General features: G+C 33.0%; 4 protein-coding genes and 1 long non-coding RNA gene across 6 annotated transcripts; 3 read left to right on the top strand and 2 right to left on the bottom strand.

Annotated features, from left to right (window-relative positions):
* Positions 1-17099: 17099 nt before the first annotated feature.
* Positions 17100-33291, top strand: LOC115717936 (uncharacterized). The gene is made up of 4 exons (XM_061116471.1): positions 17100-17223; positions 29642-29977; positions 30101-31657; positions 31790-33291. Exons 1-4 carry the CDS (start codon positions 17100-17102, stop codon positions 33289-33291), a joined length of 3519 nt encoding a protein of 1172 aa, XP_060972454.1.
* A 2045-nt stretch (positions 33292-35336) lies between these two features.
* LOC133037644 (uncharacterized) lies at positions 35337-38406 on the bottom strand. 2 transcript variants are annotated; one of them, XM_061115041.1, is made up of 3 exons: positions 38093-38359; positions 35940-36206; positions 35337-35841 (listed from the first exon to the last, which is right to left on the bottom strand). In XM_061115041.1, exons 1-3 carry the CDS (start codon positions 38114-38116, stop codon positions 35683-35685), a joined length of 450 nt encoding a protein of 149 aa, XP_060971024.1. In that variant the 5' UTR covers positions 38117-38359; the 3' UTR covers positions 35337-35682. The 2 variants fall into 2 exon arrangements, with proteins under 2 accessions (XP_060971024.1, XP_060971023.1); XM_061115040.1 differs by having other exon boundaries at positions 35337-36206; positions 38093-38406.
* A 5451-nt stretch (positions 38407-43857) lies between these two features.
* LOC115717937 (aspartic proteinase CDR1-like) lies at positions 43858-45346 on the top strand. The gene has a single exon (XM_030646906.2). It carries the CDS (start codon positions 43899-43901, stop codon positions 45147-45149), a length of 1251 nt encoding a protein of 416 aa, XP_030502766.2. The 5' UTR covers positions 43858-43898; the 3' UTR covers positions 45150-45346.
* Positions 45347-53026: 7680 nt separating this feature from the next.
* On the top strand, positions 53027-54076 carry LOC133038348 (protein FAR1-RELATED SEQUENCE 1-like). Its single transcript, XM_061116470.1, has one exon. The coding sequence runs from the start codon at positions 53027-53029 to the stop codon at positions 54074-54076; it is 1050 nt and encodes a 349-aa protein (XP_060972453.1).
* Positions 54077-54601: 525 nt separating this feature from the next.
* LOC133037643 (uncharacterized) lies at positions 54602-58085 on the bottom strand. Its single transcript, XR_009687705.1, has 4 exons — positions 57239-58085; positions 55953-57130; positions 55653-55856; positions 54602-55521 (listed from the first exon to the last, which is right to left on the bottom strand). It is a non-coding gene; the product is annotated as an uncharacterized LOC133037643 (long non-coding RNA).
* Between the last annotated feature and the right edge of the window lie 14004 nt (positions 58086-72089).

The following is a 72089-nucleotide window of genomic DNA, read 5'->3' as shown; positions in this document are numbered from 1 at the left end:
AGTTTAAAGAAAATATTGTAGATAGTGATTGCTAGTAATTAATTTATATTTTCTAATATTTAATTAAATAGAAAAATGTATTTGAGTTGAAAATTAATTTATTTAATTAATTTTAGACCAACTAAAATTAGAATATTTTTTTTTTCTTAGAACTTAAAATTAGAATTAATAATTAAGTTGATTTTTTTCAAGATACTTAATTATTCGTCTCTATTTCATGTAATTTAATTAAATAAGCAAAATATATTTAAGTTGAAAATTAATTTGTTAATTAATTTTGGACCAACTTAAATTAGAATATTTTCTTAAATATTAAATTAGAATTAATAATTAATTTGATTTTATTCTAGATACTTAATTGTTTCTTTTTTAATGAATTTAGTTAAGTGGAAAATTATATTTAAGATGATAAATTTTTAATTTCAGACCAACTTAAATTAGAATAATTTTGAGAGTATATTTTATTTTAATAATCATTTTCCATTTAAATTTTGAATTCCATTATTGTTAATGTAGATATTTGAAAAATGTTTCATTTTTAAAAATTAGATTAAGTTGAAAACTAATTTATTAATTAATTTTAGATCAACTTAAATCAAGTAATTTTCACTAATGATTAATTAAAATAAATAGATTAAAATATATTTTAATTAGAAAATAATGTAATAACTTTATGAATTATCTAGATTGATATTTTCTAGGTAAACTTTTTGATATTTTTCTAGATATATTTAATTAAATAAGAAAATTGATATTTAAGTTTATTTTATTCTAGACACTTTAATATTTGATATTTTTCTTAAGATATTTAATTAAATAGGAAAATTATATTTATGTTGAAAATTAATTTATTTAATTTTAGATCAACATAAATTGGAATAATTTTTCTAATTTCATTTTGTTTTATTTTAAGTGATTTCGAAAATGTATTTTTATACACTGATTTCGACTTCTGAGATATATATTCGTAGAAAATTAAATTTAAGTTGAAAATTAACTATTTAATTAATTTTGGACCAACTTAAATTAATTAATTTTCAAAATATTTATTGGGAAATTAATACTAAGGATGGAAAATATTTTTTATTTTTCAGATCTTCCTAGGGTATAATTTTATAAATATTAAATTAAAATTTATAGTTAGAGTAATCTAAATTAGTAATTTTAGTAAAATAAATATATATGTTAAAATAAAAAGATTAAAATAAGTAACAAATGAAAATACAACCTTTAAAATAATGAGCTTTAGTTATAAGGATTTTTGATCTCTATTGTTGGTTCTACACAGTTCTTATTTTAGTGAGTAATCAACCCTAATGGATGAACGTTCACGATCAATTTAACACTGTAGAATCTCGAAAGATAAGTATTATTTGCAAGTGTTTTATTCTTAGTAACGTCCACCCCGATAGTGGCTACTAAGAGTAAGACTTACAAGGTATGAAACAATGGTGGAAGCTCATAAGATAGAATGGCCTTGACTATCGCCTAAATGGGACAACACCGTATTCTAGTCTTGATCGAATAAAAGATTGCTAGAATGGTATCCATTTTAGACGAGTTGATTACTCTATTCAATGAATGATATCTTTGACTCTCTCCTAAACGGGACACTGTATCAGTTTGTTGGAAACCTTGGAAATTATTTAAGATGAGTTTGTTTTGTATTTTCACATGTCTTTCTTACTTTCTACTTGTATGATAATTTCTGAATGTGTATGAATTTATCTTGAACCATGTTGTTTTCTGTTATTAATGTTGTAGTATAATTTTAAATCTTCATTGTTGGTCTAATTTAGCTTGTTGTTTATAATGGGACAAATCCCAAAGGATTGTCATCCGTTAGACAAAAATAATAGTGTTAGATCTCGACAGATTAATATTTGTAAATGAAACATCTAGTTGTACATCTAAAGATGACAACTTAGACTAGTGTTTACAATATGAAACAATGAAGAGATTTATAAAATAAAAATAACTTTAACTCTCGCCTAATCCAGACATCATTGGATTCTTATTTTATTTAAAATTACCCTTTATTAGTTTCCTCTTAGCATTTACATTTAGAATTTGGTTAGATAGTATATCATTGGATGAATAGTTTATAAAGCATTTGCTTATGATGTCATTCTATTTTCTTCTATGAAATTAAATGGTGCAGATGACTATACTCCCAACATTCTATCCCAAAATGATATAAATCCTCGATCTTAGAATCTCCTTATTGTATATGCTTACTATAGGGAACTTAGAGTTAGATTAGTAGTGGTGGTCCAAGACAGAATAATCACTTGTTGTATATTTGGTATAAATTTAAGTCTTTGAATTTAAATTTTAGATTCTAAATAGAAATTTTAAATTTCAATTTCCTAGAATACATTGGACATTACAGTAGGTTCAAATTGTATGTTTATGTATGGATTATGAGTTTTGTATTCTGTGACCAGGATCCACTTGGACTATTCTAAGAACTTTTAACTATAACTAGACCTAAGTCATCAAAAGACCACAACCACATTTTATTATCTATGGCATTTGCATCTTGTTCATAGTGGTTTTGACAAGATCATTCTCTGCAAAGAGTAAATATGTCAATATCCACTTGAAAGTAAGATCATCTATATTCGAAAATAATGAGGTACATTCAGGGGTGGATATGAGTTTAAGGTTATATTCTTAAGACAATCACTCTAGATTTTACCTTATGCAAAAAATTTGAAATGTTTAAGAAATTTCATGAATTTCTAGCAATGTTAAAAAACATCAAGGTAAGTGGTTAAAGATCTTGGGAACTGATAGGGGTGGAGAAATATATGGATATGCAGTTCAAAGGTCATTAAGTTGAATTTTGAATTATATTCGAACATACCTCCCCAAAAATTCAATTTGCATATTGATGAAAGTAAAAGGTTATGATTAGTTATTAGTTATTGTCTAAGTCCTTCTAGGGAAATACCCTAGTAATAGGAAAAAATTTGACTGATGAAATGGTTGTGTACTTTGTGTAAGTCATTACTAGATTCATGGATGTCCTGATTGTGATGACACAACCAATGAGGACAATACCATTTGGGTTCTTAGATAGAAAGTCAAGGTACCTTGTCGTAGTGGGAGGGTTTCAAGGAACTCACCCTGTTATGACTTGGAAGACACTTGTGATTAAAATCCATTGTTAGTTTAAACTAGTAATGGATAGTCAGAATAAGGAACTAAAAAGTAAAGCGAAGAGAACTATGGTTAAAACCATTCATATGGAGTAACCAAAAAGTTTTATATTACAAGGACAAGAAATGAAATTTTGAAAATAAGTCTTTTCAATGGACTTAACAAAACTTTCTGTTCCTAGTATTATAGGTTTTAGATTATCTAAACCTATGGCTTATGGTATGCCTCGTAATTTACTTACTCTAGTGTAAGAAACTTACTTAACAAAGATGGTAAAGCATTTTTTTAATGGAAATCTATAGAAGCTTCTCGACTTCTAGATATAGATTTTATGTCTATGGAAAAGTTTCAACTATTCCAAAAAGACAAAGGCCAAAGAAAGAATTTCTTAGGATCAACAGTGAGAGGTCTGATATATGCTTTGTTATGTGTTAGACCAGACACCTGCTGTTGAGTGGGAGTAATGAGTAGGTATCAGATTAATCCAGGAAGAAAACATTGGAAGATAATCAAATAAATCTTAAGATCAAGAAGAGCAACTATATGTTAGTCGATAAGGGTGGTATTATATTACTCTTAGACTACACGAAAACAGGTTTCTAGAATCGCATTAGTGCTAGAAAGTCTACTGATGAGATGGTGATTACTTTGGGGGTGGAACAATGATTTTGGAGAAGTGTAAAAACCTAATGAGTCTCTAACTCTACCAGCGAGACTGGATGTTAAAGTTACAGAAAATATGCTTATTCAGTCTATGGAAAGTTCTATAACGTTTTTGGCATTGTACCAATATACTTACTTCCTGACTAACAAAGAAGTAGTAACTGAAAAGTAAAGAATCCAGTATCCCTAGAGGAGTAGACATATAGAGAGGAATTTCACAATATCAAGGATTTTGTGATTAAAGTTATGTAATAGTGGAGAAAGGTTGTATAGTATACAACTTGTCAGATACTATTACGGAGAGAATACTACATACGATACTTGATCTAGATATCAAGGTGTTGAGATAATTTGAAATGCACTTTTATTTTATATTAGTGCAAGTGGGAGTTTGTTGGGTTTTGTGCCCTAAATAAAACTCATTTCAATATAATTAGATTTACTAATTAATAAAAGATTAAAAATTACTTTTATGTTGCATGGTTCACATGATTTATTTCATGATTATGTTTAATGTATAAATTCTATTAAGTCCAGAATATATGTATATAGATATATTTGTTCATTATTATAGTGTCTTCAGCACAATGGAATATAATGATGATTATATGTTAAAAAGTTTAATTCCCATGATTTGTCAGTTCACTAGATTTAGACTGACATGATAATCGACAATAAGGTATACTTACACCTTGGATAAGTGTTATGTCCTTTCTAGGACATTGGTAAAGTTTACTAGTATCAGATGTATGGAGTATACATTGGAAGGGATCGATCTTGAGCTTAGACAACATATCATAAACTTACCGTTATATCATTTTAAGTCAATATCAATGGGGTATCTTAGGTCTATGAATCTTAATCTTAATATGGTTAGGTTAAGCTTAGTTGTATTATTTATGTTCTTCAAGTTTTTCGTGGAAGCTAACTAATGGTTCTGGCGGATATTTACATCTTGGGAACATGGTAGTTCAATTGAGTTGGAGCGCTAAACATAGATATGGAATCTATAGCTTCTATAAGTATTTAGAAGTGAAACGATAATTTCCTTTGAGCTTGGCTGAATAGAAATAAATGATTGAGATCTCATTTCAATAATTATATTAGTTTACAAAAATATCATTTAAAGGTGGCTAAGTGTTTTAAGGTTATATACATTAAAGGGTAGAACGGTAAATTTATCCCTATTCAATGTAGATCATCCATAGAGGATCTTTGACTATTAGAATTGTAACAATGGATAATCATAACGTATCTATATCGTGGTACATATAGAGCGTTCTACATAATTGAGAGTGTTATTCAATTCCAAATTTATAGTGGCGCAAGGCGGAATTAATAAGTTAGAGAATTTACTTTGTGAATTCTAGATCTACTTATTGAAAGCTCGACTATATAAGCCCATGGTCCTCTCACTAGTTGAGATAATACTGCTTGCAGACTCAGTTAATTGGTTTTAATTAATCATTTATAATTCTAAAATTATACTGTGTCTTATTTATGAATTTTTACTAAGAAGGGGCTTAATTGTGAAGAAAAGAAGTTTTGAGATCAATTTGTTAGTTACGAGACTTTTTATGGTCTAATTGAATAACATAAATGAAAATTTTATTTAGTAATTAATTATAATTATTAAATAAATAGTTTTGGCATTTATAGGATTGAATTGGAAAATATGGTATTATTGAAAGAAGAATAAGTGGTTGAAATAAAGTGGCAAAATTGTAACTAGAGAATGGTCCCTTTATGTGTATGACCTTTAAGTTATTTTTGCCAATTATTTTATTCTTTTTTAATCCATATATTCAACCCTAAGGCCTAGGTGAAACACTATAAAAGGAACATGATGCTCTCTTTCATCCACTTGATGCCTTCAACCAAATTAAACCCTAGTTTTCTCTATCAAACAAATAGTAGATGAGAGACACCTTTTATAGTGATTTCAAACCTCCATTGTTCTTCATCATATTCGAACCCTTAGTGAAAGAGTGCCATGCCCACACATAGCAAGTCAAGTACTCAATCATAGTGAGTAAGACGGTGGTAACCAAACCCGAAGGAGAGAAATAGATCCAGGTTCAGATCTTGATAATGCTCTGCGACATAAAGGAATCAAGGGCTAGAGATCTTAAACGAAATGAGTCATTATATTTCACTGCAATGAATGTAAGATTTTCTTAAACTCTTATGTGTTTATTTCATTATTCTTTAGAATTCCTATTTAGGATGTTAATCAACAAACTTGTTAGTAAATCTAGATTCTGGTAAAATATTTCCAATAGGTTTGCAGTCTAAAAATGTGGGAATTATTTTTTCTACAAGTCCATCATAATATTCTAAAATCATGATAAACTTGGGGGTAAATATTATCCCTAAAAAATGCAAGATAATTGTGCATGGATTTTGTTCTAGGTATGGAAGTCCAACCCAAGGAGCTCATTGCACCTCTTACAAGTGGAGCACATTAGCACATTGCTTCTCCTACTAGTGGAGCACATTGCCACATTGCACCTCCTACTAGTGGAGCACATTGGGCGTACTAAGCTCCCTGATTCGTCAGTTGCTAAGGCACAAAGAGCTCCTCAGCTACCGAATTACCTCAAGGACCTGATTGGCACGAATTATTAAGGGACCCAATTGGCTCCCCTTGTGTGCCCATGAGGATCCGCTAAATGCAAAAGACACACGCTCTTAAAGCTATTCCGAGAATATAGTCAAAAATGATAAGTAAAGAGATATTTATTTTTTGAATGATTATTTTATTATTATTTTGTATTTTAAACCTAACCTGACTATAGTCATGCGAAGGGGCCAGTTGTTGGAAATTATTTTACCAGGATCTTAGATCTACTCACAAGTATGTTGATTAACACCCTAAATATGAACTTCTAAAACGATTATGAAATAAACACATATAAAGTATTAGAAACCTTACATTGGGTGCAGCGGAATAATAATGACTCCTTCCGTTCAGATATCTAGCCCTTGATTCCTTTCTGTAGCAGAGCATTATCAATATCTGAACCTGGATCTCTTTCTCTCCTTCTTTAGTGCTGAAACTCCTTCTTGTTGAATGTCTTTCTTAAACGATCTTCCTCACTATGATTGAGGTATCACTTGCAGTGTGTGGGCACTACTCTAATCACTAAGTATTTCGAAATCTCAAGGAAGAAGAGAGAGAGAGAGAAGTGGCGGCCAGGTATAGAGAGAGAAGGCTCAGGTTTTTCTGAATGAAAAGTGTGAAAGTTAAGTATATTTTTCCTGAAGCCTTCACTATCTATTTATAGCATTCCACTAGGGTTAGGTTTGAATTATTTGGCATTAAAATAATGAAAATATCAGTTTGAAAAACCATCCCAAGTGGCCGGCCATGTTGTGTAATGGGCCTTACTTGGATTTTGCAGTTTTCACAAATTTTATTTCTATTTTCTCAAAAACGCCAATTTTCAAATTCAATCATTTAAATGCCAGTTCTAACTATTTAATAACTATAAATAATTATTAAATAATATTGTCATTTATCATATTTATTAATTGAACCATACAAAGTATCATAATTAACAAATCTGCCCCTAAAACTCTTTCTTTACAATTTCGCCCTTACTTAGTGAAAAATTCACAAATAGACATAGTCTAATTTGAGAATTATAATTGATTAATCAAAACCAATTATATGAGTCTTACAAGCAATATTATCTCAACTAGTGGGGGGACCATGGGTCTATATAACCGAGCTTCCAATAAGCAGATCAAGAATTTATAACCTAAATTCACTGACTTATTAATTCTTCGTTGAATCCACGCATAGAACTTAGAATAGCACTCTCAGTATATAAAATGCTCTATATGTTCCACCATATAGACACATCATTAGTTATCCATTATAATAATCCTAATTTGATCAATGATCCTCTATATGAATAATCTACACTGTAAAGGGATTAGATTACCGTTACACCCTACAATGTATTTTATCCTTAAAACACTTAACCCCGTATAAATGATATTTCAGCTTATGTGAAATGAGTACTCCACCATTTATTTTCGTTTGGTCAAGCTCGAAGGAGATCATCCTTTACTTACTATTCGCCAGATAGAAGCTATAGATTCCATGTTTATGTTAGCGCTCCCACTCAATTGCACTACTGTGTGCCCAAAATGTACGTATCACCCTAACCCAAAAGTAGGCTTACCTAACAAATCCAAGAACACGAATAGCCTCTTGAGATTGAGCCTAATCATAACAGGATTAAGATCATTTGATCTAGGATCAACTAGGTGATATTGACTTGAATAGATATTACGGTAAGTTTAATAAATCTAAGTCAAAGTTCAATATCGGTCCCTTCTGATGCATACTCCATGCATCCAACCTTAGCTTTACTTTAACCAATGTTCTGGAAAGAACATAGCATTTCTCCAAATGCAAGTAAACTCTGTTGTAGATTATCATATCAGTAAAACCCTGTGTCTGATAAATCTAGGAAACTTTATTCACATAGTCATGTTTACTTTCCAAAGTGTTGACAACACAATAAACAGGATCAGGTATGTGAAAAGGGTTTCAGATGAATTCATACATTATGTACATATAATCATGAAATAAATCACGTGAACCATGCAACATTAAATGTTATTTCTGATCTATATTAATAAGTAAATCTGATTATATTGAAATGAGTTTTATTTAGGGCATAAAACCCAACAAATGGTTAAGGGATTTTAAATTCTAGAAGAAAAATTACATAAGGGGAGTGAAATCACTTGTAAAGGGTCCCTGAGCTTGATACTCACAAAATCCTACTCTTGAGCTCCCACTCTCAAATTCTAAAAACTACTTGAGGAGTGAACTCTTGGAGAACGTAACTCTCGTGAACTCTCCTCAAGCATTGAGAACAATAACACTCCAAGTGGACTAGCCTATTACCGCTGAAAGGGCTGAACCACTATAAAATTTTCGTGTTCGTCTTTGGTGAATTTACTTTTGTAAACCGGTTTACTTTGATTAACTATGGCTTGTGTTCATCTTGCTTATTTAAAATCTTCTTAGAGTCGTTGACAAAAAACCGCGATCAACAAATATTTTGTTGGTTTAATTTTTTAAGCATATTTAGTGACACTATTAAGTAGTGTATGGTTACGTTCATTGACTTCTTTATTAAGTGACACAATATCAGTGAAATTGAGGACTTATAAGGATATTATGTTATTTTTAATTGATCACATATTGAACATAATTTCTTACCATACTACTAGACTTATTGACCATGTCAATTTAATACTTTATTTGTGATTATGAATGTAGCACCCTAACTAGCATAGGCGTGTCAGCGTGATTTTAAACGTACTGTGCAGCTCGTTGCTAATCAATGAGGTTTTTGAAAAACGTGAATATTTAAAATTTCCTTATTTAATTAGAAACTTAAAATATTACATATACAAAAGTTCGGGATCCTGTTTACAAAATACGTTTTAAAAGTTTGCCATACACATAATAAAAGTTTGTTGCCTAGCGACTATACAGCAAAAGCCTCAATGTCCCCAAAGATCGTACGCTCCAGGCCTAACCGCCCCGACATGTACAACCTTCACCTGCTCGTACTTACGGCTCCTCAACTTTAGCCTCGCCCTTACCTACACATAAAGATAGCACTGTGAGTCGACAGACTCAGTAAAAAAAGCATAACATAAACATACAAATAACCTGGGTTATAACCAGGCGCCCATACACCCGATCATAACCCTAATCTCCATGTCCCACACGGTACTGAGTCTAGAATGTTCATAAGACAATACTATCGACCATAATTTCAGCCTATACTCAATATGCTAATCATACCCTAGCCATATTAATGTGACAGCATCGATCAGTATTTTAGCCAACATACATTTATCAGTAATCAGCACAACTCTATGTATACTATTACTGCTGTCAATGTAATCTAACAGGCATAACAACATGTACGCTAAATATGTATTAACATATGCATGATATTATACTAATCTTACTTCAATTCCGAATTCAGGTGTGCCGGTCAACCTGAGTGGAACAACTGCTCGGCGAATTTATAGGCTCCTAAATCACATCGATAACAACACGCATAAGTGACTCGCTAAATCACGACCGGGACTAAGGTTTTAAACTAAAAACCTATCCACTGAAACTTAATATGGCAATATCCTAAACTAGCAGGGAATCAACAAACTAGAAACCTGAAACTGACGCGAAACGATAAGCTGAAAATCGGGTTTCTCCTGCTGCAAAATCTGGGTAACCGGTTTTACAAGCAGTGTAAAACTGGTTAGCCGGTTTTACCCAGAAAACCAAAAAAATTCAAACCCCTAACCAAAACGTTTACAAACCCAACCAAACTTTCCAGACCTACATATTATACCCCAATAAACATATTCCAAGTGACAAAAGAACAATCAAAGCTCAGAATCAATTTTCACAATTAAAGCTTCAAGCTTGAGTTCTAAAACTCAAAGCTTACTAAAACCTTCAAACAACTACTAATTCATGCTTAACTCAACATAATAAAACATATTCTAACTACAGAATCAATAACCAACAGCTATAGCAACCACACCAACAAAATACCAATTCATGCAAAAATTCATTTCTTTAAAACCAAAGAAAGCTGAAGAGAAGGTTACTAAACCTATACCTTCAAAGGATCCTCGAAGAATCAACCTAAACCAGTAAAAACCAGCTACAAACACTCCAAGAAGCTGCCTTCCCCAAGGGTTTCGAAGGAGAGAGAGAGAGAAGAGACCAAAAAGCTTTCTTTTTCAATTTTTTCTTATTTTTAGAAAATGAGTAAATAAATCTTGTTTTATTTAAAAATAACATCAGCTTTATTAACTTAAAAATCTGATTTAATTAACTTAATAACCTCACAAAAGACAAAAGGCTAAATGGGGAAAATGACCATTTTGCCTCTCCCATACTAAAAGTCAAAAGGCCACCTAGGGGTATTTTGGGAAATTCTAAAATCCCGACTATTCTCGACATTCCCAATGTCTAAATTATTGTCCCGCTATACTAAGAATACTTAGATGTGATTCTAATAGCCATACACCGCGTTCCAATGTTACATGGCACAAAAATATGCAAAATTATGAAATTTCTATCTGTGATATAAAAATGCATTCTGAATTCAAATAAATCATCATAAATAATTAATTCAATATTAATAAATAATTTTCATAACAAAGTCCTAATTATCTGCTAATTTCCAGATTAAAGCTAAGCGGTCTTTACAACGAATGTCTTTGAATATTTTTAAAATAATATGATTGTCATAGTTTAATATCAAAGGTTAAATATTGGTCGGTACATTGAGATGCTAACAAAGAACTATCATTTTTAAAATGGTCACAAATATTTTTCTTTTGTTCAATCCATGAGTCGTTTTCAAAAAAAAAATATTTTGATATATAACATAGGAATTTTTACATATCACACCATTTTTTTTTATCTTAATATAAAAAATACCTCCCCTAATCTAATAACCTATTTATTTGTCTCATATATATATATATATATATTTAATAACGTTTGTAGTGAACTTAAATAAAAAAAAAATAACGTTTTTAGTGTTTAAATTATTAATTCTTTATTTTTTTATTGTCTCTCTCTATTTATGTTTTCCTCCTTTTGTTCAGCCTCCATTTCTTTTACCATCTTTTCTTTGTCATTCAACTCTTCTATCTCTATTTTCTCAAACTTTAAAAATTATTTTTAATCACATCTTTATTCGATTAGGCATAAGAAAAATGTCATTATAATCTACTCTTGAATGTGATCATTTCAAGATATAAGAAATATATATTTTTTTGTAATTTCAAAAATAAAGAAACTATATATAGAGTTACTCATAATTCTAATCATATACTAATTAGTTACTACTTTATATTTAAACTAACAATTCACGTTTATTTTTTAAATTTGACTAATTGGACAGCTAATTAATTTCTACAATAAACTTTAATTTATCAAAAATCTCACTTGTAAGTTATTTAAAATATTTTATTTTATTGTAACATATAAGTTTCTTAAATAAATTTGAAGGTAATACAAATGTTACTAAAATTAAAAAGTAATGTGATTTTTTTTTTTTTTTAAATAACACAATAATATAATATAATATAATATCTTAAATATAATATTTATAAAAATGTAGATTATTGGTATCTTATTAATCTCATAAATAACTGAGGGGTTTCCTTTTTACGCACAATAGTAATTTTTTTTTTTTTTATAAAAGATAACTCATTGGTATATTATTGACATTATAAGCAACTAATGTTAAATTAATATGCTTATAAATTTTGCTAATAAATTATGTGGTAAGTTCTTTATAAGTTATATTTTAATAATTTATCTAAAATACTATAAAAATAAACTTATTTAAATATTATATTGTAATTTTTAGATCTGAAAAAAAAACGTTATGAATAATTTTTGGAACTTTTTATTATAATAAATATTGTGTAAGTCAGTCAGTTATAATGATTTTTTTTTTAGTCAAAATAACTATAATTGATTTTTTTTTTGTTTTTAAAAAACTATTAAAAGAGAGAAATGAATATTATTTTTAAAAGAAAAAAATTAATTCGGTTTAAAAAAGAAAAAAAAAGTATAATGAGTTACGATATTTATTACTAACATGAACGTTAATTTTTACTAATTATTTGTATAAAGTCATTTATGTAAATAGATTGTTAATTGTGTATATTATTGAAAAAAAACCCTATAATATATATGTATTAAAATAAATGTAGCAAGCGAGTCAGTGGCGAATTTCGCCAAAAGTCCCATTTTAATAGAACACATTTTTGAAGGCAAATCTACAGGGAAAGATTACTTAATTTATTTTGATAATTGTTTATTAATTTACTATTATTAGTTTAATTCCAATTAATATTTTTATGGGGTCAGAATTATAAGGAGTTCATTCCTTAATTAATTTTAATGCTGTGATCGTGTTTATATGTTAAAACTAATTTAGTATTTTCATTAGTCTTGTCTTTTGACATGGTTCTTTAGTCTTGTCTTTTAACATGGTCTTTTAGTCTTTTCCTTTTAGTTTTTTCTGGTTCGAGTCTTGTCTTTTGGCATGAGTTGTGTAGCTCAGAATCATCATGGTGCTATGGTAGAAGCATTCAAGAAGGGGAAGATTGGATGTGTTCAACCTGAAATTGCTGAGATAATAGGCATTAAAGAAGCATTGAGCTAGATTGAAACTCATTCGTGGGATAGAGTCATGTTGGAAACAGATAGCATGGTGTGTGTCCAAGCGATTTAGAGCGGTATTTTATGGCTTCACAAATCGTGTTTTGTAAAACGATCTGCAAATGAGTTGGCTCATTGCTTAGCAAGAGACTCTTGTTTACCTACATGTCGTGTGATTCAGTTGGAGGACTGTTCCTCTGAAGTGCGTTCTATTGTTTTGAATGAATTTATTAATTAATATATCTTATGATTTTTTATTAAAAAAAATAAATGAATGTAGCACAAGTGGGAGAATGTTAGACTTTTTATTTGGACTTACATTAACTTTTATTAATTTTAGGGTAATTTGCGGCATAACCTCCTTAAGTGGTCAGGTGTTTGCAACTAACCCCCAAATTTAAAATTTTGGTGGTAAAACCTCCTAAATTCAAGTTTTGTTAGCAATTAGCCATTTTCATCCATTTTTGGGTGTTAAGTGCCAGGTTGGAATGTCTACGTGTACACAGTGTACACGTGACACAATTTAATTAGTCCACGTAATAAATATTTAAAATTAAATTAAAATTTAAAATAAAGATAAATAATTTGATTTTTTTTAGCAGAAAAATAATTTAAAAATTAAAAGTAAAATATTTTTTTTTCATTCCAACAAATCCTTTTTTTTTTTCATTATTTTCTATTTTTCTTCTTCTTCATCTTCTTCATACCATCTACATCCACCATCACCAACATCCACCGAAACCACCACTACCTACCATCTATAACCACCACCCACCACCACTGAAACCACCACTGCTCACCAACGCCACTACCGTACCGTATTTTTTATACCTAAATCACACACACAAAAAAAAATCAAACTATATTTGAGAACCCCAGATCTGAAAACACTTCACATATTCATTTAACTACTTCACCGGCAAAGCTCCTTCTTGTGCTGGTGGTAAAAGTGTGGTCTTTGACGGTAGTGTGTATTGCCGGTAAGTCTAATCAACGGTCTGCTAGGCAATGCGCTTCCGATTCTACTCGTCCAGTTCATTGTAGAAAGCTCAGTTGTGATGCCACTGGCGGTGGTTCTCCTAGACCGGTTCCGAAGAAAAAGCCTCAACTAGTTCCTAAACCTCCAGCACCAAAAAGGGCTTCTTCGCCTAGACCATTTGTGGCTACGTCGCCTCCACTGCCTACTTCGGCATCTTCTCCTTCTATTAGATGGAGGTCTCCGCCGCCATCATCTAAATCTTCCCCAGTTAGCAAAACAATTGTAATCTTCCCCAGCACCAAATGCTTAGTGTGGACGCCTTTTAATCGTAGCCGGGTCCCGCGTCCTCCGTCTAGGTCTTCTTCAGCACTGGAGGACGGGACGGAGTCCCACACAGGAGAGTAGGACGAGGTCGTTGACGACCAAGGCCTGAAGCGACTCCAATTTCATGGCGGCGGCGCCGTACTTGACGAAGGGGCGGGACTCGGAAAGAATGTCCACTCAAAGTTGAGCTGGGGTGGCTGAGTTCGCTACGGAGAGAGGAGCAGTTGGGGTTTCGAGGTTGGGGTCCGGTAAGAGAGAGAGAGGGTGAAAGAAATGTGTTGTAGGTTTAGATTAGGGTTTTTTTTTTAGAAAAAGAAGAAGAAGAGAGGAGTTAGGGTTTTGTTTTTTTGTTAATTTTATTTTTTTAAAATTATTTTTTTAATTTTAAATTTTTTAAAATTATTTTTTAATTTTGAAAGATAAATTAATTTTTTTTATCTTTTTATTTTTAAAATAATTAAATGTTATTTTAATTTTAAATATTTATTAGGTGTACTAATTAAATTGTGCCACGTGTACACTGTGTACATGTAGACATTCCAACTTGGTACTTAACACCCAAAATTTGATGGAAAGGGCTAATTGCTAACAGAATATATGTTTAGAAGGTTTTATCACAAAAATTTTAGAATTGGGGGTTAGTTGCAAACACCTGACCACTTAAGAAGGTTATACCGCAAATTACCCTTAATTTTATTAAACTTTAGTTGATTGGATTGTTTTTTGCTGTGTTAGTCCACATTGTTAGTGATCAATAGTTAATGGGCTTAGCATCTGTATGTGTAAAGTATAGGTGAAGTAGAAGTGTGGGTTTTTCTAGTTGTGTGAAGCCTTTGATGAGCAGGCCCAATCGAAGTAGGATTAGGTAGCTAAGTCTTCTTTCTAATTCTATAAATACATATTGTTTTATCACAATTGTATGCTTTTGATAGTGAGATAAATAAACTATTTCTCATTTAGAGATCTAGAAAAAAAGACTTAGTTAATAGTATAAAATTATATCGATTTCTATAAATCAATTAGGTATGAATACCAAATTATTATATATATATATGTTGTAGTGAGCGTTGCGTGCCCTTAAAAAGCTCTGTGGCAGTTGGGTTTATTTTTTCTTTTTAACTGTCTTAACTGTATTTCAAAATTTGCTCTTCTGGGTTCTCCTATCTCCATCATCTATAACCGTTCCCGCCTCTATGTCAATTCAAAATATTTTTTCAAACTCAAACCGATTTCCCTGTCATTGATGCTCTGCTCTTGTGTTTTGTCCATGGAAAACTTACTCTCTGAACTGAACCGTACCATGAAACTCTCTGATCGAGAAAGAGATGTTCAAACTCTGCCTGTGTCACCAACACCTGGGATCGCTGCTGCCCAGAATTTTAGTCTTTATGCTCGAGTAGTTACCTCTCGAGAGTTTAATCGAAAGACATTTAAAATCAAGATGAGTGGACATTGGGAGGGTCAATACCCGGCTACCATCACGAATCACCATTCTGGACTGTTCTTGGTTACTTTTGGATGTTTAGGAGATCTTAGAAAGGTATTATTTATGGAACCTTGGCACTTTCAGAACCACCATATTGTTCTCAGCCCTCCTTCTGCACTTCAAATTGCCTCTGCTGAATCACTGCATTTATCGCCATTCTGGGTTCAATTACATAGGCTTCCATTCTTGAGCAAATCAAGAGTAATGGCTGAATGGGCAGGCAATATCGTAGGTACCTATATTGATGTTCATGAGGACTCTTTAAATGAGGGTTGGGGACCCTTCCTTCGCTTTCGTGCTTCAATCGATATATCTAAACCATTGTTGAGGGGAAAAATGGTTAAATTGAGAGATTCTCGGGATGAATTTTGGGTTGAATTTCGCTATGAAAGACTCCCAGAATTTTGCTTTGAATGCGGAACTATTGGTCATCCTTTTGAGCACTGTCATAGCTTCTTGGAAAAATTATATAATGGCGTCGATCCCTCTCTGTCATATGGACCCGAAATGATAGGCTCACCTCTTCCTCAATCGGGTTATGATAGATATAGGACTGATTTCTTCAAGGGTGAAGTTTGGCCTCTCATGACAAGATTAGCCAAAAAGTCTATTACTGCCGTGTTACCACAAGTGTCATCAAGGCCTCAATCTTTTCCTGCAGTCTTAACTATTGGGGAATCATCACAACAAACAATTCCAAGGCATAGTATCCCTTCAGCATCTGAATCAACTCCTATAGGCCCTAATCTCCACTCAGATATCATAACTACATCAGCAAATAACAATGACACCATAACTCTCCCCATTCCTTCTTACCTTCAATCTTCATTCCCATTTGCCACTTATCCCCCATCTTCATCGACCATTAACATTACTCTTCCTACTGTCCATACGCCAACATCACTAAACTCTACTTTATTCACTACCCCTGCTGCAATTCCCACCTTGCCAACAAACACAGTCAAAAACCATCAGCCTCAACGAGATAATGGTAAAGGTAAAAGCATTGCCATTGCTAATGATGATAAAGAGAATTGCAATCCCAATAAGATGTTCAAACGACAACTAAACGCTGAATCACTTCGATCAGTCCTCAAGCGTTGTCGATCCAATGATCCTACCACTCGTTCGGGTAATTCAGGCCTGAATGATTTTGATGCTCCTCATGTTTCCACTTCCTCGGATTCAGATGAGCTTTTCACTGAAACTTTGGCGGATGTTGCTCAGCAACACCGCCCCCAACCATGAATTGTATAAGTTGGAATGCTCGGGGATTGGGGAACCCCAGTGCATTCAGATATCTTCGCTTGCTTATTGCTGAGCATGCGCCCTGTTTACTGTTTATCATTGAGTCTAAATTAAAAGCTGGTAGTATAGATAAATTTTGACATTCTCTTCGTTTTCCGCATGGTATTGAGGTTCCAAGGCAAGGCCACGGTGGAGGCCTTTTGTTACTTTGGAAATCCTATGTTTCTGTCACCCTTAATAATTTTTCCACCAATCACATTGACTGCTTTGTTGAGAATAATGAGGGACCTTCCTTTCACTTCACTGGTTTCTATGGACATCCATGCACTACTCAAAGACATCATACTTGGACTATCTTGAAGCGTTGTCATGATATTGCACCCTTATATCCTTGGCATGTCCTAGGAGATTTTAATGAGATTCTTTCCAATGAAGATAAAGTGGGAGGTTCAGTTAGGAATACTTCACAGATTGATGCTTTTGTTAGGTTTTATGCCCTAAATAAAACTCCATTTCAATGTAATCTATTTTATTCAACATCAATAAAGAAACAGAAGTATTTTTCATTCATTTGTGTATGTTTTGGTTCACTTTATCAATTGCTTGTCTAATTGATTTATAAATTCATCTGAAACCCTTTTCACATACTTGATCATGTTTATTGCGCTGTCATCACATTGGAAAGTAAACATGACTATGTGAATAAAGTTTCCTAGATTTATCAGACACAGGGTTGGTTTTACTGATATGATAATCTACAACAAGAGTTTACTTGTATTTGGAGAAATACTATGTTCTTTCCAGAACATTGGTTAAAGTAAAGCTCAGGTTGGATGCATGGAGTATGCATCGGAAGGGACCGATATTAAACTTTGATATAGATTTAATTAAACTTACCGTAAAATCTATTCAAGTCAATATCGCCAAGTTGATCCTAGATCAAATGATCTTAATCCTGTTATGATTAGGCTCAATCTTGAAAGGCTATTCGTGTTCTTTGATTTGTTAGTTAAGCCTACTTTTAGGTCAGGGTGATACGTACATTTTGGGAACACGGTAGTGCAATTGAGTGGGAGCGCTAGCATAAACATGGAATCTATAGCTTCTATCTGGCAAATAGTAAGCAAAGGATGATCTCCTTCGAGCTTGACCAAACGAAAATAAATGGTGGAGATCTCATTTCACATAAGCTGAAATATCATTTATACGGGGTCAAGTGTTTTAAGGATAAAATACATAGTAGGGTGTTACGGTAATTTAATCCCTTTACTGTGTAGATCATTCATATAGAGGATCATTGATCACATTAGGATTATAACAATGGATAACTAATGATGTGTCTATATGGTGGAACATATAGAGCACTCTATATACTGAGAGTGCAATTCTAAGTTCTATGCGTGGAGTCAACGAAGAATTAATAAGTTAGTGAATTTTAGTGCTAAATTCTTGATCTTCTTATTGGAAGCTCGGTTATATAGACCCATGGTCCCCCCACTAGTTGAGATAATATTGCTTGTAAGACTCATGTAATTGGTTTTGATTAATCATTTATAATTCACGAATTAGACTATGTCTATTTGTGAAATTTTCACTAAGTAAGGGTGAAATTGTAAAGAAAGAGTTAATAGGGGCATATTTGTTAATTATGATACTTTGTATGGTTCAATTAATAAATATGATAAATGACAATATTATTTAATAATTATTTATAGTTATTAAATAGTTAGAATTGGCATTTAAATGATTGAATTAGGAAATTGGCATTTTTGAGAAAATCAGATACAAAAGGTGTTAAAATTGCAAAATTGCAAAAATCAAGGCCCGGTCCACCTAGCCATGGCCGGCCACCTTTATAGGTATTTTAAGTTTGTTTTTTCATTATTTTAATGCCATATAATTATAATCTAACCCTAGTGGAATGCTATAAATAGATAGTGAAGGCTTCAGGAAAATTACACTTTCTGAATCAAAAAAAAAAAACTGAGCCTCCACTCTCTCTTCTCTAGCCGCCACTCTCTCTCTACCTTCTTCCTTTGAATTTCAAAATTAGCTTAGTGATTAGAGTAGTGCCCACACACATCAAGCAATACCTCAATCATAGTGAGGAAGATCGTGAAGAAAAATCATCAGCAAAGGAGATTCAGCATCAAGGATTCAGAGAAAGAGATCCAGGTTCAGATCTTGATAATACTCTGCTACAGAAAGGAATCAAGGGTTAGAGATCTGAACGAAAGGAGTCATTTAATTCCGCTGCACCCAATGTAAGGTTTCTTGAACTTTATATGTGTTTAATTTATCGTTTTAGAAAGTTCTTATTTAGGATGTTAATAAACATACTTGTGAGTAGATCTAAGATCCTGGTAAAATATTTCCAACAACTGGTCTCAGAGCCATGGTAATTGATTTACTTGCAAGAAATTTGGACTTTAAAACGATTGTTTGTATGTTCTTTGGATGGTATCATGTTGTATTGAGTGTTATTTGATGATTGATTGATGTTTGTGAAATTTTCGTGAAAAATAATTGCGGTTTTATCTCTGGAATTATTTTTATTGGATAGTATGGAAAAAATTAAGCAAGTTAGCCTTTTTCAGAACTTAATTTGGATTTTATTTGAATTAGTTATAATTTTTTGAAGATTTGAAAAAATCGGGGCTGTGTTGATATTTTCCTGCGATCGCAAATCTGTCCGTACAGTTTCGAATTTTTTTGTTTTTCTTTGATTTTTCATGCTTTTTCATGGAATTAACTTCCAATTTTTTGTATAGTTTTGTATTTATACTATTACTATTCCTAATTCAATTCTAATTATCATTTTGAATTAATTTAATATTTTTAAATTTAATTCAAGATATTAGTATCTATCTTCTTGCTTAAAAATCTATCTTATTTTTAAATTTGATTATATCTTATTTTTTTAAATTTAAGGTCAGATTTTATAAGATATTTATAAAATCTTTTAAGATATTTTTAAGATATCTTATCTTTTAAGATATTTTTAATTATATCTTATCTTTTAAGATTTTTTTTAAATTAAATCTTTTTAGATATTTTGACCTTATTTAAATTTAAAATAAGATATTTATAATCATGTAATTTTAAATAGATGTAAGATATTTTGCTAACTTTTAAATTTTGTTATTTTATTTATTTAAATTAAATTTAAAATCTGAAAAGATATTTTATTTATCTTTTCTAATTTTTATTTAATTTTTATTTTTAAAATAACATTTAATTTTTAAAAGTAGTTAGCAAATTTTGAAATGATATTTAGGTTGATTGAAACCTAATTTTTCAAAAAGTAGGTTTAATTTTAAATTTTTTTTAAAATTTCGAAATTTAAATTTTATTTCCGAAATTAAATTTTTTTTTTTATTTTTCGAATATTAAAATATTTTTTAATTATTTATTTTTTCGAAATTATTTATTTAAAATTAAATAAATCCTACTTCCAACTATCCAGCTAACCTTGTTGCAGGAGTATGTGGTTTTAGCTTGTATGTAAGTTTTTAAAAACCTATTATTACTTGATTGCAAATAGCCATGGTTACCTTTTCCAGATCTAATGATCTGATGGCTCCCTTGGTCAAGATAATAATCTGTAACAAGTATATTTACAATCTTCTTTCATCTGTGTATGACCTAGCAACATGATAGGACCCATCCAAAGTGTGCCTGTGTGAGCCTATGTGTTTAATTTTATTATAGATGCATATAGGTTAATGTTGCTAAAATAAATTATCATAGTTCTTGATAGAATTTATTTAGGCCCATTTAGTTTTTTGGCCTATTCAATTAATAACAGTTGTTCTTATTAAGGTTAAATTCCTCTCTTTTGGGCCTTGTGTGAGAGTTGGGAGCCATAGAAGTGGGTACGACATACTGAACCCAGCACCCCCTCACACAAACCACCCCAATTGTGAAGGCCCATTTGCCTGATTTGAATGACTGTACTAGGTTAATTACACTAGTTTAACCTAATTAAAATTGATTAGCAACATAATTAATTTCATTTATTGTGAAATTAATTTAGAAAATTATAGTTTAAAGAATTTTATATTCTAAGCTAAACTATATGTATTTTCTTGTATTTAATTAAATATAGAATTATAACCATCTAGATTCTTTCTGAAGCTTAATTTAAATTTTTCATTAAATATTCCATTTAAGTTGATATTTAGTTATTTATAACTAACCAACTTAAATCTGTATATCTTTTGAATTCAAAATTTCAAAATTAAGTTGAGGAATTTTAGGCATTGGTTATTAAGATTCTTTAAGATATTTTTTAAGTTAATATCTTTTCAAATATTAACTTAAAATGGAATATCTTTAAATTAAGTGGTTACAACTTAATTTTAAATTTAATTAAATATGATTTGAAAGATATTTAAGTTGATTTTTTAGATTCTTCTAAAACAACTTAAGTGAGATATTTTCAAATTTGTTCCATTTAAATATTCGAATTTATTTTTTCGAATTTAAATAATAATTGAAAATTAATTAAAGTTGATTTTTTATTTAAACCAACTTTGATTTGTAATTTTTCATTATTATATTATGGAACTTGTTCGATATTTATTTGAATTTATTTTTCAAATTAAATAATAATTGAAAATTAATTAAAGTTGATTTTTTATTTAAACCAACTTTAATTTGTAATTTTTCATTATTATAATATCGAATGTTATGATTATACAAAATACATATATATATTTTTTAAATAATGAGCTTTTAATCAAAAGATATTCGATCTCCATTATTGGTCTTACAATAGTTAAACTTATTCAATATAACCTCGAGACGCTAGACTTTGTCCCCCTATGGATGGTTATTCGTTGAACACTTTTAACACCGTAAGATTTCATTTGATAAGTGTTTTGTGAGTTTTCGTCTCTATTTAGACTCTCCCCTACGGTGATTACTTAGAGATAAACTCATAGAACATGAAACAATGGTGGAAGCTCATAAAATGAGAATAACCTTGACTCTCGCCTACCGGGACAACGTTGGATTCTCATTTTGATCGAATAAAAGGTTGCTAAAATGTTTAATTTTAGATGAGCTGACAACTCTATTCAACTAATGTTATCTTTGACTCTCGCCTACCGGGACACTGTATTTCATTATGTTGGAAACCTTGGAAAATAAATTATGTTCGATTTAGTATTTCTATAACATATGTCATTACTTGTTATTTTCTGAACTTGTGTATGAATTTTGAACCAAAACCTGTTGGAAATTATTTTACCAGGATCTTAGATCTACTCACAAGTATGTTTATTAACATCCTAAATAAGAACTTTCTAAAACGATAAATAAACACATATAAAGTTAAGGAAACCTTACATTGGGTGCAGCGGAATAATATGACTCCTTCCGTTCAGATATCTAGCCCTTGATTCCTTTCTGTAGCAGAGCATTATCAATATCTGAACCTGGATCTCTTTCTCTGAATCTTTGATGCTGAAACTCCTTCTTGCTGAAAGTCTTTCTTCACGATCTTCCTCACTATGATTGAGGTATCACTTGATGTGTGTGGGCACTACTCATACACTAAGAATTTCGAAATTTAAGGAAGAAGAAAGAAGAAGTGGCAGCTAAAGATAGGGAGAGAGAAAGGCTCAGGTTTTTCTCTGAAGGAAAAATAGAAAATTTAAGTGTAATTTTCCTGAAGCCTTCACTATCTATTTATAGCATTCCACTAGGGTTAGGTTTGAATTATTTGGCATTAAAATAATGAAAATATCAGTTTAAATTTCCTACAAAAGTGGCTGGCCCTATACTAGTGGATTTGGGCCTCACTTTTTGCAATTTTGCAGTTTTACCTTTTCTGCATCTGATTTTCTCAAAAACGTCAATTTTCTAATTCAACCATTTAAATGCCAATTCTAACTATTTAATAACTATAAAAAATTATTAAATAATATTGTCATTTATCATATTTATTAATTGAACCATACAAAGTATCATAATTAACAAATATGCCCCTAAAACTCTTTCTTTACAATTTCGCCCTTACTTAGTGAAAAATTCACAAATAGACATAGTCTAATTTGAGAATTATAATTGATTAATCAAAACCAATTACATGAGTCTTACAAGCAATATTATCTCAACTAGTGGGGGGACCATGGGTCTATATAACTGAGCTTCCAATAAGTAGATCAAGAATTTAGGACTAAAATTCACTGACTTATTAATTCTTCGTTGAATCCACGCATAGAACTTAGAATTGCACTCTCAGTATATAGAATGCTCTATATGTTCCACCATATAGACACATCATTAGTTATCCATTGTTATAATTCTACTGTGATCAATGATCCTCTATATGAATGTTCTACACTGTAAAGGGATTAAATTACCGTTACACCCTACAATGTATTTATTCCTTAAAACACTTGACCCCGTATAAATGATATTTCAGCTTATGTGGAATGAGTACTCCACCATTTATGTTCGTTTGGTCAAGCTCGAAGGAGATCATCCTTTGCTTACTATTCGCCAGATAGAAGCTATAGATTCCATGTTTATGATAGCGCTCCCACTCAATTGCACTACCGTGTTCCCAAAATGTACGTATCACCCTGACCTAAAAGTAGGCTTAACTAACAAATCAAAGAACACGAATAGCCTTTCGAGATTGAGCCTAATCAGAACAGGATTAAGAACATTTGATCTAGGATCAACTTGGCGATATTGACTTGAATAGATATTACGGTAAGTTTAATAAATCTAAGTCAAAGTTCAATATCGGTCCCTTTCGATGCATACTCCATGCATCCAACCTGAGCTTTACTTTAACCAATGCTCTAGAAAGAACATAGCACTTCTCCAAATGCAAGTAAACTCTGTTGTAGATTATCATATCAGTAAAACCCTATGTCTGATAAATCTAGGAAACTTTATTCACATAGTCATGTTTACTTTCCAATGTGTTGACGACACAATAAACAGGATCAAGTATGTGAAAAGGGTTTCAGATGAATTTATACATTATGTACATATAATCATGAAATAAATCATGTGAACCATGCAACATTAAATGTTATTTCTGATCTATATTAATAAGTAAATCTGATTATATTGAAATGAGTTTTATTTAGGGCATAAAACCCAACAAAACCTTACTTCTGTTTTATTGATGTGTTGTAGTGTCTATAATTCCCTTCTCATTCCACTCCTAGTTAATATCTTAGTAATTGAACTTGAAGTTATAAACTCCTTGTCAGAGTAATACTTCACATATGCTCATGATGGACTTTAAATTCCAGAAAGCAGGTAAGCTAGGAATTGTTCACTCTGAAGAGCAAATAGTTCATAACTCCATAAATCCTACTACTTCAAGCTTAGTTGAGAAGATAAGAGAAAGTGATTCCACTTCCTCAAGTTATACTTCACAACAAAATGAACTAGCAAGAACAACAATTAACAAACGAATAAGCAGTAATGCTTTAGTCTTCGAATCATGTGTGTTAGAGAATGATAAATCCATTTGGATTCTTGATTCTGGGTCTACAAACCATGTAAGTTGTTCATTGCAATTGCTTGAGAATTGGAATTATTTGAAATCCGGAGAGTTGAAACTTAAAGTTGGTAATGGCGAAATGGTTTCGGTTAGAGCTAGAGGAAAAGCCAAACTCAAGTTTCAAAACAGAATTTTGGAGTTAGACAATGTCTTATACATTCCAAATTTCAGTAGAAACTTGGTTTCTGTTTCATGCTTACAATTGCAACAATACAAATTAGATTTTTCGGATTCTGGTTCTACCATTTCTCGAAATGACATTCAGATTTGTGTTCCATCCATGGAATAGGGGCTTTATGTTCTTTGACCAGAAACACAATTTTCCTTACATAACGAACTTTTTAAAGTAGCTAAACCTAGAAACCACAAAAAGCAAAAGATCGATGATGATAATGAAACATATCTATGGCATTTACGTTTAGGTCATATAGGCTTTGATAGACTCAATAGGCTAACCAAAGACGGTCCATTGAAAAATATCGTCTTAGGTGAATTGCCAGTTTGCGAGTCCTGCCTGGAAGGAAAAATGACTAAACGTTCTTTCTCTGCAAAGGGAGAGCGTGCCAAAATCCCTCTAGGGTTAGTGCATTCCGATGTCTGCGGACCTTTGAATGTCAAAGCCCGAGGTGGTTATGAGTACTTTGTCACTTTCATTGACGATTACTCTAGATATGGACATATTTACCTTATGCATAAGAAATCTGAAACATTTGCAAAGTTTCAAGAATTTCATGCTTTGGCCCAAAACCATTTAGGTAAATCATTAAAGATCTTGCGAACTGATAGGGGTGGAGAATATATGGATATGCAGTTCAAAGATCATTTAATTGAACTTGGAATTGAATCTCAATTAACCGCCCCTAGCACTCCACAGCAAAATGGAGTTGCAGAAAGACGGAATCACACGCTTTTGGAAATGGTTAGGTCTATTCTTAGTTTTTCAACTCTACCTACGTCCTTCTGGGGATATGCAATTCAGATGGCAACTGACATTTTAAATGTTGTTCCATCTAAATCAATCCCTAAGACACCTTTAGAACTTTGGAATGGTCGTACACCTAGTTTACGCCATTACAGAATCTGGGGGTGCCCTGCTCATGTCTTAAGAAAGAAAGACGGCAAACTTGAGTCACGTACTGAAGTTTTCATGTTTGTCGGTAATTCTAAAGAGACTAGGGGTGGACTATTTTATAGTCGCAAGGATGATAAAGTGTTTGTTTCTACAAATGCCACTTTCCTTGAAGATGACTATATTAAGAATTTCAAATCACAAAGTAAAGTAGTGTTGGAGGAAATGCTTTCAGATATAAGTCCTTCCAATGTTCCGTTCTCTTCCACACGTGAAGAGGACAATCCCACTCCCTCAGTTGAACAAACTGAGCAATCTACTACTAAAGTTTCTGTTCAGAAGACAACCGTACCTCGTCGTAGTGGGAGGGTTTCAACAAAACCTGCTCGTTATGGCTTGGATGGTGAAATCAATATGGTCGTAGGTGACGGTATTGATGACGATCCATTAACCTATAAACAAGCAATGGCTAGTCCGCAACGGAAATGATGGTCAGCCAGCATGGATTCAGAAATGGATTCCATGAAAAAGAACAAAGTCTGGGAATATGTAGACGCACCTGACGACTATCATCCGATAGGATGCAAGTGGGTTTACAAGAAGAAAAGAGGAGCTGGAGGCGAAGTCGAAACTTTTAAAGCTAGACTTGTAGCCAAGGGTTATACCCAAAGAGAAGGCGTGGACTATGAGGAAACTTTTAGTCCTGTTGCCATGCTCAAATCCATCCGAATTCTTCTCTCCATACCGCCGCTTTCGATTATGAAATCTGGCAAATGGATGTCAAGACTGCCTTCCTTAATGGGGTACTTGAAGAAACCATCTATATGGAGCAACCAGAAGGTTATGTTCTTCCTGGGCAGGAAAAGAAAGTTTGCAAGTTAAACAGGTCTATCTATGGACTTAAGCAAGCTTCTCGCTCATGGAACAAAAGGTTTGATGAAATCATCAAGACCTACGGCTTTCTTCAGAATGAAGATGAACCTTGTGTTTACCAACTCAAGGAAGACCAAATAGTAGTATTCATGGTCCTTTATGTTGATGACATTTTGATCATTGGAAACAATGTCAAGAAAATGACTCACATCAAGGAATGGCTCAACACTCAATTCGATATGAAAGATTTGGGTGAAGCAGCCTATGTTCTTGGTATTCAGATTATCAGAAATCGGAAGAACAGATCTCTTGCTCTCTCTCAAACAACCTACATAGACAAAGTCTTAGAGAGATTCTCCATGAACAACACCAATGGGGCAAACATGCCTTCTAGATATGGTATTCGTCTATCTAAGGCACAGTCACTGACTGATCCTCAAGAGATAGAGGACATGGCGAGAATTCCCTATGCCTCTGCAGTTGGAAGTCTAATGTATGCAATGTTATGCACTAGACCTGACATCTGTTATGCTGTTGGAATCGTGAGTAGGTATCAATCTAATCCAGGACAAGAACATTGGAATGCAGTTAAGTATATTCTGAAATACTTAAAGAGTACAAGGAATCTTGTGTTAGTCTACAAGGGTGGTGCTTGAAATCCCATAGGCTACACTAATTCAGATTTCCAGGCAAGTCTTGAAGACAGGAAATCAACATCTGGGATGGTGTTTACTCTTGGGGGTGGAGCAGTGGTTTGGAGAAGTGCTAAACAAACCGCGATATCGGACTCAACTATGGAAGCTGAATACATAGCAGCAGCCGAAGCTGCTAAAGAACTTGTCTGGCTAAGAAAGTTCTTCACCAGCATAGGAGTTGTTCCTGGAATGGAAAAGCCTCTGGTACTACTCTGTGATAACAATGGAGCAATAGCAAACAGTAAAGAACCTCGAAGCCACAAGAGAAGCAAACACATTGAAAGGAAGTATCACATTATCAGAGAATACGTGACAAGAGGGGATGTACTAGTTGAGAAAGTTGACACAGAGGACAACCTAGCTGATCCATTTACCAAAGTCTTGGCCGTGACAGCCTTTGAAAAGCACCGTCAGAATTTAGGATTAATTGATATGTACTAATTAGTTTTATATTAGTGCAAGTGGGAGTTTGTTAGGTTTTATGCCCTAAATAAAACTCCATTTCAATGTAATCTATTTTATTCAACATCAATAAAGAAACAGAAGTATTTTTCATTCATTTGTGTATGTTTTGGTTCACTTTATCAATTGCTTGTCTAATTAATTTATAAATTCATCTCATACCCTTTTAACATACTTGATCATGTTTATTGTGCTGTCATCACATTGGAAAGTAAACATGACTATGTGAATAAAGTTTCCTAGATTTATCAGACACAGGGTTTTACTGATATGATAATCTACAACAAGAGTTTACTTGTATTTGGAGAAATACTATGTTCTTTCCAGAACATTAGTTAAAGTAAAGCTCAGGTTGGATGCATGGAGTATGCATCGGAAGGGACCGATATTGAACTTTGATTTAGATTTAATTAAACTTACCGTAAAATCTATTCAAGTCAATATCGCCAAGTTGATCCTAGATCAAATGATCTTAATCCTGTTATGATTAGGCTCAATCTTGAAAGGCTATTCGTGTTCTTTGATTTGTTAGTTAAGCCTACTTTTAGGTCAGGGTGATACGTACATTTTGGGAACACGGTAGTGCAATTGAGTGGGAGCGCTAGCATAAACATGGAATCTATAGTTTCTATCTGGCAAATAGTAAGCAAAGGATGATCTCCTTCGAGCTTGACCAAACGAAAATAAATGGTGGAGATCTCATTTCACATAAGTTGAAATATAATTTATACGGGGTCAAGTGTTTTAAGGATAAAATACATAGTAGGGTGTTACGGTAATTTAATCCCTTTACTGTGTAGATCATTCATATAGAGGATCATTGATCACATTAGGATTATAACAATGGATAACTAATGATGTGTCTATATGGTGGAACATATAGAGCATTCTATATACTGAGAGTGCAATTCTAAGTTCTATGCTTGGATTCAACGAAGAATTAATAAGTTAGTGAATTTTAGTGCTAAATTCTTGATCTACTTATTGGAAGCTCGGTTATATAGACCCATGGTCCCCCCACTAGTTGAGATAATATTGCTTGTAAGACTCATGTAATTGGTTTTGATTAATTAGTTATAATTCACGAATTAGACTATGTCTATTTGTGAAATTTTCACTAAGTAAGGGCGAAATTGTAAAGAAAGAGTTAATAGGGGCATATTTGTTAATTATGATACTTTGTATGGTTCAATTAATAAATATGATAAATGACAATATTATTTAATAATTATTTATAGTTATTAAATAGTTAGAATTGGCATTTAAATGATTGAATTAGGAAATTGGCATTTTTGAGAAAATCAGATACAAAAGGTGTTAAAATTGCAAAATTGCAAAAATGAAGGCCCAGTCCACCTAGCCATGGCCGGCTACCTTTATAGGTATTTTAAGTTGATTTTTTCATTATTTTAATGCCATATAATTATAATCTAACCCTAGTCGAATGCTATAAATAGATAGTGAAGGCTTCAGGAAAATTACACTTTCTGAATCAAAAAAAAAAAATTGAGCCTCCACTCTCTCTTCTCTAGCCGCCACTCTCTCTCTACCTTCTTCCTTTGAATTTCGAAATTAGCTTAGTGATTAGAGTAGTGCCCACACACATCAAGCAATACCTCAATCTTAGTGAGGAAGATCGTGAAGAAAGATCATCAGCAAAGGAGATTCAGCATCAAGGATTCAGAGAAAGAGATCCAGGTTCAGATCTTGATAATACTCTGCTACAGAAAGGAATCAAGGGTTAGAGATCTGAACGGAAGGAGTCATTTAATTCCGCTGCACCCAATGTAAGGTTTCTTGAACTTTATATGTGCTTAATATATCGTTTTAGAAAGTTCTTATTTAGGATGTTAATAAACATACTTGTGAGTAGATCTAAGATCCTGGTAAAATAATTTCCAACAGCTTTTCGTGGTACTGTTACTGCTTGTAATCTCAACTTGCTGCCTTTTGATGGAGATCGTATAACTTGGACAAGTCAAGGACAAGGCAAAGGTATCATTAAGGAGAGATTGGACTATGGGTTTGTCAATGATCACTGGGACTCTACATTTCAATCCAATACTCTTCAACATCTCGACTATTATAATTCTGACTATCGGGCTTTAAAAGTAGTGGTGTCCGCTTTGAATGAACAACCACCTGAAACACGATTCAAGTCCAGGTTTCGATTTGAAAGAATTTGGCTTCAAGAAGAACAATGTGCTGCATTAATTTCCAATAATTGGGCCAATGATTCCAGTAATAATATTACTCAACTAATGGCCAATATCTCTACTGTAACAAATAAACTACAGCATTGGCATCATGCTACCTTCGGCTAGTTAAAGGAACAAATCAAAGACTCTCACAAACATGTTGCAGCACTTCATAATTCCAGCAGAAGTGATCCTGATCATCTACAAGCAGTACAAAGTTCAGAGCAAATTCTTGATGAGTTGCTAGCTAAAGAGGAGGATTATTGGCATCAACGCTCTCGCATTTCATGGTTGCAATCCGGAGATTCCAACACAAAATTCTTCCACCAACATGCCAGTACCAGGAAGAAAAATAACCAAATCCGCAAGCTCACTGATGCAAATGGTAATGTCCAAACAAGTTCTCAAGCTCTTTTGGCTATTACCTCCGATTATTACCAAGATCTTTTTACAAGCAATGGAGTAGATCAAGAATCATTGGATATTATTCTCGATAAAATTCCATCTGTTATTGATAATGCTTCAAGGATTTCACTATCTAGCCCGTTCACTGCTACAGATGTTCATAGTGCTCTCAAAACTATGAGTGATGACAAGAGTCCTGGTCTTGATGGTTTATCAGTGATGTTCTATACAAATTATTGGCACATCGTTGGTCAACAAGTCACTGCTGCTGTATTAGATGTGCTAAATAATGGTGCTGATCCAAGTACTTTCAATACAACACTAATTACACTTATTCCTAAGGTAAAAAAGCCAACTCACATTACACAATATCGGCCAATCAGTTTATGTAATGTCCTATACAAGCTTGTCTCCAAAGCCATTGTAATGCGGCTCAAGCCTTTCCTTCCACAAGTGATATCTGAATATCAGAGTGCTTTCATTTCACAAAGGCTCATCACAGACAATATACTTGTGGCCTTTGAGTTATTGCACTCTCTTAAGGGAAGAAAACGAGGATCTAAAGGGTTTGCTGCGATCAAACTTGATATGAGTAAGGCATTTGATCGAGTGGAGTGGAATTTTGTTGCTCAAGTCATGCTTAAGATGGGGTTTGGAACAACACTTGTCGATCTCATTCTTCGATGCTTGACTACGGTTTCATATTCTTTTTTGCTGAATGGTTCGATCAAAGGATTAGTTACTCCATCTCGAGGAATCCGACAAGGTGATCCACTATCACCCTATTTGTTCCTCATTTGTGCTGAAGGTCTCTCTCGTCTCCTGCAACATGAAGAATCCACTGGTGCTTTACAAGGTCTAAAGATTTCAAGGAATGCCCCTTCGGTTTCACACTTGTTTTTTGCTGATGACAGTGTTCTCTTCTGTCGTGCCAATCGACAATCAGCTCGATCTATACATAGGTGTCTTCAAACTTACAGTCAGGCTTCGGGACAAGTAATCAACCCTGATAAATGTGTTCTCTCTTTCTCGGATAACACTAGGCAGCATGAACAAGATTTTTTCACAGCTTTGCTTGGTATGCCTATTCAGCCATGTCATGAGCAATACTTGGGATTACCTTCTTTTGCTGGTAGAGATAAAAAGAAACTCTTTGGGGGAATAACAGATAAAATTTGGAAGCTCTTAAGTTCATGGAAAGAGCATTTGTTTTCTGCTGGTGGTAAGGAAATATTGCTTAAAGCAGTGGTACAAGCAATACCCACTTATGCCATGAGTTGCTTTAGATTACCTATCACTTTGTGCCACCAAATTGAAAGTATGATGGCAAATTTCTGGTGGGGGTCCTCTGCTTCTGGAAAGTCAATTCATTGGAAAAATTGGAATTTTCTATGCAAGGCTAAGGTTCAAGGATGATTGGGCTTTCGTAATTTCATTCACTTTAACCAAGCACTCTTGGCAAAGCAAGCATGGCGTATCATTGAGTTTCCTAACTCACTTTTAAGCAAGCTTCTTAGACACAGATACTTCTCCAATGGTAGATTTCTCTCATCTGGTCTAGGATCCAATCCATCTCTAACATGGAGAAGCCTGTTTTGGGGTAAAGAACTGCTTTTGAAGGGTCTTCGATGGAGAGTTGGTTCGGGTCTCTCCATAAATTGTGCAACAGATGCATGGCTGCCTGGTACTACAACCTTTAAACCTTATTTCTTCAAAGGAGCTGACCCAAATTTAATGGTTGCTGATCTAATTTCTGAGCAGAGGCAGTGGGATTTGATATCATTGCAAGCCAATTTTAGCCAACCTGATGTGGATCGTATACTCTCCATCCCTCTCAGCTTATTTCCCCATGATGATGTCTTGATTTGGAGCCACTCTTTCACAGGTATTTACAATGTTAAATCTGGATATCAACTAGCAGTTTCACTTGCTGAACAAGATGATACTGCCAGTAGTCATTCAATGGAACATTGGTGGTCCACTTTTTGGAAAATGAAACTTCCTCCTAAAGTGAGAATCTTTGTGTGGAAAGTTTTTCACTCAACACTTCCTGTAGCTGCTGAACTCTATCGAAGGCATATAGCAACTTCTCCCTACTGCACTATTTGTAATTCTGCTGAAGAATCAATCACTCATGCGTTGTTCTCATGTCCACGGGCCAAAGCAGTATGGGATTTGTCTTCTCTGCATATTGATTTTCACACTTTAAGACAAAGTGCAAGTGCTGATATACTATTGCACCTATCGACAGTTCTAACCACATCTGAATTTGAGTTGTTCTTGGTTCTCTGCTGGTGTAATTGGCATGAAAGAAATGCCATCTATCATGGTAATACTGTTAGATCATCACAGGCAGTTGCATCATATGCCCCCTCCTACTTGGCAGAATTTCAGAGTGCCAGAGCTAAACGTTCACAGCCAACAACATCTTCAGTTGCTGCTACCGATCCTAGGCCTTCATCAGAGTTCACACATGCCCCAAAATGGACAGCACCACCCCGAGGAAGGCTCAAATTAAACACAGATGCCGCTATTGACAAAGCTTGCAACAAAGTTGGTATTGGAGCAACACTAAGAAATTCTGATGGATTTGTTGTAGCTGCAATTTCGAAGCCTCTCTTAGGCAATTACAAAGCAGAAGAGATGGAAGCACTTGGCCTTGCCCTTAGTTTGAATTGGTTGATTGCAAACAATCTCTCAGTCGACTTCATTGAAACTGATTCACTCTTAGTTGTTCAAGGATTATTATCATCTCAGTCTTTTTTATCTGCTTTTCATGCTATTCTAAATAATATTAACTTTCTTGTATCCTTTTTCCCACGAGCACAGATCAATCATGTTTATCGATCTGCTAACACTTATGCCCACACTTTGGCTAAGTATGCTCTTACGGTGGATACTGAATGTATTTGGGTGGAGACTTTTCCTTCTCCACTAATGACTCTTATGTAATTCTCTTGAATTAATATAATAGTCTTTCTCTCAAAAAAAAAATTATTATATATATTATATACAATTTTTTATCTTGCGATTGTTAATTTTTGTATCATTTTTTCTAATAGATAAAATGTTTTTTTTTTTTTTGGAAAAAAAATTAATAATACATTACGGTGAATTTTCTTTTGTATAAATTATATTTATTTTTCATTTTTTTATGCAAGGGTTCGACCTCCACTTCTGATGAAAATGGATAAATTTGAAATTATTTTAAGATATATTTTTTAAGTAAAATTTGTGATTAAAATCAATTTTCTTTCTGAATTGTCAATGTTATTTTTAATGGCATGTTTACTTTGTAGGAAGGGTGCGAGCGGCGGTATCCGTCGTCGCCAATCCAACAATGGAGAGAGATATAACTGAGAGTGAATAGAGATAGAGAGAAAAGATGGATGGCTGAGTGTATTAAGATTTAGTTAATTTGTATATATATGAAGGTTGTTTATATAAATAGGCTTTAATTTAAACTTTTTCAGATTTTTTTTTAACTTCTTTTGCTTTGGTTGCTAACCGACGCAATATAGCTACGGCTACGCTAACCTCTTTTGCTTGATTACTAATGGACGCAAAATACCTATATATTTATAATTTTTTTCTTTTAAGTTTTACTTTTAGCGTTAGTTTTTATTTTAATGTCAGTTGTAATTAATTTACCAAGTAAAAAAAAATGAATGTTGACTTTTAATTTAGTCAACTTAAACTATTTCGAATATCTTTTTTTAAATTATGTAACCAAAATAATAATAATAAAATTCTGCTTTCTTTTCTAATTTAGACATTCCCTTTCATTTCAACCTAAATTAATTCCAACTCCAACTACACTCTAATAAAAGCGCTATAATGTTAATTATAATAATATTACGGGGGCGTTTGGTATGAGGTGTTCAAAATAATTTGATTATAGGGAATATTATGAAGGAGAATATGATTATAGGGAAATGTGTAAACTGTGTTTGACTGTGTAGGGTAATATGTAATCATATTACTGTTAATTAAATTACACTGTTTGGTTGAGTACATGAATCTTATATATATTATTTTAAAAAATTAAAATTAAAATTTTTTTATTATATCTATTTAATGTAAATTACATATAAAAATAAAATATTTATTTATTAAAGAAATATATTTATTAATTAGTAAACATTAGATTTTATTGTATTTTTTATTAATTAAAATGAACATTTCTATATATTTTATCACTATATTATTTATTTTTGTTCGATATGTTATTTATGTACACCATCCACGTAAAATTTTTGTATAATAAATCTATATATGTTATTGCTAATAATATAAAATAACTCAGTTAAAAAAAAAAACTGATCTCACAGACTAAATATATATATATATCGTAATATTTTATTTATAATAAATGATAATATTATTAGTATTTAAATTCATTTATTAATTCAAAAATATTATTCAAATTAATATGATGGAAGGTAATAATTCAATCCTACCCTTTTTTAAGGTATGAACATTACCCTCCTCAAAGGTAGTTATATTACTAGGGGAATAACATTCAAAGGCTAAACCCTCTAAACAAACAAGGTAATGTTTCACATTACCATTCCCTTAATGACATGAGTTTAATGCCTCTTGAAAAGTGATTTATTACAAAGTTTTGAGATTAAAGTTTAATTTTATTTGATACTCTCAACACTCCATAAAAATTTATACTACCTTTCTCTATGTCTCTCATGCCTAGTCTATTTCGTATTTAAGTTACCATTTTATTAAATTCGTCCCTACCTACTACTTAGTAAAATCTTATTAAGACTAATTAAGTTTTTTTTTTTTTTTTAGAAAATTCTGTATCCATTAATAAGAAAAATAAGAAGTTCCAGGATACAAATCACAAAAGAAAGGAAGAGCTCTTCCACAAAGCTTCTTGGTCAAGGCCTAAAGTTTTCTTAGCTAGGGAATGGGCAGCTTCATTTGCCCCTCTTGTGATGTAGCTAAAAAACCTTTAGGGAAATATGACAGTAAGCTGTTAATTGCAGCAATAATTTTGTTGAGATGTAGATTATGAGTATCCTTATTACAAATATAATCAACTAAAACCTTACAATCCAAAACTATGCATCTGGATAAATGAAGTGATTACAACACCAAGAAAGAGCATAGTATAAGGCATGCGCTTCCATTATCAAAGGTTGATGAATTCCGCTCCAAGGTGTTGCCAAAGTTAAGAGTATCTCCCCTTGACATGTCTGAACAACCATACCAAAGCCCATCTTATTTAGTCTTACATCCTGAGCTGCATCTACAGAAATCTGAAGGCTGTAGCTAGGGATGTGTGGTTCATTCTCTGTGGACAGCAAAGAGACACATGGTGTTTGACTAGTATAAAAACAATTGGTATTGCAGCTTTGATACTGATATATGTAGTCTGCTACCCAATCCAGCACTTGGGAAGGAGATGTATGCAGACCAGCATGTAACCAATTGTTCTTGCATTGCCAAAGCTTCCACACCAAACACAGAAAGTAGTGATAGTCTCTAGCAATAAATGTAGTGGTAGCAAGGTAAAGTAAAGCCATACAAGTGAGAAAATCATTTTTATCAATAAAATCATGAAAAATAGTTAAAATCCATACCTCCTGGACAGTTGGGCACCTGAAAAGAGCATGCTCTAGGGTCTCATCATGACACAAACACCGGCAACAACATGGTGAAGGTAAAGCTTTCCGTTTGAAAAGGTTGTGACTGGTGGGTAGAATATCATGGCAAGCACGCCAAAGAAAGTGTTTCAATTTGGGAGCTAAAGGGAAGTGACCACATCTGTTTCCACCAAGTTTGAAAAACAGTATTATCCGAAGGTGTTGGATCATTTTGGTGGAGTTGACTATGGGCTTGATGATAACCTGAATTGTAAAGACCACATATGATTAATGCTTTGAATTATTAAATAATTAAGAATTATGTATGAGATTAATTTATAATTATGAAATGTATATCTTGGAAATATATTTATTATTATATATGTTTTTATGCTATTTTATGTTTAATTACCTAATTTCTGTGTTGTGTTCGGAAGCTGTGGAAAGCGGCGTTGGGGCCTTTAGAGAGTCTTATTTTATATTTTGATGTACGTTATTTGTTCGGGGTATTTCGCTAAGTATGGAATTTTCGGGTTTAGTATTGACCAATTTGCCCTTGGGGGGTTGTTATTCATTTTAATTTGTCTAAGGGGTAAAAAGGTCTTTTCTTTAAGGGTTATTTGTTTTGTAGTGATGAGGGGGCTGATCTTATTTGAGTAGGTTAATATTATTTTAAAAGAAAATTAATTAAGGAAAAGGAAAATAAAAGAGGAAAACCTAGAAATGCTTTTGCTCTTCATCTCTCTCTCTCTCTCTCCTTCGAACCTCACTCATTCTCATCCAAACTTGAATTTTCCTAGCTGAATTCAGGAGCAATCTAAGGAGTTGAAGCTTGTATTTAAGGTATTATATGATCTAGTCTTCTCTTTTTAGTAATTCTTAAGCTTAGATTAGGTTTTGAGGTAGAGTTTATTGAATTTATGGAGCTGTGGATATAGTTGTTGATTTAATCTGAATTCTGGAGATTGCTTGAGGTTATTTAGATGGATTTGAGTTGTTTTTGATTGTGGTTGAAAGGTTGCAGCAAGGTTTGAGTTTATGAACTCAAACCTTGACCTCTAATGGTAATTTGAAATTTTGTGGAGTTCATTGTGTTCTGTTGCTTGGTTATGCTTTATTATAGTGCATACAGGTGTTCTAGAGGTTTTTGCAAAGTTTGGGATTGATTTGAGGAGAGGGGATCAGTTTTGAGGTTCCCAGCTATGAACCGGTCGATCAGTTCTGGGAAGCCTATAGCAACCGGTCGACCGGTTACTACCCAGGAACTGGGGTTCCGGTTGGGAACCGGTCTGCCGGTTGGGGCTTTTTCCCGAGCCCTAGTTTTTCCCATTTTTGCATAATTTAGGGTATTGGCATCCTAATTATCGATAGGGTTAAGCTTAGTTTCTATTCTAAATCCCCGGTAAGTGTTTTAGCGTGTCTCTCATCGAATTTTGAAATTATGGTTTAGGACCCTGTAAAGCGTCGAGCTGCGTTTCCACTGAGGCTGACCGGCACACTTGAGCACGGAACAAGGTAAGATAGCGTAAGAATTTATATATGAATGTATATGCTTGTGTTAATATAATATTGCATATTGATGTGGTTACGGTGTTACCAACACGAGTACCCGGGGTACGTCGTGTTCGTGGTACAACACTTAGTAATTTCCGGGAGTACAGTTAGGGCTCTACCAACACGAGTACAGAATTGGTACTTTAGTGCATTTGGTACAGTAGTTGTACTACCCTTAAGAACGTTCTTAACCATTTGGTGAGCTTGATTATTGAGCTCAGGGCGGCTTAATCATAAAGCCGACATCGTATTACTTTTATATATTTCTTGCATATCTTGCTGAGTCTGTTGACTCATCAGTTTGCTACCTTGTGTAGGTAAAGGAAAAGCAAAGATGGAGGAACGGTGAGACTGAGCTTGGTAGTGATTGTACATATCGCGGCAGTGCAGCCTGGAGGGTTTCGCCTTTCATTATTTTGGAGTCTGTATTTTGAGGTTGCATGCTAGCAAATTTTTTTAAAAAATTATATGTATATATTAGTAAAATACTTTTAAATTGTATTTTGATATTCGGGATCCCGACCCATCTAGTAATAAAGATATAATATATTAAAGTTAATCTTTCGAGTTTGGTAAATTTAAAATACGGGCATTACATGAATTGACTGTGTAGGTGCCATGTGCGGTAAGGGACCAATAATATGTATCAAGTGTGGTGATGTTGATAAGAGGAATGGTTAGGATGGCTTGACAAATATTCGCGGGAAAGGTAGTTTGGAAAAGGGTCTTCCATTCTTTGGTAGATGTTAAAAGGTTTGCCACTGTCATATTAACATCTGATTGGTATCTAAGGTAATGAAGTTTACCATACCCTGGAACCCAAGGCATCATTGAAGATGGAGATTGTGGTACCATCACCAACTGATATGCGAATACCTGACTGGAGAAGTTCTTTGTCCCGAGAGATACTAATTAAGTTAAAATATGTCAAATGTACTCATATGTTTAATATAAATAATAATTAATAATATTTTTTTTAAAAAAAAAATATTTAATAAAAATTATAATCACAAAAACAGTATTTACATTCTCTTCTTCATCTTCTAGAATGTCATTGTCCTTTTCTTAATTTTAGTATTATTTAGCTTTTTCTTAATTTTTTAATTATTTAATGTTCTTATTTAGGTAGTTAAACCGTTAAAGAAAACCAACATATTAGTTATTTATGTCACAAAATTTTAAAGATTTTTTTTTTTTTAACAAGAAAAGGATCCTTATTCAAAACAGCCAAAAAATACAACAATAAGCTGCACAAAAACAACAACCATGACCAAAACATTCAAAATTCTGTCACAAAGGAAGGCTGTGAGAAGGCCTCGAAAGCCAATCTTTGATAATTTAAATATATTTTTTATTTAGTTTATATCACTTTAATTTAGAAATAAACCAAAAACAAGATTTTACCTACATCATTCAACTGGCTTTAGTATCACACTATATATATGTACACTTCAAATGTGTGTAAAACCTAATTACTACTTATAATAACATCCAAACTCCTCCTTTATAAAAGCAAACTAGTAATTACCTATGTTAATTAGTCACGTATAGGTTAGTACTTATTAGTACAGACAGTTAGGTAGTTAGGTGTCTGTTTTTACTGTTCACATTCTGTTATTTGTAACTACCTTTTCCTAACTGAATTCAGTTAGTTGTATACTTGTTCTGTGCATATATATAATACAATAAAGAGACTGTGAACAACACAGCTCATTTTCATCAAATCTCAAGTTGGTATCAGAACCTTGGTTTTTTTTTTTTTCTCCTTTCTTTGTTCTTTGAATTCTCGAAGCTTCTTCCATGGCGTCTTCCTCTGGTCTTAGGCCTGAAGGTTCATCTTCTTCCGCTCCACATCACACGTCACAGAACTCCATAGTGCAGATCATCCCTAATCACATCGTTCCCCTCAATCTTCGACTGGATCGCAACAATTTCTTCTACTGGCGATCTCAGGTGCTGTCCACAGTCCGAGCGCATCAACTCGAAGGATTCATCAATGGCGATCGTCCTCGACCTCCAGCAACTATCACTGATCCTACTGATGCCACCCGATCTTTACCAAATCCTGATCTCGCTGATTGGATGAGACTTGATCAGTTCCTCCTGAGCTGGCTGTTCAATTCGATATCCGAAGGCATGCTTGGACATGTGGCTCGATGTGCATCTGCAGCTGAACTCTGGGAAGTGCTTCGCCAACTTTTCTCAAACACCTCTCGAGCACGAGTACTGCAACTCAGAGGCCTCCTTCAAACAACAAAGAAAGGATCTACACCTATTGATGAATACATCCTCAAGATGAGGTGCTTAGGAGATGCTTTAATGGCAGCTGGCCATTCGATCTCCGATGATGAGTTAATTCTGTACATTCTTGGTGGTTTAGGCAATGAATATGATTCTGCCATTGTCAATCTTACCTCCAAGGAAACTGTTACTTTTCAAGAAGTCCAGTTCTTGTTACAGACACAAGAACTTCGAATCGAACAAATGACTTCGATCGCTGCTTTGGATATGCAAAATCCTACAGCTAACTATGCTGCAGCAAACAAGAAAGGACCTTCAGCACAAGGTTCAACCAATAACAATCGAGGCCGTGGCTCTGTCAGGGGCAGAGGTGGTCGAAATTCCAGCAATCGTGGAGGAAATCGCCCTATTTGTCAAGTATGTGGTCGAATGGGACATACAGCCCTGAAGTGCTATCACAGATTCGACCTGAGCTATCAAGGAGAAGGAAACTCCACTGCTCAAGATTCACCTGAAGAACCACAAGCCATGCTTGCCACTGCTTCCAGTGTCAATGATCCACAATGGTATCTGGACAGTGGGGCCTCTCACCATGTCATTGCAACTGATAATGCTCTGACTGATAAAATCGACTACACAGGGAAAGGTAAACTCACAGTAGGTAATGGTGCTTCTCTCTCTATATCTTCCATTGGCACAACTTTTCTGCCTTCTAAATCTTCTAAAATCTTGATCCTAAAACATGTCTTACATGTTCCCACTATCCACAAAAATCTGATTAGTATCTCTCAACTTTGTGCTGATAACAATGTTATCATTAAATTTGACACTAATCATTGTTTTGTGATTGACAAGATCAAGAAGCAGGTTCTTCTTCAAGGAACTCTTAAACAAGGTCTCTACCAGTTGTCCCTGCCTTCCTCATTCACCACACCAACACATGTTAATCTTTCATTGTATTCTTCTTCTCTATCTTCTAGAAATCCCAATAAAATTGCTTGTACTGCATCTAGTTCATGTAAAACTACTGATTGTATTTCTCAGCTTTGGCACAATAGACTTGGCCATCCTTCCTCTGTTATTCTTTCAAAAGTTCTCCAAGAAATAAACACAAAATTGTCTAAATCTGATTTACAATTCTGTGATGCTTGTCAATTTGGTAAAAATCACTTAATGCATTTTAGTAGCTCCTCTTTAAAAACTACACAACCTTTGCAACTTGTTCACTCTGATGTTTGGGGTCCTTCCCCACATCCCACTGCTGAAGGTTATAGATATTACATCCTCTTTGTTGATGATTTTACCAAATATAGTTGGATCTATCCTATGAAAAATAAAACTGAAGCTTTTCCAATCTTTCTCACATTTAGAACTTTTGTAGAAAAACAACTAGATTGCAGCCTAAAGGGTTTACAAACCGATTGGGGTGGGGAATACAGAAAATTACAACCTCTCTTACAAAAATTAGGCATCTTGTTTAGACATCCTTGCCCTCATACTCACCAACAACAAGGAAGAGTAGAAAGAAAGCATAGGCATGTAACTGAAATGGGATTAACCCTATTAGCTCAAGCTCAAATGCCCTTAAATTTTTGGTGGGATGCATGTGTTTCATCTGTCTATCTTATTAATAGACTCCCTACTGTTGTTAACAAATTTAAATCTCCTTTTGAATGTTTGTTTAACACCAAACCAGATTACTCATTCTTGAAAACATTTGGATGTGCATGCTTTCCTTTTCTTAGACCATACAATCACCACAAATTTCAATTCAAGACATCTAAGTGTGTTTTCCTTGGATATAGTCCCTATCATAAAGGCTATAGATGCCTTCATTCCTCTGGAAGAATTTACATTGCTCGAAGTGTTAACTTCAATGAACTAGAATTTCCTTATTCTGCAATGTTTTCCACACCACACACTGCCACTTATCACAAAAATTTCCTTGCACCAGCTTTTGTCATTCCCACTGTATCACAGTCGGTTCACCATTCCCACATTCAGTTTGGCTCTCTTGATTTAACCTCTGAATCTTCTATGCAGCAGCAACATAACACTTCTTCTCCTCATTTGACAGATTCTGTAACCCCTACAGTAGCCACTTCATTCACCAATGAAGCACAACCTGTCCCTACACCAGAAATTCCCACACCAGATTTGTCCACACCAAATATTCCCTATCCTATCCCACCCTTACCTCAAGGACATCCAATGCAAACCAGATCAAAATCTGGCATATACAAACCTAAAGTTTTTCTGGTAACAGCTTCAAAACAGCAACTTTATGAAGAGCCCAAATCTGTTAAACAAGCTCTTACCATGCCTCATTGGAAGAAAGCAATGGATCGAGAAAATATGGCCTTACTTCGAAAGAAAACCTACATTCTAGTTCCTCGAACTGATGACATGCATGTTTTGTCCAACAAATGGATTTTTCGAGCTAAATATAACAAAGATGGATCTCTTGATAAATTCAAAGCACGGTTGGTTGTGAGGGGTTTTGAGCAAACTCCAGGAGTAGATTACAGCAACACATTCAGTCCCGTGATCAAAGCATCCACTATAAGGATAGTTTTCTCCCTTGCTGTTACCTATGACTGGGACATCCAACAAATAGATGTCAATAATGCCTTTTTAAATGGTGAATTGAAAGAAAAAGTGTACATGAATCAGCCACAAGGGTATGAAGATAGCAACAAACCTGACTTTGTATGTCAACTAACAAAGTCTCTCTATGGTCTCAAACAAGCACCAAGGGCTTGGTTTGACACCCTTAAACATACTTTGATAACTTGGGGATTTAAACCATCTGTATCCGATTCATCTCTGTTTTACAAGAATCAGCAAGGCTCACTGTTACTTGTTCTTGTCTATGTTGATGACCTTCTAATTACAGGTGCTGATGCTCAAAGTATCTCCAAATTGATCACGGATCTGCACCATAAATTTGCCTTAAAATCACTTGGCTCTGTGAGTTACTTCCTCGGTTTTGAAGCATACAGAAATACTTCAGGAATCTACCTCACTCAGTCCAAATATGCTTCAGATTTGCTCAATAGAACAAACTTTGAGGATGCCAAAGATTGCAATACTCCAATGATCTCAGCAAACAAACTCTCACAAGATGACAGTCCTCTTCTAGCCACACCAGAAATCTATCGAAGTACCATAGGAGCCCTACAGTATTTGACACTAACGAGACCCGATATTGCCTTCTCAGTCAACAAATTAAGCCAATATCTCAAGTCTCCTACTGTCAATCAATGGAATGCCTGCAAACGCATACTAAGATACATAAAAGGGACTCCTCATCTTGGGTTACACTTCAGACCATCCACTCTTCTTAACCTCGAAGGGTACTCTGATGCTGATTGGGCATCAAGTCTTGATGACCGAAAATCAACAAGTGGTTTTTGCATATTCCTGGGTGGCAACTTGATCAATTGGAGTTCTCGAAAACAGAAAGCAGTAGCACGATCCTCAACTGAGTCAGAATATCGAGCATTGTCTTCTGCTGCAACAGAATTAATATGGATCACATCTTTACTCAATGAACTTGGTATTTCTCTGCAGAAGACACCCCCAGTTTTATGGTGCGACAATCAAAGTGCTCAATCTCTCGCCTTAAATCCTGTCTTCCACACAAGAACGAAGCACATAGAACTTGATGTTCATTACATCCGGGATCAGATCGCTCAGAACAAGCTCCAAGTGTGCTACATACCCACTCAAGATCAAACTGCAGACTTATTCACTAAGCCTCTGCCTTTTCCTAGATTTCAGTTTTTATGTAACAAGCTTTACTTAGAACATTCTAAGTATAGCTTGAGGGGGGGTATTAGTACAGACAGTTAGGTAGTTAGGTGTCTGTTTTTACTGTTCACATTCTGTTATTTGTAACTACCTTTTCCTAACTGAATTCAGTTAGTTGTATACTTGTTCTGTGCATATATATAATACAATAAAGAGACTGTGAACAACACAGCTCATTTTCATCAAATCTCAAGTGTACTAGAGTTGTTAGGTAACCAAACTATTACAATTTCAAATTAATGAATGTAAAACTTACTCATCAACACCATATATAAATACATGTCATTTTTTTCGGATGAAAATACATTTATTATCATAATTGAATATATATCATATACAATTTTCACAATGGAAGTAACATTTTTCTTAACTTTTTGCTTACTTTTCAATATTTTACATTTCTCTTCACCAGTCATATCCAGAAGATTACAAAAATCTTATACTAGTTTCAACCTAATTCATTCCCATTCAATCGATACCTCTATACAAACTAAAGTTTATCCAGGCGATCGCGATATCCTAACTGACCTTTTCCCGAGTGATGAATACTTAGTTTTCATCAACCTTACTATTGGCATACCACCTGTTCCACAACTAGTAATTTTTGATACTGGAAGTAAATTGATATGGATTTCTTGCGCTCCATGCAATAATTGTCCTACACCGCAGTTATTCGACCAAAATCTTTCAGCCAGTTATAAAAGAGTTTTGTGTGGTGATTATTTGTGCCCTTTTTCTTGTGAAGATCCAGATGACCCATATCCATGTGGTTTTCGCACAAATTATGGAAGTGGACTCAATGCAAGTGGAATATATGGTACGGAGTCTTTCACTTTGCCAACAAGTGATGGTGGAGTGGAGATAGTAACTGAAAAACTATTCGGTTGTGCACATAAAGTAGAATATTTTGGCACTAGTAAATTTAATGGTATGTTTGGTTTTAGATATGAAAGAAATTCTTTCCTATATAACTTAGGATCATCATTTTCTTATTGTATAGGAGACTTGACAAATACACAAAATAGTTTTAGCCAATTACGCATTGGCAATGGTGACCATGGTTATGGTATAGAAATGTTAGGAAAGTGGACACCTCTTAAGATTAATGAAGGTGGTAATTATAGAGTACATGTAGACCATATAGTTTTTGCACACTATATTTTTGTAAATAAAGGTGGTGATACAGGATTTGATGCAATCATTGATACAGCATCATCAACCACTACATTACCTGAGAACTTTGTGATTAGTCTGAAAAGATATGTGAAAGAACAGTTGAATAAATTAGGCGTAAAAGAACATGAAGGTGCTACCGGAAAATTATTATGCTTCAGAGGTGATTTGATGGACCTTAAAGACTTCCCTAAAGTGATGATTCAATGTGAAGGGGAGGCAACTATGGAATTGGATCATCGTATTTTGTTCAAACAACATACAAAGAGAGCATTTTGCTTTGCAATACAGGTTACACAAGTTGATTCAGGAAAGATAATGGTAATTGGAGCGGTGACTCAACAAAATTACCACATGGCTTATGATCTTGACTACAAGAGATTGTATATGGAAAAAGTTGATTGTCAAAAATATAAAGATTATTAGTGCTTTTCATTTAAATTTATAATGTGTCCCCTATCATGACTTCTTATTATTATTAAGTATTTTTAAATTTTTACATTTCTCTTATAATATCTTTATATATTAAAAATATTTGTATAACAAAAATTCTTAGTGTAATGATTTTTTAAAACGGTTTCCCTTTTATGTATAAGAGTAATAAAAGGAAGGTTAACATTAAACGTGAACCATCTAACAATTGAAGAATAGTTTATTGATTGCTTTCTTTTTCTTCTGCAATCTACAAGCCAGGTCTACTCCTCTTTGTTGACTCAAAAATTTGGAGTAGACTTCTAAGCCACACTTGGTCGCTAGATTGGAGAGAGTGAAATAGTTATTAAGTAATTATAATGGAGACACAACAAATTCATAGTATTTCATGCCCTGCATCGCGACAGTAATAAAGCTACGTCTACTTTGAGTTTTTATTTCTCACGAGATGGTATTACAGAAAAAGGTTAAGTATCAAAAGGTCCAATTTCTAGGGAGAGAAACTAGAGAGATAAGCTCTGACCTTGTAAGTAGTTTTTTGAAAGTAAAAAATAAGCTAACAGAGCTCTCCTTTTATATGTGAAAGAGGCCCACAAAAATAGGAAAAAAGTACAAATTAGATTTTTTTGGACCATAGAAGATGATCTAACGATAAAAATTAACTTCTGGTGGTGATGACCATTTTTCGGAGCCCAACGAGATCTGCTGTAGATAACCCGGAGCTTATTTTCATAAATCCCTTGGGGTGAAATATGGCGTCAATATCTTGAGAATAGCGATTGAAATTTACGACATGACTTGATAGAATATTGAATTAGCTTCAAAATGCAAGTTGAGTTGCGTCAATCGGATCAATATTGAGTGAGTTATGGCTGTTTTATTGAGGGAAGTTCATGACCCAAAGCCCAGGTTGACATCCTAGCACCCAGGCTGACATATGACGTCAACCTCAACGCTGGATAAGTGAAAAAACATCCAAGGGATGTACTTTAAGATGCCTAAGTGACATTTTGACATCACTTAGTCTGTTTATGTGTTCAGGCGAAGCTGGTCACAAATTTTCGGAGATATTACTTGTAACACCCTAACTAGCATAGGCGTATTACGTGATTTTTGAACATACTGTGCAGCTCGTTGCTAATCAACGAGGTTTATGGAAATTGTGATTAATTAAAATTTTTGCTTTTTAATTAAACTTATAAAATATTTATACAAAAATACTCGGGATCCCGATTACAAAACATTTTACAAAAGTTCACTGACTATACAAAATACTTGTCGCCTAGCGACTAATTACAAAACAAGCACTGTTTTCCCGAGGATCGTACGCTCCAGGCCTAACCGCCCCGACATGTACAATCTTCACCGGCTCGCTCTCACGGTCCTTCAGCCTTAGCCTTGCCCTTACCTACACATAAACATAGCACTGTGAGTCGACAGACTCAGTAAGAAAAGCATAATCAAATATCATACATAAATCCCAGGTTATGATCAGACGCCCATACCCCTGACCATAACCCTAACTGTCGTGTCCCACACGATACTGAGTCTCGAACGTTCATAAGACGGTACTATTGACAAGTAACAGCCTATACTCGGTACACTGGTCATACTCCAGCTGCTAGTCATACTCTAGCCTGTACCGATGTGTTACAGTATCAGCCTATACTCGGCACACTGGTCATACTCTAGTTGCTAGTCATACTCTAGCCTGTGCCGATGTGATACGTCAAATAGTACAGAACCACCAACCCTAGTATCAGCCTATACTCGGTACACTGGTCATACTCCAGCTACTAGTCCTATTCTAGCCTGTACCGATGTGATACAGTGTCAGCCTATACTCGGTACACTGGTCATACTCCAGCTGCTAGTCATACTCTAACCTATATCGATGTGACACAGTCGAATGGTTCGAAGCCAACATACATATCTAATGTAATCTAACAGGCTTCCTACATGCACGCTAAACATGTAATACATATGCATACTGTTATACTAATATTACCTCAATTCCGAATCCAGGTGTGCCGGTCAACCTGATTGGAACGAACTGCGTGGCGGTTTACAGGCTCCTAAACCATAACAATCACAACACTATAAGTGATACGCTAAATCACTTCCCGCGGACTCAAACTAGAAACTAAAAGTTTCCCTATCGATAAAAGCATGGCAATACCCCAAATAACATAAAAACGAGAAAATCTAGAGTTCCTAAAAATCACCCAACCGGCAGACCGGTTGCCCAACCGGAATTCAGGTTCTGGGAATTTCAGAACCCCATCCGAAATTCCGGATGCACAACCAGAATTCCGGTTCCTCGCAGACTAAATTCAAAAATTCATACTTTGCTCAAATCAAATCCAAACCACACCAAAACTTCCAGACCTGCTATATAGACCCTAAGGAACATTTCTAAAGCATAAAAACCGAGCTTCAAGCAAACAAACCAAAATCACCATTAAAGCATCAAGCTTTGAGTTCCAAACTCAAACTTGATTAAACAACCCTAACATGCACCAAACCTTGATTAAAAACACATATTCATGCATATTAAAACTGCAGAAACTGAACTCAAACACAATCAAACTTTACAGCAGCTATTTTCACCTTTTCACTTAGAAAAACCATAGTTTTGAGCTAAAAACTACCAAGCTTGAATCAAAGCAAAAAACATGCATTTCAACCTATCTAATCCATTCAATTCAAGAATTATAATCCAAGAAACAACAACAACAATTAACAGCAACAACAACATCAAAAACCATACATGCATTACTCATTTTTTCATCATTTTCAACAAACTTAAAGAGGAAATGATTAGAAGCTAACCTAGCTTGATTAGAACACCAAAAAGAGTTGAAATCACAAGGAAAAATCTAAGAACCCTTGCTGCACAATGAGGCCGAAAGAGAGAGAGAGAGGCTAGAGAGAAAATGGTTGATTTTTCTTTTTCTAAATTTTTCTAACTTTTGAAAATAAAAGAAAATAAGCATAAATTCCTTATATTCAGCCAACATAAAATAAATTAACATTTAAATTTCCAATTTCTAAGTCTGCTAAAGGGCAAAACATAAATGGGGCAAAATGACCATTTTGCCCCTTCACACTAAATTAGCATAAAGAGCACTAAAGGGGTATTTTGGGAAATTCTAAATTCCCGGCCAATCCCGACATTCCCAATGTCTAATAAACCGTCCCACAATACTAACATACTAAGTTGTGATTTTACTGAGCCAAACACCAAGTTCCATGTTACCGGGCACCGGAAATGTAAAATTATGAAAATCACTAAATGACATAAAATGCATTTCAGAATTCAATAATAACAGTATAAATAATTATTTAAATATCCATAAATAATTTTCCATAATTAAACATGATTAACTGCTAATTTCCAAATTAAACTAAGCGGTCTTTACATTACTATTCTATGAAAATAAGAGACTCAAAACACTCTTCACTTTCGAGTGAGTTTCCCATGGTGGAAATGAGAAATGTGGAGTTGTGAATTTGACTTCTCTGTGAAGTGAGTTGTTTTGAAGACAAATTATATTATTGGTAGTATCGTCGTAAATGCACATGTCTCCAGTACCTTGGTACCGACACTGGATTCAAGTTGTAGTCATAGCATGTTGTTGACCCAGAGTTTCGTTAACAATAAAGGAAACCTTGTAAATAAAGAATTGATACTTATACTTAATAAATATATATAGAACATAGACTTTTTTTATAAATGGTTTTGTAGTTAAATCTACATACTCTATGAGTCCATATTATTTCTTGATATTTTTTGAGAAAATCCTTTGAATACAAAGGAATAAATATGAATATTTGCTTGATCCCACGAGGTCTCTCCTTCCAAAATGATCGATCTTTTTTCCGTAGGTTCTATCCCTATTTATAGGGGTTCTGAGAATAGAAATTATTCTTCTTTGATCTTCTCTAAGTATCCGTTCATGAAACATAGAAAATCCTCACGTTTCATATTTACAACATGTGGATAAAATCAAATAATTGCTGGTAACAGTCTTTTTGTCTTATCTGGAAGCATTTAGCCTTTACCTAGTTAATTGACATATTCCTAGATATGGCTCGCATTAGTTGACTGTGCTCTGGGATAGCTGGTTGTATGCATCGAGATGCTTGTTTGAGTGTTTCCTCGCTTTAGCCTTTCCAGGGAAACTCTTAAACTTAGTTTTTTGAAAAAAGATATTATCACTACTGCAAAACTGGTTTTTCTTGATATTTTAAAATAGTCAGGTAAAGTATTCCCATCAGTTTCTATAATCGTTGCCTATACGACCGTTGCAGAACAGGCAGAATAGGCAACGGTTTCAAACAGTCGCAAATTTAAAATTCCTGACGGTTTTAAACCTTCGCCTATACCCTATTATGGGCGACGATCACTACTACAAAAGGTTTAATTTGCATCGGTCCACGCCTCTCACCAAAATAGTTGACAGAGCCAAAAAAATAAGCAGAGATTTTATGCTTCAGAGTATAACTGAAGCTAATAAATATCAATTAGCTTGAGTTGGTACTCTGACGCTAAAAGAAGAACCGGGGAAAAAGGTAGAAATTTTAAAAAATATCTTTTACTATTTGTTTCGGTGGAAAAACAACGCTAATTTACTTATCTTCGGTTGAAAACGAAGGTTAAAAAATTTGTGACTTTTATCCACCGACGAAAGAGGATTTAAGTTTAGTAATAACCCCAATTTTCACAAATACATTTCATCTTTTCCCTTTTACAAAACCCTAGCACACTGCCGGACATCTTCTTCTTCTTTTTCTTTCCCATTTCAAATCCCTAGCACACAGCCCATCGTCACTCTCTTTTTCCCTCTGTTACGTAGTCCTTCGCCCAACCCTCCCTCTCCTTTTCTCTCGATTGCTCTACTCTCATTTGAACATATCTTGCCTCCCGCTCTGCCCTCATCATCGACGTACTAATAGACTAAAGAACACAAATAATGCAACTGAACTAGAACCTAACCATCTCAGGATTGAGATCATTTGATCTAGGATCAACTAGGTGATATTGAATTGAATAGATATTACGGTAAGTTTATCATATCTAGTTCAAGTTCAATATCGGTCCCTTCCGATGCATACTCCATACATCCAACCCAAGCTTACTTTAACCAATGCCTTGGAAACGACATAGCACTTATCCAAGGTGCAAGTAAACTACGTTGTAGATTATCATATCAGTTAAACCCTATGTACTGATAAATCATAAGAATACATTTAATCACACAATCTAGATTACTTTTAACTGTATTGACAACACAATAAACAGGAATATCAGTGTGATAAGGATTTGGATGAATTCATTAACCAAATAAGTAAATAAATGATCACATGAACCAAATAACACATTAAAAAAGTAATGAAATTAACTCTGTTTCTTTATTGATAATTGAATAGAAAAGATTATATTAAAATTGAGTTTTATTTAGGGCACAAAGCCCAACAAACTCCCACTTCCACTAACATAAAACAATCAGTACATTTCAATTAATCCTAAATTCAATCTGTACTTTTCAAATGTAGTTGCTGTCAAAACTTTGGTGAATAGATCAACTAAGTTATCTTTAGTGTCTTCTGTTAAATTGTCCATCCATAGCTCTGAGTTGACAATATTTTGGTCTCTTTTTTTTTTTGTAAGAAAAAGCCAGAAAAGTACCATATATTCATCTATAAGTGATGTTTTTGTAATCTTAATAAACTAAATTATTTCATCTCAAAAAAAAAAAAAAAACTAAATTATTTTACCATTACATCATATCATAGTGTGTTCTATAATATTACACATATTTTAGAGAATTATCATAGTCCTCAGGCCTAATATGAATGAAAATAGTGTACAATATTGAAAGGTATCTATAACCAATTCACTTACACTATTAATCAATATAATCCTTAAAACAATCTCATCAATGGTTCTAAAAATGTTGTGGCAGTCTTTGCTGACCCTTACAACTTTGTGGCACTACTACTCCTTTTCATCCGACTTGGTATATTACGCTAGTTTTGTTTATTAATTTAAATTTTTATTTTCTAACATATTAGTCATAAACTCATATAAATATATAACTAAGCACAAATCTAGAAATATTAAATTAGAATATTTATTTTTATAGAAATAATATCATTTAATTTAGATACACACAAACGTGTATATAAGATTAATTGTTTATTAATTTAAATTTTTATTTCCTAATAGGTAGTCATTTAAACGTATATAATTAAGCACAACTCTAGCAATATTAAAGTAGAAGTTTGTTGAATCATTTCAAAAAAGAAAATTAATACCTAAAAGTTCTGCACTATTTGATTTTTTTTTTTAAAATGATGTGGCTGTTATTCATTTTTGTATTAGTGTTATAGTGAAACTGTTTCCTTTTCTTTATACACAGCCTTTGAGTATTGATGCAAAAGAATTTCATGATGAACCAAGATAATATGAATGGTGAGGAAGCCTATGATGAGAGCAACATGGTAGACAATAGAGGAGGAGCATAAGACATGATGAATAACAATAATACTTGTGGCAATCAGAACTATGAAAATGATAAAGAAGAAAATATTTTTGAAATTTATGGAATTGATGAGGAAGATCCATTTCTGTTAACAAGAGATGATTTAGTTGGCCAAGTTTTTGACTCACTTGAAATGGCAGAGGAATTTATTAATTTGTATTCCAAATTAATTTGATTTAGCATTCGTAAAGGACACGCGCGCTTTAACAAGTTCGGTCTTTTACAAGAAAGAAAGTGGTTGTGCTCACGACAAGGGAAGAGAATGGAAAAACATGTACAAAGGAATGATCTGATGAGAGAGCCAAAGGCACATACTCGAGTTGATTGCAAAGTTGCTTTCAGAGTCCACCGAGTGATAGGTGAGAATACATGGATTTGCAGAGAGTTTATCACAACCCATTCACATGCGCTTCCTGCTGATAATCACAAACAATTTCTTTGGTCAAATTGAGTGGTGAGAGCATGATACATTGAGACTGCTACATTGTTAAGGGAAGCTGGTGTTAGGACTTGTCATTTAATATCTTACATGGCTATTCAAGTTGGGGGTACGAGAAGATGCCCTTCACAAAGTCAGACATTTACAACAAAATATCAAACATGGAAGTGAGACTATCTAATTCAGATGCAGGGCGTGCAATTGGATACTTAGAGCACAAAGCAGACCATGATGATCGATTTTTTGGAAGATACTCTGTTCATAAAAGGAACAGACTTCAACACATATTTTGGTCGAATGGACGGGCACGATTCGACTATGAAACTTTTGGTCACGCCATTACTTTGGATTCAACCTACAAGACCAATGCATATGGAAAACCGTTAATGGTGTGGATCGGTATTAATAACCATTATAGAACTATCATATTTGCTTTTACATTACTAGACAATGAATCAACAGAAAGCTACATAGCACAACAATTTTTAGAGTGTATGAATGGGGTTCATCCAAAGACTGTTGTCACAGTTCTGATCCAACACTTAGGACAATGGTGGAGGAGACGATGCCGGATACTATTCATAGGTTATGTTATTGGCACATGCATAATAATTCAGTAAGTAATGTCACCGACCCTGGCTTTGCTAAAAAATTAACGCAACTTGTGTTCAAATACTACGAGGAAGAGGTATTTGAGGCGAAATGGGCCGCTTTGGTGACAGAGTATGATCTGGAAATTACCCGTTATGCATGACTTGTATGAAAGACGTAAAAATTGGGCAGAAAGTTTTCTAAGGGGAAATTTTTTCTGTGGGATGTCAACTACACAGCGCATTGAGGGGGTTAATGCTCTACTTAAGAAAAAGCTCAACTGAAACCTGAAGATGTATGTATTTGTAAGAGCTGTTGACATGTCACTTTCCTCAATTCGATACAGAGAGGCCAAAGATGATTATGACACATTGCATACAACTCCCCAATTAGGGAAAACAAGCTTCTCTCAAATTGAGAAGTACCTATCTAACGTGTACACAAGGAACATGTATTACAAAGTCCAAAAGGAGATGGTTAAGGAGGCAAGATACTTGAAGGAAAGCAAGATTAAGACTGATAATGGAACTTTGTTGGAGTTATTAAAATATCCAGAATGCCGGATAAGAAGGGTAGTCTTAGTAAGCTTTAACAATGAATTTTTTGTGTGTGAATGTCAACACGTTCTATCTTTCGGAATACCATGTCGACATGTCTTCGCAGCAATGAAGTATATGAAAGTGCAGGATATACCCAAGTCACTTCTAGTAACAAGGTGGACAAAAAATCCTTATGGAGATGAGACAAAGCATTATCGTGAATGTGAGAATGCGTCAACAGAAGTGCAGGCTCGATTTGGTAGGATAACTACGAAAATGGCTGAAGTTGCATACATTAGGGCTAAAACACAAGAAGCTTACCATGAAACTTCACAATTGTTGGAGAACATGAGTATTAGCTTGCAAAAATATGATAAGGTAGAAAATAAGAGAGGCAGAGAGGAAGAAAAAATTAAGCAAAATGATATAACTGTAGAAGACCCACACATCTCAAAAACAAAAGGAACAGCGAAAATGCGGGGTTCCAAGGCTGTGAACAAAAGGAAGTGCACAATTTGCAAGAAATCAGGACATAACAAGAGAATATGCCCACAAAGAAGGACTAAAAGGGCTGATGAAGATGAATATTTTGACAACCAATATGATGACGAGACTGAACAATCTGATGATGCATTAGAGAGTGACAACAGTGAAGAAAGGCAAAGTGACCAAGAAATGTTTGACCAAAGTCAAAGACAAACCAGTACATTACCATTAGAAGATGACAATGTTGGCCATAAACAATATACTTATTCCACTCCTACATCAATGGAAACTTGGTCGCAGTGGTGGGGGAGTGCATAGTGATTCCACTCGTCCTACACATCAATGGAAACTTGGTTATGCGTTAGTCATTTGTAATAAGAGCAAGACTCCTTTGGTGATTTAGTTGTATTGTTCTCTTGATTTTTAATAAAGTTAATCATCCATTATTGTGGTTGTTCCAAACTCAGATGTTGATGTTGGTGGTTCGTTGTCTTTGTTTATAGTTACTTGATTCATGATAAGATTCAATTGGAGACAACATGTTTCTACAATACATCAACTTATGTTTTCATAAAATCCTTATTTTCTACTCTGTTTCATACTTTGAATGTCGAAATAAAAAGAACAAGTTTAGTAAATATTTTTGTTAAAAAAACAATTAAAATATTAAAGTTAAAATTATACATAATTATATTAGAGTTATTTATTTATTTTTTACTTTTTTTTTGTTTTGTTTTCATTTTATGGCTTGAGTTGTTGAAGCACCCTATGTCTTAGTGTATTAATTTCTTTATGCAATAGTATTTTTGAGCTTGATTGGCATAGGAATATGTTCAGCTAGGTTTATAGATTTGATAGCATAGAATTTGGAAGAGTTTTATGCACTTTAATGGAGTTCTTGCTAACTTGAGATTTTTGCTTAAGTTTTATTAACGTTTTGCTGCAGCAAGACAAACAGTATTTGTTAGACATGAGGGGATTCAATAGTTGAAGTCTTTCACATTCCAATAGTTTAAAACCTATTTTTATTTTCTATTACCCCAACCTGAAAAACAAAGAGATGATAAAATGAGGGAAGCTCAAATATGAAATGCTCAACTCAATTGTAGCTGAGGTAGACAACTGTATTTACAAACAAAATCAATATATTATAGTAAACCAAAAAGAGATAAAAAAAATAACTATTGCAAAATCACAGTAGCAACAATAAGGTGGTGAAGCCACTACCAAGAATTGGGAACTACTACTCTGATATGGGGAACCACTGATCTTCTAGTAAATCAATATATTACAATAAACCAAAAAGAGATTAAAAAATAAAGACAAAATCAGTGTTAATTCAAATCCATGTCTAATATTTTCAAGTGCTAAAACAAAGAACACTATACATTTACTACTATAATGAAAAACATCAACACTTATAAAATTTAAAACAAAACCAAACCTTTGGATAAACTTCATCATCATCTCCAACTTGAATACTTGAAACTCAAAAATGAAACAAATTCTTAGGATGATGATGATGTTGATGAGTTAAAATCACAACGTAAATGAAAAAATATATCCAAACTAAAATCCCTTGTCAAAGTGATAAACTAAATTTTGCTGGCATCTCATGGATGAATTTGTCTTTAGCTGTTGGCACACTGAGTGAAGGGCTTGCGATCTCTCAAGGAAGCGAAGTTCACTTTATCTTTTAATTTGTTCATTTCAGATGTAACTATTTTCACTGCAATACGTGCCCTCTCATTGTGTGAATGAAACTGAAACAAGTTTGAGAAATGTGCACTCATTAACATATATATTAACAAATCTTCATTTAAAATTTTGAATAGTCATTTAAGTACTGGTACCAATAGACAACATACAACTATAATTATTTGGTAAAAATTACCTTGGAATCAACAACACTACGATGCTCCAACCACTTAATGACAAATATTCCACAATCATAAGAATTAGTTTGTCGAGGTATAGTGATTGTCTTGACATTGAACCTGGTAAATGAAAAATTAAGTCATTTGCTTTGGGACGTTTTCTCTGAGAACAACTTCAAAGTTGCAATATCAGTAGCCAACAATGAGTCTAATTTCGCCATCTAAAAATACGAAAAAATCAAATAAATAAGAAAATAATATAATTTTATTGACAAATTAAATCACAAATCAATCATCAAAACAAAAACATAACTAACCACAGGTTTCACCATGTCCTCCCCACTAGATTTACCATTGTTAAGTAAAGAATCCCAAATCTCAACCTCCTCATGCTCCACAGAGACGTTAAAAAGAAAAAAAAAATGCATATCCTTGTGCCTTGGTATTAATATCTGCAACATATCCAAATGAATCATAACGCTAAATATACATTCCTCACGAAAAAGAACTTTCATATTATAATAATCTCACCTCCTTACAAATAGCAAGATCTCCAATATAGAATTGTTGTGCAGACTCTTTTCCTCCATCACGATTCCCTTTAACAGTACTTGGAAATAGGTTATCAACACTAATTGAACACTAAACACCCAAACAAGATAAAGGACACCTATATTAATGAACTCAAATTAATTCAGACAATAATGAAATTAAATATAACATTCATAAATAAACTTACACTCATCCATGTATTCAAAAACCACCACTTCCGCCCTCCTTTCGATCCCAATCTTTCAGCACGTGTTAGCATGTCCCAAACGACATTCAAAATTTATAAATTAAAGAAAAAAAAATTATTATTGTAGAAGTGTTTGTCATATAAGAACCCAAATCAGTTAGAACAGATTTAGTTACAACATCTACCTCGCCAGATAGCATAACTTCAAGAGCTAATATTGACAATAATCGTCGATTAAGATAGTGAAAGTCCGTGTCTACAATGGGTTCACTTCAAAATCACAAGCTGTCAATGAAGGTAAGCAATAATAAATAAATAGTGCACCCCAAAATCATAATTTTGAGTTTAGCCAAAATTTAACAAATAATAAAATTTTAAAAGATAAATTAAAATTATAACATACTCTGAATCTAAATTTTATCAAAAATGTACTCTAATATTGGCCCATAACTGGAACCAAAATGTGGGATAGAAATTTTAAAACAATCAAACTCTTGCACATCAAACGCAACCCTTTTCAACTCTGCTGCCAAATCAGACTTCATCAGACATTTTCTCTTCTCCTAACATTTGAAAAAAAAAACATAAGATTTTATAATTTTTCAAATAAAAAAATAAATATAAATATGTTCACCTTATCTCCTGAATTCTTAGTAGAAGTGATCATTTCAACTGCTCCAACACTCCAACACTATCACCGGACTTCTCATTACTAGCAGACTTCACTGAACGCTTAATCTTGCGTGTTGATGACTTCTACATAAAGTATATTATAAATATTAATAAAAGATGTTGTGAACATAAGGAATTTATAAACACATATATACAAAATTTTCTAATTAAACCATTAACTTCTTCACTTACTGTATTTCCCATCTCACGTTCAAGAAAAGTTTGACCAAACTAAGTGGTCTTTTGAAACACTACATCATCAAAGGTTAATCGTTTTCCACGCACACAACCACTCTTCAATGTAGGACCCCATACACTTGTGGAAGTCTTACCATTGACACTTTTTAAAAAAATCAACTGCAGGTGAAGGTGTTGGTAAATTCGATTCAACAGCCTCAGTAGTTGACTTCTCACCAACATATTGTTGATTGAAATAATCTTGTTTCTTTACATTTTCATTAATGAGTATACCAAATTCATTTTTAACTCTAAATCCTCTGCTCTTCTTCTTATCTAGCTCATTTGAACCCTCATCCAAACTCCCAAGATAAAATTTTAAAATTTTTGATTAAAATTGTTTTCGATCCTCATCTCGCCTTTTTCCCTCCTTAGATAGGGTACGCATATCAGATCGTATTGTGCGGACACTTTCTTTCAACTCATCGTAGGATGTTGCCAACAATTGTAAAGTTTTCAATATGTTATCCAAAGCTACAACTTCCATACTATAAATAATTCAAATATGATAAGTTCAACGAAAAATTAAAATAATCTTTGAGTATGAAAAAAATGAGAGAGGGAGCCTAACATATAGAACCTGTTTAGTCTGGCATTGGCTTCGGTGGTTTCGGTAGTGTCAGTTGTGGTGGCAGTATAAATAGACGAAGCTTTTGGTTTTATTTTAGAAATACTAATTTCTTTTTTTTTTTTGAATAATTTGAATATTATTTGTTGGAAATAATTTGATTACTGAGTGAAGTTGAAATAATTTTGTTGGAAATAATTTAAATAGGGAGTTGGGTAGAAATAATTTTTTTAAAAAATCAGTTCATGCCTTGAATATAGAAGAATTTGAAAAAAAAAAAAAAAACTAACGTATTCAATTTTTCAAAAGGTAAAAAAAAATTAGATCATGCCTAGATTATAGGAAAATTAAAAATAAATAATAAAAATCCTATGTGTGATACCTCATGGTAATCAAATAAACTACAACAAATTATTACCATTATATTAAAAATCAAAGGTTTAAAAAATACCCTCATGAGTGAGAGGAAAAGTGATGCTCTCACCTAAGAATTTTCCTATATATTTAAATGGTGTGATTGAACGAAAATTTTGAATTTAAATATAGGAAAATACATAAAATCGTACTAAAATGGCTCTTTTCAATTTTTATTTGCTATTAATTAGTTGAGTTGAGTTAATTTTTTCGCCTTGAGAAATCAGAGCTGAATTTAAAATTATATTCAAGTTGAGTATTATTTATTTATTTTTTATTAGAATGTGAAATTACTCATAATTGAATGTATCTATTCTATATAAAATGTGCCTATATACCTGAATTTTTGCTTTATGGAAAATTATTGGGTGACTTTTTTATTTATTTTAATAAAAGATAATTTTATTCTAAGATATTTTATTATAATAATAAAAATGTATTTTCAAATTTTGATATTTGCAGTTAGTTTAGAGTTATATGCTATTTTTAAGAGTGTTGACCTTTGGGTCTCATAATTTATATATTTTAATCTAACTACCCATGTATGATGCAAAAAGAATGCGGAGGTTCATACATTCCACTTTTCTTTATTTCATTGGAAAAAAATAAACGAAGAACAAGAAAGTCAAGGTTGTGTTTGGAAGCAATGAGATAATGAAGGTTCTGAACATCTTATAATCCTTAAGGTATAATTTTTTTTGCTTTATTTTTCTATATCTCTTTTTTAAAACTGAATAATGATTTCTGTATATAATATATTAGACATAAACACCTACTTGTCTTTTCACCTCGCAAAACTCTTCAAAGAACGATGAGTATTCCTGTATTTAATAATACTGTCTGCTCTAACTTCATCAGTTTATAGTTCTAAATTATTCGAGCACTAAATTATTTCAAAACAAGTTGATTTTATCATGAATTTTAATTACTTTTGTCATTCCATAAAAAGTTAAAAGTTTTAATTGTATTTTTAGACATCCTTATAACAACACAAAATTGGTAAGGTATTACATTTTATTCTTTTTATTTGTGTCTAAAAGTGATAAGAAAGATAAATACATCTTTCCTATAATAGTTTCAGTTAAATAATGTTCATCTTATGTTATCATACACATCTTTTCAAATTGAGATTAACTTACTATATGAGAATGAATATATTAAGATTAGCTTATTATTTATTATTAATAACAATGTGCATATCTGTTGGGTTTTATGCCCTAAATAAAACTCCATTCAATGTAATCTATTTTATTTAACATCAATAAAGAAACAGAAGTATTTTACATTTATTTGTGTATGTTTTGGTTCACTTTATCAATTGCTTGTCTATTTGATTTATAAATTCATCTTAAACACTTTTCACATACTTGATCCTGTTTATTGTGTTGTCATCACTTTGGAAAGTAAACATGACTATGTGAATAAAGTTTCCTAGATTTATCAGACACAGGGTTTTACTGATATGATAATCTACAACAAGAGTTTACTTGCATTTGGAGAAATGCAATGTTCTTTCCAGAACATTGGTTAAAGTAAAGCCCAGGTTGGATGCATGGAGTATGCATCGGAAGGGACCGATATTGAACTTTGACTTAGATTTATTAAACTTACCGTAAAATCTATTCAAGTCAATATCGCCTAGTTGATCCTAGATCAAATGTTCTTAATCCTGTTATGATTAGGCTCAATCTTGAAAGGCTATTCGTGTTCTTTGATTTGTTAGTTAAGCCTACTTTTAGGTCAGGGTGATACGTACATTTTGGGAACACGGTAGTGCAATTGAGTGGGAGCGCTAACATAAGCATGAAATCTATAGCTTCTATCTGACGAATAGTAAGCAAAGGATGGATCTCCTTCAAGCTTGACCAAATGAACATAAATGGTGGAGTACTCATTTCACATAAGCTAAAATATCATTTATACGGGGTCAAGTGTTTTAAGGATAAAATACATAGTAGGGTGTAACGGTAATCTAATCCCTTTACAGTGTAGATCATTCATATAGAGGATCATTGATCAAATTAGGATTATAACAATGGATAACTAATGATGTGTCTATATGGTGGAACATATAGAGCATTCTATATACTGAGAGTGAAATTCTAAGTTCTATGCGTAGATTCAACGAAGAATTAATAAGTTAGTGAATTTTAGTAATAAATTCTTGATCTACTTATTGGAAGCTCGGTTATATAGACCCATGGTCCCCACATTTGTTGAGATAATATTGCTTGTAAGACTCATGTAATTGGTTTTGATTAATCAATTATAATTCTCAAGTTAGACTATGTCTATTTGTGAATTTTTCACTAAGTAAGGGCGAAATTTTAAAGAAAGAGTTGTTAGGGGCATATTTGTTAATTATGATACTTTGTATGGTTCAATTAATAAATATGATAAATGACAATATTATTTAATAATTATTTATAGTTATTAAATAGTTAGAATTGGAATTTAAATGGTTGAATTAGAAAATTGGCGTTTTTGAGAAAATCAGATACAAAAGTGATAAAACTGAAAAATTACAAAAAGTGAGGCCCAAATCCAATAAGCCATGGCCGACCACTTTTTTAGGTATTATCCTCTGATATTTTTATTATTTTAATGCCAAATAATTCAAACCTAACCCTAGTGGAATGCTATAAATAGGTAGTGAAGACTTCAGGAAAATTACACTTCTCATTCAGAAAAAACCTGAGCCTCTCTCTCTACCTTTGGCCGCCACTCTCTCTCTCTCTCTCTTCTTCCTTAATATTTTGAAACCCTTAGTGATTAGAGTAGTGCCCACACACAGCAAGCAATACCTCAATCATAGTGAGGAAGATCGTGAAGAAAGATTTTCAGCAAAAGGAGTTTCAGCATCAAAGATTCAGAGAAAGAGATCCAGGTTCAGATCTTGATAATACTCTGCGATTGAAATGATACAAGGGTTAGAGATCTGAACGGAAGGAGTCATTTAATTCCGCTGCACCCAATGTAAGGTTTCCTAAACTTTATATGTGTTTATTTCATCGTTTTAGAAAGTTCATATTTAGGGTGTTAATCAACATACTTGTGAGTAGATCTAAGATTCTGGTAAAATAATTTCCAACAACTAGCCTCAGAGCCATGGTAATTGATTTTCTTGCAAGAAATTTGGACTTTAAAACGATTGTTTGATGTTTTGGATGGTATCATGTTGTATTGAGTGTTATTTGATGATTGATTGATGTTTGTGAATTTTCCTGAACAATAATTGAATATCTGTTTCTGGAATTATTTTTATTGGATAGTATGGAAAAAATTAAGCAAGTTACTTTTTTACAGAACTCAATTTCGATTTAATTCGAATTAGTTATGATTTTTTGAAGTTTTGAAAAATCGGGGTTGAGCAGCACACCTCCTGCGCGCGCGGATTTCATGCAAATCCTGCTGCCGCCGAGATTGCTCGCCCAAATCCTGCTGTCGCGCGGATTTAATAATATGCGCGCGCGGACGGGTATGCACAGCATTCCGTCCATACAGCTCGCAATTTTTTCGTTTTTCTTCGTTTTTTTATGCCTTTTCATGGATTTAACTTCCGATTTTTTGTGTACTTCTCTATTTATACATTTACTATTCCTAATTCAATTCTAATTATCATAATTAAATTAATTAATATTTTTTAAATTTAATTCATGAAATTAGTGTAATTTGAATTTGAAAATAGTAAATATCTATCTTTTTTTGCTTAATTATCTATCTTATTTTTAAATTTGATTATATCTTATCTTATTTTTAAATTTAAGGTCAGATTTAATTTTTTTTTTAAATTATATATATATTTTTTTAATAATGTGACCTTATTTAAATTTAAAATAAGATAACTATAATCATGTAATTTTAAATAGATGTAAGATATTTTGCTAACTTTTAAATTTTGTTATTTTATTTATTTAAATTACATTTAAAATCTGAAAAAGATATTCATTTGTCTTTTTTTCAATTTTTATTTAATTTTTATTTATAAAATAACATTAAATTTTTTAAAAGTAGTTAGCAAATTTTGAAATGATATTTAGGTTGGTTGAAACCTAATTTTTTAAAATTGTAGGTTTAATTTTAAATATTTTTATAAAAATTTGGAAATTTTTCAAATTTTTTGAAATTTTCAAAAATAAATTATTTATTTATTTAATTAATTATTTTTTTTCGAAATTATTTATTTAAAATTAAATAAATCCTACATCCAACTATCCAGCTAATCTTGTTGCAGGAGTATATGTTTTTTAGCTTGTTTGTAAGTTTTTTAAACCTATTATTGCTTGATTGCAAATAGCCATGGTTAACTTGTTGACAGATCCAATGATCTGATTTTAACTCATGGCTCCCTTGGTCAAGTAAATAATTTGTAACAGGTATATTTACAATTTTCTTTCATATGTGTATGACCTAGCAACATGATAGGACCCATCCAAAGTGTGCATGTGTGAGCCTATGTGTTTAATTTCATTATAGATGCATATAGGTTGTTGTTGCTAAATAAAATGTCATAGTTCTTGATAGATTTTCACTACTACAATTTAGACTTTTAGTGATACTATTCAGTGACATGCATAAAACTTCGCGTCACTAAAGAGTTAGGAGTAATTTTTAGTGACATGCACAATTAGACTCTAAATATTTGGGGTTAGTCTCATGTATTGTGGGTCACTAAAAGTATGGAGTGTCACTAAAAAGTAAAACCCAAAATTATTTGATTTTTATTAATTTAAAAAATATTGGTTTATAGTGACACGCCAGGCGTGACTGGGTATATATGTCCCGACTCACTTGGCGCGTCACTATATCATAATCTTAATTTTTTTTTAATAAAAAGTACAACTATTTTTTTTTGACAAAAAAAAAAGTACAACTATTATCAATAAGTAAATAAAAAATAATTTATGAATAATAAAAAGGAATAATGGAATGAAAAGGGTGTTTATTTATTTCTTTAAAAAATTAGTAAAATAAAAAATAAAATAAAATAAGGCAGTACTGCCTCTCTCTCTCTCTCTCTCTCTTGAATAAAAGAAAACCCTAATACTGCTGTTCTCTCATTTCTCGCCTCTCTCTCTCTCTCTCTCTCTCTCTCTCTCTCTCTCTCTCTCTCTCTCTCTCTCTCTCTTTCTCTCATTCGATGCTCTAACCAGCAGTACTTTTGAGATCAATCTCTTCTGGTGTTGTGATTCTTGGATTTACCTTTAGCCTTTTTTATTACTCTTCTCCTTCCCCGGATTCGAATGCCTTCAGTACTTCTGATGATGACTCTAAAGAGACAACGTCCAATAATGCCAAGATCGAGGAGGAGGATACTAAGTTTCACAAATCAAGACATGAAAAGGTAATCTTGAAAAAAAAATAGTTCATCTCATTATCAATCTTTATTATTGTAAAAATTCTAGGTTGTTCTATAAAGGAATGTTACTTATTAGAACCTTTAAATGTTCAGAAGAAGCATGATATATCACGATTTAATTGATTATGACAAGTCTATCAAGATTTTATACAATTTTCTACATTAGTGAAATAAATGACAATCATTTTAGGTTTTTGAGTACTTTGCATCTGTTCGAGCGCCTGCTGGGGAAATTTTTATGAAGCCTGCTGATTAGATTATTTGATTATATGATTATTTGATTTTTTGTTTGTCTCTCTGTTTCTCTCTCTTTGCTGTGTAGGTGGACTGAGGTAATTTGGGGCTTTTCGCCAAGAATGGTTTGGGTTAATGGCCGGGGGTGGTGGTCCGAGATTTACGACTGATTTATTTTTAGTTTTTTAGGTTTTTTTTTTTTGGTTCTAAACATGTTCTGATTTTTGTGAAATGTATTTCCTGTGATTTATTTATTTTTTTGGTTAAAATTAATGTCATATACCTAATGTACATTTTGATATAAAGTATAATGTGTGTATTTTATAATTTTGTTTAGTCTATATTTCAGTTCAAATATTTTGTTAATAATATATTATCATTTTATTAATAATATAAAATTAAATTAAATTAGAATAAAATTAAACAATAAATATATATATTAGTTTATTAATAATTTTATAACTAAAATTAAAATATATTAATTTATAATTGATAAATATATAATTAATTAAATTATTTTTTATAAATTTATAATATATAATCTGAATTTTAAAAATTAATATTAATTTTTTTATATATAAAAAGCATATTAGCATTAAAAAAAAAAGAATTAAAAAAGATATAGTGACACTTCATGTGTGTGGCTGTTATTTTTTCAGACTGACAAAACCTGACTCTATAGGCTTATAGTGACGCACAGAAAGTGAATGTAAAAAATTTTAGTGACACGTGTGAAGTGTCACTAAAAACTATCTTTCCAGTCACCCTCATTAGTGACGCGCATTGAAGTGTCACTAAATAGTTTTAGAGTTACTCAATGTGTGTCACTAAAACCTGTTTTTCTAGTAGTGTTTATTTAGGCCCATTTAGTTTTTGGGCCTATTCAATTAATAACAGTTGTTCATTTTAAGTGGGTACGACATACTGAACCCAGCTGTTGGGTTTTATGCCCTAAATAAAACTCATTTCAATATAATTAGATTTACTTATTAATATAGATCAGAAATAACATTTAATGTTGCATGGTTCACATGATTTATTTCATGATTATATGTACATAATATATATAAATTCATTTGAAACCCTTTTCACATAATTGATCCTGTTTATTTTGTCGTCAACACATTGGAAAGTAAACATGACTATGTGAATAAAGTTTCCTAGATTTATCAGACATAGGGTTTTACTGATATGATAATCTACAACAGAGTTTACTTGCATTTGGAGAAGTGCTATGTTCTTTCCAGAGCATTGGTTAAAGTAAAGCTCAGGTTGGATGCATGGAGTATGCATCGGAAGGGACCGATATTGAACTTTGACTTAGATTTATTAAACTTACCATAATATCTATTCAAGTCAATATCGCCTAGTTGATCCTAGATCAAATGTTCTTAATCCTGTTATGATTAGGCTCAATCTTGAAAGGCTATTCGTGTTCTTTGATTTGTTAGTTAAGCCTACTTTTAGGTCAGGGTGATACGTACATTTTGGGAACACGGTAGTGCAATTGAGTGGGAGCGCTAGCATAAAAAAGGAATCTATAGCTTCTATCTGGCGAATAGTAAACAAAGGATGATCTCCTTCGAGCTTGACCAAACGAACATAAATGGTGGAGTACTTATTTCACATAAGCTGAAATATCATTTATACGGGGTCAAGTGTTTTAAGGAATAAATACATTGTAGGGTGTAACGGTAATCTAATCCCTTTACAGTGTAGATCATTCATATAGAGGATCATTGATCACATTAGGATTATAACAATGGATAACTAATGATTCATCTATATGGTGGAACATATAGAGCATTCTATTATACTGAGAGTGCAATTCTAAGTTCTATGCGTGGATTCAACGAAGAATTAATAAGTTAGTGAATTTTAGTGCTAAATTCTTGATCTACTTATTGGAAGCTCGGTTATATAGACCCATGGTCCCCGCACTAGTTGAGATAATATTGCTTGTAAGACTCATGTAATTGGTTTTAATTAATCAATTATAATTCTCAAATTAGACTATGTCTATTTGTGAATTTTTCACTAAGTAAGGGCGAAATTGTAAAGCAAGAGTTATAGGGGCATATTTGTTAATTATGATACTTTGTATGGTTCAATTAATAAATATGATAAATGAAAATATTATTTAATAATTATTTATAGTTATTAAATAGTTAGAATTGGCATTTAAATGGTTGAATTAGAAAATTGGCGTTTTTGAAAAAATCAGATGCAGAAAAGGTAAAACTGCAAAATTGCAAAAAGTGAGGCCCAAATCCACAAGTATAGGGCCGACCACTTTTGTACGAAATTTAAACTGATTTTTTCAATATTTTAATGCCAAATAATTCAAACCTAACCCTAGTGGAATGCTATAAATAGATAGTGAAGGCTTCAGGAAATTTACACTTTTCTTCTCACACTTCTGATTCAGAAAAAACTGAGCCTTCTCTCTCCCTATCTGGCTGACCACTCCCTCTCTTCTTTTCTTCTTCAATATTTTGAAATTCTTAGTGTATGAGTAGTGCCCACACACAGCAAGTGATACCTCAATCATAGTGAGGAAGATCGTGAAGAAAGACTTTCAGCAAGAAGGAGGTTTCAGCATCAAAGATTCAGAGAAAGAGATCCAGGTTCAGATATTGATAATGCTCGCTACGTAAAGGAATCAAGGGCTAGATATCTGAACGGAAGGAGTCATTATGTTCCGCTGCACCCAATGTAAGGTTTCCTAAACTTTATATGTGTTTATTTCATCGTTTTAGAAAGTTCATATTTAGGGTGTTAATAAACATACTTGTGAGTAGATCTAAGATCCTGGTAAAATAATTTCCAACACCAGCACCCCCTCACATGAACCACCCCAATTGTGAAGGCCCATTTGCCTGATTTGAATAACTGTACTAGGTTAATTAAATTAGTTTAACCTAATAAATTGATTAGCAACATAATTAATTTCATTTATTTTGAAATTAATTTACGAAAACCATAGTTTAAAGAATTTTATATTCTAAGCTAAACTATATGTATTTTCTTGTATTTAATTAAATATAGAATTATAACCATCTAGATTCTTTCTAAAGCTTGATTTAAATTTTTCATTAAATATTCCTATTTAAGTTGATATTTAGTTATCTATAACTAACCAGCTTAAATCTAAATATCTTTTGGATTTAAAATTTCAAAATTAAGTTGAGGAATTTTAGGCATTGGTTATTAAGATTCTTTAAGATATTTTTTAAGTTAATATCTTTTCGAATATTAACTTAAAATGGAATATTTTCAAATTAAGTGGTTACAACTTAATTTTAATTTAATTAAATCTGATTTGAAAGATATTTAAGTTGATTCTTTTTTAGATTCTTCTAAAACAACTTAAACAAGATACTTTCAACTTTGTTCCATTATATTCGAATTTATTTTTCGAATTTAAATAATAATTGAAAATTAATTAAAGTTGATTTTTTATTTAAACCAACTTTGATTTGTAATTTTTCCTTATTATAATATGGAACTTGTTCGATATTTATTCGAATTTATTTTTCGAATTAAATAATAATTGAAAATTAATTAAAGTTGATTTTTTTATTTAAACCAACTTTAATTTGTAATTTTTCATTATTATAATATCGAATAAAATGATTATACAAAATACATATTTTTTTTTTAAATAATGAGCTTTTAATCAAGAGACATTCGATCTCCATTGTTGGTTTTACATCGCGTTTGTTTTAGTGAGTAATCCTCCCTAATGGAGGAACGTTCATTAGCAATTTCGCACCGTTTAATCTTGAAAGATAAGTAGTTTGTAAGTGTTTTGTATGGTATGGATCACCCTAATGGTGGCGACCATACTTGACTTGCAAATTATGAAACAATGGTGGAAGCTCATAAGATAGAATTGCCTTGACTCTCGCCTAAACGGGACAACGCTGAATTCCAATCATGATTGAATAAAAGGTTGCTAGAATGATTATCATTTTAGATGAGTTGACAACTCTATTCAATGGATGATGCTTTGACTCTCGCCTAAACGGGACACTGTATCAGTTTGTTGAAAGACCTTGGAAAATAAACTATGCTAGATTTAGTATTTCTATAACATATGTGATTATTTGTTATTTTCTGAACTTGTGTATGAATTTATGAACCAAAACCTTACTTCTGTTTTATTGATGTGTTGTAGTGTCATTATGAATAACCCTCTCCCCGATCCTCTCCTAGTTAATATCTTAGCAAAAGAACTCTATAGTGTGAAAATGCATCCTGGTAGTTGCATAAACTCGCACCTGTCGATGATGAATCTGAAGTTCCAAAATGAAAATCTACTAGGAATTGATTTATCAAGAGAACAATGGGTCCAACACATCCTTAATAGTCTTCCTCCGGAGTATAATGAATTTGTTATTTCTTATATGATCAACAATTTCAACTCCTCCGACATGGACAAGCTCGAAGCAGAATTACGAGCCCATGAACGGAATCTGATTGCAATGGGTCCCCCTGGGTTTCCAATTCATAATCAGAGGAAAAGGACTAGGTATGAATGATCTAGCAAAGTTGCTACTTCAAGTACAATTATCAGACATAATCTTCTATGTTCGAATTGTAATGAAAAAGGGACATCAAGAAGAACGATGTCCCAGGCTTCTAAACAATTCAAACGAAGGTAATGCTTTTGTCTTTGAATCATGTATTTTAGAGAACGACAAATCTGTCTGGATTGTTGATTCTTGGTCTACTAACCATGTATGTTCTTCACTGCAGTTGCTTGAAACTTGGGAAAATCTGCTTCCAGGAGAGTTAAAGCTTAAAGTTGGCAATGGCGAGTTAGTATCGGTCAAAGCTAGAGGAAAAGCCCGCATAAAGTTTCAACAAAGATTTTTAATTTTAGAAAATGTTTTATTTATTCCAAACTTTAGTAGAAACTTGATTAGTGTCTCATGTTTGCAAACACAATCTTATATATTGAATTTTTCGAGTACAAATTGTTCAATTTCTCGTAATGGATTTCAAATATGTGTTGCTACCATGGAACAAGGGCTTTACGTTTTAAGACCAAATACACAAATCTCACTAAATAGTGAACTTTTCAATGTAGCTAAACCTAGAAACCTCAAAAGAAAAGAGATTGATAATGATGATCAAACTTATCTATGGCATTTACGTTTAGGTCATATAGGCTTTGATAGACTCAATAGGCTAACCAAAGGCGGTCCATTGAAAAATGTCGTCTTAGGTGAACTGCCAGTATGAGAGTCCTGCCTAGAAGGAAAAATGACTAAACGTTCTTTCTCTGCAAAGGGAGAGCGTGCCAAAATTCCCCTAGGGTTAGTGCATTCCGATGTCTGCGAACCTTTGAATGTCAAAGCCCGAGGTGGTTGTGAGTATTTTGTCACTTTCATTGACGATTTCTCTAGATATAGTTTTCTTTACCTAATGCAAAAGAAATCTGAAACGTTTGAAAAGTTTCAGGAGTTTCATGCTTTGGCTCAAAACCAATTAGGTAAATCATTAAAGATCTTGCGAACTAATAGGGGTTGAGAATATATGGATATGCAGTTCAAAGATCATTTAACTAAACTTGGAATTAAATCCCAATACACTGCCCCAGGCACTCCACAACAAAGTGGAGTTGCAGAAAGAAGAAATTGCACTCTTTTGGAAATGGTTAGGTCTATGCTAAGTTATTCAACTCTGTCTACGTCCTTTTGGGGATATGCTATACAGATGGCAAATGACATTTTAAATATTGTTCCATCTAAAGTAGTCCCTAAGACACCCGTCGAACTTTGGAATGGTCGTACACCTAGTTTACGCCACTACAGAATTTGGGGGTGCCCTGCTCATGTCTTAAGAAAGAAAGAAGGAAAACTTGAATCACGTACCAAAGTATGCATGTTTGTCGAAAATTCTAAAGAGACTAGGGGTGGACTATTTTATAGTCACAAGGATAACAAAGTGTTTGTTTCTACAAATGCTACTTTCCTTGAAGAGAAATATATTAAAGACAACAAACCGAAAAGTAAAGTTGTCTAGAGGAATTGCTTTCAGATATAAGTCCTTCCAATGTTCCGTCCTCTTCCACTCGTGAAGAAGACAATCCCACTCCCTCAGTTGAACCAACTGATAAATCTACTACTAAAGTTTCTGTTCAGAAGATCACCGCTCCTCATCGTAGTGGGAGGGTTTCAACAAAACCAACTCGTTATGGCTTGGATGGTGAAATCAATATGGTCGTAGGTGATGGTATTGATGACGATCCATTAACCTATAAACAGGCAATGGCTAGTCCGCAACGGAAACGATGGTCGGCCGGCATGGATTCAGAAATGGATTCCATGAAAAAGAACAAAGTCTGGGAATATGTAGACGCACTTGACGACTATCATCCGATAGGATGCAAGTGGGTTTACAAGAAGAAAAGAGGAGCTGGAGGCGAAGTCGAAACTTTTAAAGCTAGACTTGTAGCCAAGGGTTATACCCAAAGAGAAGGCGTGGACTATGAGGAAACTTTTAGTCCTGTTGCCATGCTCAAATCCATCCGAATTCTTCTCTCCATAGCTGCTTTCGATTATGAAATCTGGCAAATGGATGTCAAGACTGCCTTCCTTAATGGGGTACTTGAAGAAACCATCTATATGGAGCAACCAAAAGATTATGTTCTTCCAGGGCAGGAAAAGAAAGTGTGCAAATTAAATAGGTATATCTATGGACTTAAGCAAGCTTCTCGCTCATGGAACAAAAGGTTTGATGAAATCATCAAGACCTACGGCTTTCTTCAAAATGAAGATGAACCTTGTGTTTACCAACTCAAGGAAGACCAAGTAGTAGTATTCCTGGTCCTTTATGTTGATGACATTTTGATTATTGGAAACAATGTCAAGAAAATGACTCACATCAAGGAATGGCTCAACACTCAATTCGACATGAAAGATTTAGGTGAAGCAGCCTATGTTCTTGGTATTCAGATTATCAGAAACCGGAAGAACAGATCTCTTGCTCTCTCTCAACACTACTAGAAAAACAGGTTTTAGTGACACACATTGAGTAACTCTAAAACTATTTAGTGACACTTCAATGCGCGTCACTAATGAGGGTGACTGGAAAGACAGTTTTTAGTGACACTTCACACATGTCACTAAAATTTTTTACATTCACTTTCTGCGCGTCACTATAAGCCTATAAAGTCAGGTTTTGTCAGACTGAAAAAATAACAGCCACACACATGAAGTGTCACTATATCTTTTTTAATTCTTTTTTTTTTAATGTTAATATGCTTTTTATATATAAAAAAATTAATATTATTTTTTAAAATTCAGATTATATATTATAAATTTATAAAAAATAATTTAATTAATTATATATTTATCAATTATAAATTAATATATTTTAATTTTAGTTATAAAATTATTAATAAACTAATATATATTTATTGTTTAATTTTATTCTAATTTAATTTAATTTAATATTATTAATAAAATGATAATATATTATTAACAGAATATTTGAACTGAAATATAGACTAAACAAAATTATAAAATACACACATTAAACTTTATATCAAAATGTACATTAGGTATATGACATTAATTTTAACCAAAAAAATAAATATATCACAGGCAATACATCTAACAAAAATCAGAACATGTTTAGAACCAAAAAAAAAAAAAACCTAAAAAACTAAAAATAAATCAGTCATAAATCTCGGACCACCACCGCCGGCCATTAACCCAAACCATTCTTGGCGAAAAACCCCAAATTACCTCAGTCCACCTACACAGCAAAGAGAGAGAAACAGAGAGACAAACAAAAAATTAAATAATCATACAATCAAATAATCTAATCAGTAGGCTTCATAAAAATTTCCCCAGCAGGCGCTCGAACAGCTGCAAAGTACTCAAAAACCTAAAATGATTGTCATTTATTTCACTAATGTAGAAAATTGTATAATGTCTTGATAAACTAGTCATAATCAATTAAATCGTGATATATCATGCTTCTTCTGAACATTTAAAGGTTCTAATAAGTAACATTCCTTTATAGAACAACCTAGAATTTTTACAATAATAAAGATTGATAATGAGATGAACTATTTTTTTTTTCAAGATTACCTTTTCATGTCTTGATTCTTGAAACTGAGTATCCTCCTCCTCGATCTCGCCATTATTGGACGTTGTCTCTTTAGAGTCATCATCAGAAGTACTGAAGGCATTCGAATCCGGGGAAGGAGAAGA

This window comes from Cannabis sativa, chromosome 5 (genome assembly GCF_029168945.1).
Source record: "Cannabis sativa cultivar Pink pepper isolate KNU-18-1 chromosome 5, ASM2916894v1, whole genome shotgun sequence".
Classification (NCBI taxonomy): domain Eukaryota; kingdom Viridiplantae; phylum Streptophyta; class Magnoliopsida; order Rosales; family Cannabaceae; genus Cannabis; species Cannabis sativa.
The sequence above is the reverse complement of the archived record's forward strand: the minus strand, read 5'-3'. Positions and strand labels throughout refer to the sequence as shown.

Bases quoted from the DNA above. Each gene is read 5' to 3' on its own strand.
- LOC115717936 (XM_061116471.1), top strand. From the start codon at position 17,100: ATGAATTGTATAAGTTGGAATGCTCGGGGATTGGGGAACCCCAGTGCA. The intron at 29,978-30,100 runs GTAATAATATTA...AACATGTTGCAG, and splicing joins TAATTGGGCCAATGATTCCA to CACTTCATAATTCCAGCAGA. The intron at 31,658-31,789 runs GTATGATGGCAA...ACTTTAACCAAG, and splicing joins TTTGTGCCACCAAATTGAAA to CACTCTTGGCAAAGCAAGCA.
- LOC133037644 (XM_061115040.1), bottom strand. From the start codon at position 38,116: ATGGCACCTACACAGTCAATTCAT. The intron at 36,207-38,092 runs GTAATGCCCGTA...TTTACAATTCAG, and splicing joins CACCTACACAGTCAATTCAT to GTTATCATCAAGCCCATAGT.
- LOC115717937 (XM_030646906.2), top strand. From the start codon at position 43,899: ATGGAAGTAACATTTTTCTTAACTTTTTGCTTACTTTTCAATATTTTA.
- LOC133038348 (XM_061116470.1), top strand. From the start codon at position 53,027: ATGTATGTATTTGTAAGAGCTGTTGACATGTCACTTTCCTCAATTCGA.